The 72089-nt window shown below is 38.5% G+C and overlaps 1 protein-coding gene across 1 annotated transcript; it reads right to left on the bottom strand.

Annotated features, from left to right (window-relative positions):
• Positions 1-14270: 14270 nt before the first annotated feature.
• Positions 14271-64316, bottom strand: ITGA1 (integrin subunit alpha 1). The gene is made up of 30 exons (XM_075726410.1): positions 64292-64316; positions 61698-61818; positions 58650-58762; positions 57598-57686; positions 57390-57504; positions 56598-56725; positions 47009-47157; positions 45149-45299; positions 43391-43556; positions 39054-39127; positions 37055-37199; positions 35720-35862; positions 34296-34439; positions 32632-32886; positions 32070-32200; positions 30437-30600; positions 30110-30246; positions 29012-29122; positions 28372-28457; positions 28033-28168; positions 26951-27031; positions 25102-25178; positions 24290-24379; positions 23193-23295; positions 21642-21755; positions 19798-19902; positions 18560-18664; positions 17623-17715; positions 15057-15173; positions 14271-14315 (listed from the first exon to the last, which is right to left on the bottom strand). Exons 1-30 carry the CDS (start codon positions 64314-64316, stop codon positions 14271-14273), a joined length of 3513 nt encoding a protein of 1170 aa, XP_075582525.1.
• Positions 64317-72089: the final 7773 nt, after the last annotated feature.

Below are 72089 nucleotides of genomic sequence, written 5' to 3'. Positions count from 1 at the left end.
TTTTGAACTTCTTGGCATTAACATTGGGTAATGAAAAAGACAGTTTGCCTGGGAAATTGAAATAGAAATGCTTCCTTCCTTCCCTCTTCTCAGCATCTAGGTCATGGTCCTTTTGCTGTGAAACAGACCGTAGCTTTTATTCCAGGAGTGCTGTAAAAGTACATGTGCTCTCTCAGTTTATTATTTCTTTTCCACATTCTGAATCTGAATTATAAGATACAATGAAGAAGCCTGTCAACAGGTGGGAGTGTTCAACAGGTATTTATTTGGGCATTGGTTCTTCATGGACATCGTGTAGTTCAAGAAAGCTCCACCAGGACATTAAAATCATTGGCAGAAGTACAGCAGGGACCTGTCCCTGTATAACTGACATCATTGATTTCTTTCATGTATTTACTGTTTTAGGACACACAGATGTGTTACTCATCCTAGTGCATGAACTTGCACATGGACTCACTATTTGTGAGCACTTCTCAAGACAATCATAGAAATCATAGAATCATAGAATCATCTAGGTTGGAAAAGACCTTTAAGATCATCCAGTCCAACCATTAACCTACACTACCAAGCCCACTCTAGACTAATCAAGGGTAGACCAGACTAAACCATATCCCGAAGTGCCACATCTACCCGTTTTTTAAACGCCTCCAGGGATGGTGACTCCACCACCTCTCTGGGCAGCCTGTTCCAATGCCTGACCACCCTTTCCGTAAAGAAATTTTTCCTAATTTCCAGTCTAAACCTCCCCTGGCGCAGCTTAAGCCCATTTCCTCTTGTCCTATCGCTAGCTACTTGGGAGAAGAGACCAACACCCACCTCACTACAACCTCCTTTCAGGTAGTTGTAGAGAGCGATAAGGTCTCCCCTCAGCCTCCTCTTTTCCAGGCTAAACAACCCCAGTTCCCTCAGCTGCTCCTCATAAGACTTGTTCTCCAGACCCTTCACCAGCTTCGTTGCCCGCCTCTGAACACGCTCCAGCACCTCAATGTCTTTCTTGTAGTGAGGGGCCCAAAACTGGACACAGTATTCCAGGTGCGGCCTCACCAGCGCCGAGTACAGGGGGACAATCACCTCCCTGCTCCTGCTGGCCACAGCATTCCTGATACAAGCCAGGATGCTGTTGGCCTTCTTGGCCACCTGGGCACACTGCTGGCTCATGTTCAGCCGGCTATCTACTAACACCCCCAGGTCCTTTTCGGCCAGGCAGCTTTCCAGCCACTCCTCCCCAAGCCTGTAGCGTTGCATGGGGTTGTTGTGACCGAAGTGCAGGACCCGGCACTTGGCCTTGTTGAACCTCATACAGTTGGCCACGGCCCATCGATCCAGTCTGTCCAGGTCCCTCTGCAGGGCCATCCTACCCTCCAGCAGATCGACACTCCCACCCAATTTGGTGTCGTCTGCAAACTTACTGAGGGTGCACTCGATCCCCTCATCCAGATCATTGATAAAGATATTGAACAAGACTGGCCCTAAAACAGAGCCCTGGGGAACACCGCTCGTGACCGGCCGCCAACTGGACTTAACACCATTTATCACTACTCTCTGGGCTCGGCCACCCAACCAGTTCTTTACCCAGCGAAGAGTATGCCTGTCTAAGCCGTGAGCTGCCAGCTTCCCGAGGAGGATATTATGCGAGACGGTGTCAAAAGCTTTGCTAAAGTCCAGGTAGATGACATCCACAGCCTTTCCATCATCTACCAGGCGGGTCACCAGGTCATAGAAGGAGATCAGGTTGGTCAAGCAGGACCTGCCTTTTGTGAACCCATGCTGGCTGGGCCTGATCCCCTGGTTGACCGGTACTTGCCTGTGGAGTTCGCTCAAGATGAACCTCTCCATAATCTTCCCCGGCACCGAGGTCAGGCTGACAGGCCTGTAGTTCCCCGGGTCCTCCTTCCGGCCCTTCTTGTAGATGGGCGTCACATTGGCAAGCCTCCAGTCATCAGGGACCTCCCCTGTTAACCAGGACTGCTGATAGATGATGGAAAGTGGCTTGGCAAGCTCCTCTGCCAGCTCCCTCAGTACTCTCAGGTGGATCCCATCCGGCCCCATAGACTTGTGAGCGTCCAGGTGGCATAGCAGGTCATTAACTGCTTCCTCCTGGACTATGAGGGCTCCATTCTGGTCCCTATCCCTATCCTCTTGCTCAAGGGCCTGAGTACCCTGGGGATGACCGGTCTGGCTGTTGAACACAGAGGCAAAGAAGGCGTTAAGTACTTCAGCCTTTTCCTTGTCCTCGGATGTCACCTCTGAACTCAGAAGACCTCGGTCAATCATTACCAGAAATGACTCGTGTCTCTCAGTGCAGTCTCTGGGTTTCCTCTTCGTGGTGCCACAGGAGCCCTGCAAACAGACACTTCAAGGGGCAGCTACCTAAGGCAGGAGCGTCAGCTTCTGCACCTAGTGTGATCCAGTGACCAGGAGGCAAACTGTGGTTGGCAGAGCAGCTCTAGGCGCTTCTGTTCTGGTCTGCACTGAGTGTATAAATATGTACGCAGCTCTGGGACAAGGAGGAAAATCTGTACTTCCACAAGGAAGAAGAAGATCACTAATTAATGGATACTAATGAAAGGACAAGAAGAAAAAAAAATCCACAGCATAGAGAAAAATGGTTTCTTAATAGATGAAATAAACCTAGAATCCCCCTCTGTCCCACCCTAAAATAACCTCCACAGACTAAGATGTCTCAGTTTCCTAAGAAACAATGTCTTTGATTCAGTTACATCATTCTAATTATAAATATACCCTAAGGATACGAAACTTTCTTCCTCATCCAGACACAATGTTGAAAAATAGTTTCTCACACACAAAGGCTGTCTCCCACGATGTTGCTTCTCAGACAAACATTTGTCTGTATCTACAAAGAATAGGTCATAGGAGAATAAATACTGTGAGAATTATTGTATTCTTTAACAATATTTCCTTAGATGAATACTTCTGTTTTAAACAGATTATAAGACGTTTGATAACAACACTCTCATATAATCCAGAACTGTATATTGCATATTATAGAAAACAAGATTTTCTATATTGTGCAGTATTTCACCTTTTTGACTCTCTTCAGCAGTCTTATACATGCTACACTTACTCAGAAAAAATTATTTGTTATTATAGTTCACCTACACTGATTAAAACAATCATTCAGAGAACAGTTTGGTTAGTGCTCTTTATCTTTGCAATTTAAAATGGGTCCTGGTACACACTCTTTGCTCTACATGTCTTGTTTAGTGTTGTGTTTTATAGCACCCTGTTGTGTCTGCCTGTCACTGATCACAGGGACACTTGTCAAAAATGCCATATCTGCCTGAGGTGGTTTGCAAAGTTTCAGGCTTGCTTCTATGCAAATATCACTCACTTGCATATTAGAAGAAACTATTTTGTTGGCAAGGGCCAGACAAACTCTCTTCTTCACTGTAAGTACTGTGGGAAGTAAGTACCTTGATCTGTTTCACTACAAAAAGATCATTATAATTTTTGCATTGTCAAGCAAAATTAAAAGTTGCAGAGGGAAGATACTGAGCAAATACTTGACTTTTAAAAGATATTCTGTGAACACATAATTAATAATTAATTTTATTGTGGAATTGTACAACTAATGTGTGTTATCCTAGCTTTTTAATGTCATGACAAAATGTACAATTAATGTCAACCTTGTCAGAAAAACATTCAGGTATTTCCATTTTTCTCATCTGTGAGGCATGGCCATGAAATCAGAGTTTTTGTGGTATGCAAAACTGAGAAGTTTTTTGTTAATGTGTTTCTGGGAGGGGTTCTTGCAAAGGTGACGTAATTTACACAAATTTACACACAGGAGGCCAAGGTGTATGGCTCCAGGTCACTCCTTTGATGTGATTTGTCTGACAGTGTTAGAGGGAAGGGCTACCAAGTGTCAGTTATTATTTTTGGCAGACACATTATGTCTGTAACAAAAATGTTACATTAAGGGTTGGACTGAAAGAAAAAAGAATAAGCTACTTAAAAAAAAAAAAATCAACTGTAAAAAGGAAATCTTAAAATTAGCTGTGAGGATGTAGTTTAGACATTAGTAATAATTCAGTTTTGGAATTAAACTGGAAAAGGTCAAAAATACACAAATGAGATTTTAGGAATTATTTAGGCAATGAGTAGAGAATAAAAGAGCACTTCGCTATGCTACTGTCCAAACCACACATTTTTAACACTTTGTGCAATTTTGGTTCAATCATCTCAAAATGTTACAATAGAACTAGAAAAAGTTGAGACAAAGTAAGGAAGGTGAGGAGTGGCCTCAATACCAAGGATAATTAAGTAAATTAAGACTCTTTGCTCTGGAAAAGGGATGCCTTTAAAAGGCCGTAGTAAATATATACTAAAAGGGGTATGGCCCAGGCTGATGGGTTCAGTTGTACTCTGTCTTTTACAATACATGAGGGAGGGATGTCTGAAGAAGTTAACAGATAGCGAGATCAGCACAAACAGAACACGACGATTCTTGTCCCAGGGAGCATGCAAGGTGCAGATCACAGTGCTGCAGATGTTTAAAGTCAGCCTGGGTTCCCAGTCAAGGTCAGGGAAGAGAAATCCACCAAGGATTACTAAACACATTGAAACCTTCCCAGCCTATGAAGACCGTGAGCTGCAAAATTGCTGGAGGCTAGAAGAGTGCTTGTGGGAAGCTGGTGGCCTGCATGCCTTGGTCTTGCGCTTTTCCCATGGAATCTGCTTTGGTGGACATGAGACAGGACTTGGTACTGCACAGACCTTTGGTCTGACCCAGTATTAGTTCTTTTATGTGTTTCTGCTATTGGGCCAATTTATAGATTTCTATTCAACTGATTTAATTATAGTGAATGATCAGGAAGACAGACTTCTTAGTATGTACAAGGATTGGTTATTTTTAGTATTAAGCTCATTTTATGATTTAATTCCAAGCCATTATTGAGAATATCATGGTTCATTTGACTTTAATAGATATATTTCTGTATTCTTAGTGTTGTATTATTAACAAAATAGTTGCTTTCTCTTACTGGGAATTTGCATAGTTAGTGACAATTGAAAACAACCTGTAGTCTCGCTTCCCTCTGAAAGCCTCTGTATGGAAGGGGTGTATTGCTAATTCAGGCAGCAACACACCCCCATGTAGGTTTCCGAAATACCTACACTGCTGACTTGAAGCAAAAGTAGTTATATAGTTCAGGAGGACTGGTGTGTCAGACACCCGAAGTAGTATGTAATATGTAGGGTAAGGTATACAATGGTACAGTGAGTCCCCTTCCCAGGCACACACACAGGCGCACCCTGTGTGAGGCAAACTGAGCCCCATGTTTAGTGCCTGTTCCAGAGCTTAGCATTCACAATTGAAAAGTCACAAGGTACAGCAGTTAGTGGATCATGCCTGACATAGGTGACGTATTCTTTCTGTCTCGCTCTTTGGCTGAGCTTTTAAACCAAGGTAGGTCTGGACTCGGTCTTGTCTCTGCCTGGCTGTGCATACCCAACTTCACCTCTTGTGGCAGCACTAGCACTTGTACAAGGGTGTAAGGACAAGGCATCCCAGAGTAAAAATTTTAAACCAAATAACCTGTTTTCCACAAAAGCTGTTAAAAATGAACAGGAAAGGGCTAATAGAGATGACAAAGACTCAACATAGACCGTGGCAAAATGTTTGAAAGTCCAGCTGGGCCAGCATTCCCTTGATTTCTTAACCAGGTAATGTGAACCTTGGAGGGACTAAATGTGATTGAATATTGAAAAAGTCAGGATTTTAGCAGGAAACACAGAAGCCATAGGTAGTTTAATGCTGCTTTTCAATACAGGCAAAGACAAGTATGCCAGTGTTTTGATCTGAAGAGCAGTCCTGCAGGAATAATATTCATGTCCTTTAAAGTGAGGCTGTCTTCTGAAAAATAAATATGAAATTAATATTCAAGAAAGGGTTAAAAGTAAAACCTTCAAAAGGCATATAGGGTGGGTGTCATGTCCTCAGCAATAGCTGTATCACTTTTCAGTCCTGCTCCTGATGCACAACACTGCTTCCTACTCTAGATGTGCCAGCACACATTTACATATTTCATGCTGTTCTGACTGAACTATGTCCTACCTAGCACAGAGTATATATATATTTTTATCAATTCTTTCTTTACATGAGCAAAGTTTGTGCCTGTCATGGGGAAATTGTAGTAATGGGAAGTAAGGTAGCCAGTGAAGAAATGTTCCTATTCATAGAATCATAGAATGTTTTGGGTTGGAAGGGACCTTGAGAGATCATCGAGCCCAACCCACCCTGCAGTGAGCAGGGATTGAACCCGTGACCTTGGCATTATTAGCACCACGCTCACTTGTGATCCCCCAAAGTGAGGCCCTATATGGGAGCCTGCTAATGCAGCCTACATAATTTCATGCTTTCTAGAGCAGCTGGTGGGCTACCCCAGAAACTTCAGCCCATTTACCAAAGCATTAACCTTGATGCAGCTCAAATAACCACTTGAACTCATAAAAATAGTGGGTATCTTGAAAATATTTTTCAGACAGGAGTTATAAGTACATGATGAGAAGACGAGAACCTCTATCTCCTCAGAATATGCCTTTATTTACATTTTTGACCATTTCTATTTTGAAAACATAGTAGTTGTTTTCTGGTTTGTGGAATTAAGACCTACCCATTCTTCCTTTTTATTTGCCTGTCACAAGAAGTTGCTCAATTGTTTGGTAGGCATTTTTTAGCAAACCTGACTCCGTTAGCAACTCCCACTGAACCACACGGAATTTTAAATTAAGGTGAGATGAATTAATTCCCAATGCATTGCTTTGTTGGTTTTTTTTTTCTTTTTTTTTCTTTCTTACATTGTTTGCAGCTGAAATCTGTTAAGCTAATAAAAAATAATACTGAATAAAAAAAACCCAAAACCTTTTGGTATAGACATAACTGCTGAATTGGACCTATTCTCAACTGCTCATTTGCTACATTATCTACCATTAACTACTAAACCTTGTATTAAAGATGAAATATCAGACAGGTGGGTAAATATGGTAATAAATAATAAATAAAATATGCTAACAGAATCAAGTGTTGTCTAGTTTGCCAGATGTACAAAAGTGTTCCTTATCAGATTGCAGAAATCTTATTCATCCTATAAGAAAAATTCTCTTGGGGGGGCAAACAGGCCAGCCCTCCATAACTGGAATGAAACCTGAAGGTGCTTTGCATGAAGGGATGAATTATGTTACAGAAGTATCTTATAAGACACATACTGCTCTCTAAACATACTTGTTAATGGCTGTTTGCTGAGAGCTATAGGCATCTTTCCAAATACTGGAAATTCATGACATAAAGGAGGCCAGAGACTGTGAATTAATTTTGGCAGATCCCTCAAATGGCAAAAAGCAACTCAGTAGTTTTTGAGGTTCCTGAGAGTCTCAAAACCTACACCACCAATACCACCACAACTTTTTTGCCCTGGCTAACAGGGTAGTGTGAAGTTTCAGCTGAACCCTAGAAGTTTTGAGATGTAATAGCATCTGTTGTGGCATGGTGTAAAATGACTGAGGCCAGAGTAATAGGCTCTTGTCAGTGAGATTTTATGAGCTGGCAAACAAGAAAGTGAACTATTAATGGCTATTAATTTGGGCCATGAGATGAGAATACTCAGCAAGGTTTCTCTATACAATTCCCCAAAAGGAAAGAAAATTAATTACTTTTCTCAGACTAAAATTGCAAAACTTCAAATGGTTTTTAGGAGGAGATGGTCTGTTTTTCATCTCATCCTCTCTGATAAGATGAAAAGGCTCTGTAATGGGAGACAATATGAAGAAACTTTCACTAGAGAGAGAGATCCTATTCCTTTATCTCAGGAGGAAGAACAGTGGCAGCCTTAACACGAATAAAATCCAAAGGCACCTGGACAAACTGGAGAGGTGGGCCTGTGTGAATCTCATGATGTTCAGCAAGGCCTAGTGCAAGGTCCTGCACCTGGATTGGGGCAACCCTCAGTATCAGTACAGGTTGGGGGATGAAGGGATTGAGAGCAGCCCTGTGGAGAAGGAATTGGGGGCACTGGTGGATGAAAAGCTGGACATGAGCCAACAATGTGCACTTGCAGCCCAGAAAGCCAACCACATCCTGGGCTGCATCAAAAGCAGCGTGGCCAGCAGGTCGAGGGAGGGGATTCTGCCCCTCTACTCTGCTCTGGTGAGACCCCACCTGGAGCACTGCGTCCAGCTCTGGGGCCCTCAGCACAAGAAGGACATGGACCTGCTGGAGTGGGTCCAGAGGAGGGCCACAAAAATGATCCGAGGGCTGGAGCACCTCTCCTATGAGGCCAGGCTGAGAGAGTTGGGGTTGTTCAGCCTGGAGAAGAGAAGGCTGCAGGGAGACCTTATTGTGGCCTTTCAGTACTTAAAGGGGGCCTATAGGAAGGATTGGGACAGTCTTTTTAGCAAGGCCTGTTGTGACAGGACAAGGAAAAATGAATTTAAACTAAAGAAGAATAGATTTAGACTGGCTATAAGGAAGAAATTTTTTACGCTGAGGGTGGTGAAGCACTGGAACAGGTTGCCCAGAGAGGTAGTGGAGGCCCCATCCCTGGCAACATTCCAGGTCAGGTTGGACGGGGCTCTGAGCAACCTGATCTGGTTAAAGCTGTCCCTGCTCACTGCAGGGGGGTTGGGCTCGATGACCTCTAAAGGTCCCTTCCAACCCAAAGCATTCTATGATTCTATGATCCTATGATTCTATAAAACTTAAGGACCGTATGTAATACTGAACCAGATATGTGAAGCTTTGCAATAAATACTAGCTTCCAGTTCCAGTACCAAATCAAACTGATTCATACTGAGAAGTAGGATTTCACCCTGGCCACCGCTGGAAGTGAACAGAGAGTGTTTGAAGGGGATGGACAAAGTGTGCCAAGACAACTGCCCTGCTCGATCTAAATAGGCAATCCACTTTGAATACTTCTGCTCCCTCTCCCATTTCTTTGAAAATCCCTAGGAGGTGCAACATTCAGTGAGCCCTTGAGGAATGTCTGTCCTTTCTGAGAAGACTTACAACACTGAGAAAAGGAAAAGGGCAGAAGGGTAAGTGCATGAGAGGGGAAAAGCAGTAAAGGAACACTATGCCTGAGTGTCTTTTACTCACCCTTTTTTCTGAATGAATGAGCAAGTCTTGTATCTCTGGGGCATCAGCCCTCAGTCTTTGTAACTAAAACATGACTACATTGGAGACAGCTCACTCTGTCATCCGCTTCTTTAAACAGAATCCAGTTGTACTGTGTGAGCTGTGGTGTCAGCCAGCTGTTACTAAAACTTCATCAGTGCTTTAATCTTTATGAGTCTTCATTCTTACAGGGCTCAAACCACACACACTGCATGAACTGCTATTGCCTTTGAACTGTGAAGCGTTAGGGCTGCTTCTGCTTGATGCAATGAATTATAATCCAGTTTCATGCAAATGATACATAGTATTACGCTTCTTGCTGTGAGGAAGTGATTCTAGTTATTTTTAAATTCCTTTGAAAAGCAATTAAAAAAAAAGTGGGTTTTTTGGTTTGGTTTTTTTTTTTTTTTTCTGATTTTCATTGAAATACTCCCATGGAAAATATCCAGCAAACTCTAATGATCAGATATATACAGAGTAGGACATTTGGTAATTTGGTAAGAACTGCCCTATGACTAGACAGGATGTTGCTATTAGAGAATTGTGATTCACCATCAAAGTAGTCTCTGATGAGATAACAGTTAAGTAATTACATGGTTTGTAATGTTTTCTAAAAGTTAACTGTGATATAAAAGGTGTAATCTTCATCTTCTAGGAAGTTTTGATACAAATGTTTACTAGGCTTTAAGGAGGATGATGTGAATCATTTACAACTATGTAAGACAATGGACTATTTGGGTCACAGGAATAAATTGTACAGAAAAATAACTGGATAGGAAGAATGGTTAGATGAATGAATGTGTCTTCAACTTTTACGTATGTTAATGTCGTGAAACAAATCTGTGTCAGGAAGTCATATGGCCCTCTGCAAATCTTTCATATGTGGCTGTAAGTACAGAATCCATACAATTAATGGCAATGTATTTCTGACAGCTTGACCATATTCAAGTTTTCCTTGATGTTACGCTGTGCAAAAATGCCTATTTCTATAATTGCTTTTTACTGACAGGTAGATGGATTTGTTTTTAGGTACTGAGATACCTTTATATTATTCTTTTATCAATAAAAAGCAAACAAACTACAAAGGAGGCTTGCTAGACTCTTCAAAATTTTTTTAATCAATAAAACACATGGAATAATTTTACAGGAAAAAGAAAATGCTGTACAGAATGTTGCAATTTTCTTAAAAAGGATGCAAATTCCCTCTTACTCCTGTTAAGTGGTATAATTAACATCATCATTCTGATTCTTTTGCTCTGCTTTTATTTTTGAATGGGATCTTAATCTAAACAATAGTTAATTCAAGAAAATAAAACCATTAGACTATGTGGAATTCATTAGATGAGTGTGACCCTAGCTCCAGCCTCTTGGTGCCAAGTGAGATGAAAACCCTTAGCTCCAGTTGAAGGTGGATTCCGCTGACTCAAGCTCTGCAGAAGAGGAACACCATGCTCAAAATGACTCAGCACAGGATATGTACTAAAGTGCTCAGGTACAGGGTCAGGATAGGTGGGGTTGTGTCTGTATCAAGGGCTCATAATACAGACCTAGAGTGACACCAGACAAGCACAGGAACATAAGCAGCAGCCCAGGGAGATTGCTCTAATGTAGATGCTGTTTTCTACGTCTTCTAAAATGACACACGGGATCAACAGCCTCTAGAACAGCCTCAAATTGAAGCAGGAGTGATGGTTTAAAGCTCTTGCTCCTTTCCAGAGAAGTTCTATGCTATAGAAATGTAGCTTGTCTCTTCTAAGATTAGCTGCTTCAGTGCTGAAGTGAGAAACTGAGCTGGGCCAGACTCCCTCCATTGCTTAAGCTCTGGTTATACACTCAATTATTATTATTTTTTTTTTTAAACAGGCTTTTATTTGAATAAAAAAAATGTTTAGTTTGTTAGTTACTAGAATCATATTACAACCCTAATGTGTCTTTTTACAGGAACAAAACAGATTACATGCTGTTCTGATATTTTTTGTGCCTGCCAAATTTCAGTGAGATGTTCCTGATGTTTGCAATATTGCTTTCAGTAGGCTTTTCTGTTGTATATAGTCAAAAGCAGTAAAATACTGCTCTCGCAGTGCTGTGTGGAAAGGCTCTTATGGATAAAAATAGTGATTTTACTAATTTAGCCAGTGTAAGAATAATGTGCTATAGTAGTATCCCCTATGTGCTATAGTAATATCCCCTATGTGCTATAGTAGTATCCCCTTTACATACTTATATTTTAAATAGATATTATAATTGAAAATCTGGTAATAGGACAAACATGAAAAGGGAGAAAGCATCATGACAAAGAGGAAAGCAGCATGGTTATACGAAGCTTATTTTTACAGTGCAAAGCAAGTCTAAAAAGAATGGAACACTGATCTCAAACATACTTTGCATTGATAAAATACTTTTTTTGCTTAGTCTTTATCTAGGAAAATAGACTGTTCTATTGACTTACATTTTTTCAGTTAGGCTGATGCTTTAAAAAAAGTAATGAAATGTCATCAGAAAAGTAAAAAGCTCTGCTTAACAGCTTATCATAACTAAAAAGTGAAACACTTAAACAAAATAGAAGTATGCTGCATAAAAATGATGTGTGGCTTGCACAACTTGTGAGTAATTTTATGAAGCCAGGAAAAATGACCTCATGGTTAACAAACTGGCTGAATAATAATAAATAGAAGTATTTCCTCTGCTACCGCAGACTTTCTATGTGTGCATAGGTGAGTCACAATTCCTTCATAATTCCGTTCCTTTACAAAACCATAATAGGATAACAGCATTGCTATGCCTTTACAGAGATACTATAAGGAAAAACCATTTACAATTCTGAGGCATTCAGATGCTACAGTGACAAGTGCCATTTAAATCTTTCAAACAAATTGGCAAAATAATACATTTTCTTAAAATACAACCTGCATCTCATACGGGACTGAAAACACCTCTGCAAATACTAATTTATCTTCACTGTTCAACAAACAGATTTTTGCCTTCCTCGAGGGCTATTTAACTCGCACAATGAATGAAGCAGGGATCCTGTACACAACTCCTCTATGTCATCTTTTTGCTCCCATTCTTCCTTCTGTGTTCAGAACCAGGGCAACTCACCTTGTACCCCTTCAGATAGTGTGCACTTTCAGGCATGCAGATGAGCACAGCAAGCAAGTCCCGCTGACTTGGTGGCTCTCCCAGGCTCCACAAAGCACAGCCACCCACAGTGTTCCCATGGAGGGCTTTGCCCTCTCCTCTGAGTCATGCTGCTACCTTCAGCAGACTGTTGTTATGAAATAACCACCTTTCCCACAGACACAAGGAAAAATTGCAAACACACTCAAACTTAATTCTACTTGCTGCATTCACATAAATCTTAGCCTTTCCCAACAACTACTCTATTTAGGCACTAAATAGAAGGGACTTAAGAGTGACAGCGTATTTCAAACAATAAAGCACCTTCTGGCACACTTCCAGAGTTGTACTTGTGAGCATGTTCAACCTAATCCATGGTCTCTTCTTAAAGGAAAAAAAAGTCTTTATAAAATACATTACTGCTTTTTAAGGTATTACTATAAAGTCAGTGCTAAGTTAAAACCTCCTGGAAAACTGCACTGATTTTTTTTCATTTCAGTGACATTTGTACCAAGAGGAGGAACAAATTTTCCTGGCTTCCTTGGCAAGGCAAAGGTTTTCTGCAAACAAATATGACTTATAGAACTTCATACGTCTCCTCAACATTTTCTGATCTATTGGCAATCAATACTGAGTCGTCTCATGCCGAGGCAACATCACACTTTGCCAGCATGCTTCCATTTTCTTCTGTTAATTTTGTGTGGCTGCAAGTAATATAGGAAGCTCCCATGGACAAGGCACAGCCCAAGAGCCCTGGGGAGAGATCTTCATGGAAGGAAGACAAGTGCATGAAAGAAAGGAGGAAACTGAATAGTCTAAATAGAAAGAAAAAAATTCTTAAAGAAATCTTTTGCTATCTACATATCAGTGTATTCTCATAGAAACTTTTAATCTTTGACACAAAATAAACATAATTTGTTAACTGCTTATTTAGTATGCAAATTCTTCATCACTTCTTAAAGTCATAAGTAACAAAGATGAGGTGTGACTTATAATACTAGAAGAAGCTTGCCAGTGCTGAATTTCCTATCTGTGCTCTTTTGTTAATTAAAATTTTGTACACTTTAAACTCATTGGATTAAATAGCTACAGAATAAATTTACAGTGACAGTTTATGAAGTACCCTCCTGGCTACTCCAAGATATACAGCAAGAGTCAAACTTTCAGGGTACCTCTCGACATCTTCTGCATAAATATGGACGTTTCAATTTGCAGATACAATTGTGCCCCTGCTTATTTGAGTACAATGTGCAATTAGATGGGCTTGAATGTTTTGTGCATACATTTTTAGGCCTGCCAAAAATCTGTTTCAAGTTCAAACAGTTATGTAATTTAATGGATCAATCCTTTATGGTCTACTTAACCATAAAAATCTCTTTCTCAGAGTATCATGGGTTCAGCTGGACATGCTAAAACACACAGAACGAGAAGTCCGAAGTATTTCAATAATTTTCACTCAAAATTCTGCAGGTGCTTCTATCTTCTGAATTGTGATTACATCAGTTACCATACAGTATTTGGTGCATTCTCAAATTCTTCACATTCTTCGTTGTGAACTGACTGCTTTCACAGAACTGCCATAAGGAGGAAATTTTGCAAATGGTGCTTTTTCCTTTTGAAAATCATAAGGTGATAAAAAAGACTGGGATTGCTACATACAAGCTGACTTGTTGAGTAATTTGGAATGAAAAATGATTCCACATACATAGGTATATAAAAATATGACTACGGATTTTCCATATTAAAAAATGTTAGAATCTTTGAACTCAGTTACTCTCCAAAAATGAGTAACATTTCAAAGCATGTCCTTGATTATCACAAAATGCCATAAGGCTGGTTTTTCTTCTTTTGCATCATTCCTTTGCATGTGTGCTTGATTTGCTTCTTGTTCTTCCACTTCTTGTTTTTTTAATGCACCAGAGTTTAGAAAACATTGTGACTACTGCATCTAAGTTTATAATTTTACAGTAACATTTTTGAGGCAGACCTGAGCAAAAATTTCTGCTTTTTTTTTTTTTTCCCTTCATTTCTCCATTTTCTTCTTTAGTGGTCTCTTGAAAAATCCAGCCTGCAGAAAAAAAAAAAGTGACTAAGAACTGCTCGAAGCTACAACCCACATTGGTAGCATTCATGTGCTTGTTCTTACTACTATTTTAATACTTTCAGTACAGTAAAAAGTCATCTGATATTTTATCACTGAAGTACTAGAATGGAAAAACTAAAGAGACATGTCATGAAAACAGAAAAAAGGAATACAGTTACTATATAGTGAGCGATTCCTGAATCATTGTTATGCTCACATAATGCCAAAGGCTAAAATGCTTAATAATATTTGGTACTCAATTTAATCAATACTACTTTGTTTTATACTTGTCAAATTTTTCAAGAGATTCTGCATGTTGAAATTTATAAACTGTACCCTTCTAACGCAAGTATAAACTAAATATTTAGCTTGGAGAAGAGTGCCCACTTGTGGCAATACTTACACCACAGGCCTAGCATCTCTTGCACAAAGAGAAAACCTGTTTATCAAAGGTCACAGCCAAAGCTAATTAAAAAACCCCTTAATAAACCCTTAATCGTACTAAAATACCTTTTTATTTTCATAACATACTGGCAATATGGGTTTCAATTGGTTAGCATTGCATGTTACACATCAGAAAAATGTAGTTATTTTATCATTTCTACAAGATTTCACTCTACTTATTAGAGAATATTAGTGTCTGTGAGGTTCTAGTTATGAGAATAACAGAGCAGAGCTTTTAAGCATATTTGTTTATTTTCATGAAGACAAGAACATGCAGCTTACCTTCCACAAAGCAAATATAAGCAGTGCAAGAATCAAGAGTCCAGCAAAGATACTCAGGAGAATAACCCATAAGGGGACTGTACCCGGTGGGAGTTCTTTGGAAATCTTAATCATGGTCTGCAAAGTGTTCAGAATGTAAGCAATAAATAACTTGTCCTTCTAAAACATCAACAGAGGAGCATGGCTTTTATCAGTATGCAGTGATTTTCCAGGGTACCACTTCATCCTAAGTACAGGAATTTGTAGGAGGGAATTGAGAAAATAATCTCCCGTGTGAATCCCTATATTTACATAATATTTTGCACTCTGTAAGTACATTCATTTCATGAAGGTCAGCCCTGCTGTAAGTCAGTAGTCATTGTTATAAAGGACTAAAACCATGAGTAGTTGAAGTGTGCATTAGGGAGTTTCTTTAGTATATGCTTCATCACTCATTGCCTGCCTCCCTGAAAGGTGGCAGTGATTAACAAGCTTCTAAACCAATTAAATTAATTAAGTGTAAAAGGCTGTGTAGATATTGATTTGATTTTAAACCAGGCATATCTGATGTAAACTAAACTGAAATAAGGAACATTCACATTTAAGTAAACGACCATGTAGGAGTTTGAATTATTTTAACTTAAGAATCATAGAATCATAGAATCGTTTAGGTTGGAAAAGACCTTTAAGATCATCCAGTCCAACCATTAACCTACACTACCAAGTCCACTCTAAACCAATCAAGGGTAGACTAGACTAAACCATGTCCCGAAGTGCCACATCTACCCGTTTTTTGAACACTTCCAGGGATGGGGACTCCACCGCCTCTGTGGGCAGCCTGTTCCAAGGCTTGACCACCCTTTCTGTGAAGAAATTTTTCCTAATTTCCAACCTAAACCTCCCCTGGCACAGCTTGAGCCCATTTCCTCTCATCCTATCGCTAAGTACTTGGGAGAAGAGACCAACACCCACCTCACTACAACCTCCTTTCAGGTAGTTGTAGAGAGCGATAAGGTCTCCCCTCAGCCTCCTCTTCTCCAGGCTAAACAACCCCAGTTCCCTCAGCCGCTCCTCATAAGGCCTGTGCTCCAGACCCTTCACCAGCTTCGTTGCCCTTCTCTGAACACGCTCCAGCACCTCAATGTCCTTCTTGTAGTGAGGGGCCCAAAACTGGACACGGTATTCCAGGTGCAGCCTCACCAGTGCTGAGTACAGGGGGACAATCACCTCCCTGCTCCTGCTGGCCACAGCATTCCTGATACAAGCCAGGATGCTGTTGGCCTTCTTGGCCACCTGGGCACACTGCTGGCTCATGTTCAGCCGGCTATCTACCAACACCCCCAGCTCCTTTTCAGCCAGGCAGCTTTCCAGCCACTCTTCCCCAAGCCTGTTAGCGTTGCATGGGGTTGTTGTGACTGAAGTGCAGGACCCGGCACTTGGCCTTGTTGAACCTCATACAGTTGGCCTCATCCCATCGGTCCAGCCTGTCCAGGTCCCTCTGCAGGGCCATCCTACCCTCCAGTGGATCGACACTCCCACCCAGTTTGGTGTCGTCTGCAAACTTAAAAAGAATTTATTAGAGACACGACTTTATAGTTCAAAAAGCATTGAAGAGCTGAATACTAAATATTGAACTTGAAATCATGTCTCAAAAAAAGTTGATTCTGAAGTTCCTTGGTTTGTAAAGGCAGCTCTCATTATATGCAAGCCTCTCAGCTGTGTTTTCACTCTGGGGTCGAATTTTAATCTATCACTTAAAAGAAATGCCTGGATACAAAACCAGCTAAGAGTTGACCTGTGATGTTTGTATTTCCAAAAATACTTTGCACAAGATATAATTCACACTGAATATTACTTTGCTCTTAATTGTGGGGGTATTAACAATAATAACATATAATAAGACTTTTGCTTAAAAATGTACATTGTAGTAAATAAGCCCCTGCATGTACAAGTTATCACAGAAAAGCAGTACATTAACCATACACATCTTGGAATAAAGAGTACTAAAGGATAAATAACAACTCTAAGAAAATTAAAGACATTTCTCTTTATACCTGACACCACTACTATAATGTTATATACTTTGTTATCTAAGAAACTTACTCTTATCTAAGAGAAAAGGGAACTTCTGAAAAAGAAAAGATCTTGTTTCAAATATATATTGTGGGTAATGAAGTGGAAAGAAATAATAAATAAGAAATGATAACGAAAATACAATGTACAGAGTAAGATTGCTTCTAAATGACCCAGGACAATTTTTAAAATACTATTGATTCATTAAAAGAATTTTAATTATGCTTTCAATTTACATAGATGTAGGAAGCATTTATACTACAGCAGGCAGATATACTTCAGACAGTACTTCTTCTCATGCAGGTACATTGGAGGGTAATGGGATTTTGGTATCATCATCTGACTAATTCTGGCATTTCTACTGTAATATGAAATCACTTTTATTTAGAGTAATATAATAATATAATATGTTACAACAGGTAACAAACAGTTCACTAGTAATGAATGAAAACGAATGATTCAGTAGCACAATAAATCCTATGAAAAGTAAATCGATGAATTAGCATGTTCTTACCTCCAGTTTTTGATGGTCGTTTCTCAAAATTAGTGATGAGTTCTCACTCCTAAGTAATGCTTTCACAACAAGAGTTAAGCTGTGAATACCTGCCTGGAAGAAGAGAGAAATGGCTATGGTTTATAATTAGGTATTTTGAAGTAGAAAGCTTTGTAGAAATAAGAAGGGTGAAAGCAAAACTTAATGCTAAAGTTTTGGGAGATGCTGAAAAATGTGAAAAGTCAGCAAAGCTGCTCATGTGTGTCACCTTCAGCACACACATCACTGTTTAGAAGACAGCAATACAGCTTTAAAAGAGTAGAGAGCAGAGATTAATCCTGGAATACTACTTGGGCCACAGAGATGGATTTGGGCTTTCTAAAATTCTACTGTATCTCCCCTCCTGTCCTGTTATTTTCCAGAGAAAAACAGAGACAAAAAACAGGAACTCAGTATCAGAAATTTATCAGCTGAGCAAAACAGACCACAGCCTGGTCATTGTTGTAGCCTGTAACACTGAGCTGTGCTCTGAGGTGGACTCCCTCTCCTCTGCTCTTCCTGACTAAAAAATCCTTTCCAGACTTGAGGAATCTTTCCAGATTAAAACTTATTTAAAAATGATATGCTTCTATGTACCCCTCCTTACATCTGCTGAATTAGAATTTGTGAATGCATAAGCAGTTATTAAAAAAAGGACCATCAATACAGAATAAGTAAGGGGTGTCTTCTTACCATGTTTTGAAATTCCTGCTAAGTTCTGAGTACTTACTTTAAGGATAATAAAATGCATATAACTTAGTTTTGAGGTAATGTTAAAATACCAAGAGAAACGATTTCAAATACTAAGGGACTGTGGAAACTTAAGAAAATGAAAGGCGTAATTTTAATAGACATTAGAAACATTGGCTTAAGTTTCTCAAACCCGTGAGTATTCTGAATACAAATGGGATTTACTTACTTTTATGATGGTAGGTTTCCATACTCTTAATGAAACATTCACTACATATATGTCAGATGGGACCAGGGCACAATTAATCGATGCACAGCTGTATGTATCACAGTCCTGTTTAAAAGGCACCAGCATGAATTAATAGGGAGACTTTTAACATTACTAAAATAAAACCATGTAAGCTACTATATCTACAGATCATAGACTTGCTATGACACCAATACTAAACTGATATTAATTACTGGGGCTTTTTATATAAAAAAGACACTGCAGTATATAAAACAAGTTGAGATATTCATGCTGTGGTAGAATAGACTCAGACTTTTGCAGGCTTGCTTAGCCTTGAGGAAGCTTTTTTACTGTAGGTATGCAGCAAAAGGCATCAGTAGAGTTCCTAAAGCATGCACAGCCTGTAACAGCAAGTGTTTTTCTGCCAACACAGCTATGGCTTCTCTGCAGTGTTTCTTGATCCTTTCAAATCATGGGACACCTGAATCTTTCAAGCAGGGCAGGATGTGTGTGTGAAAATTTAAGTATCTTTACTTCCCAGTACCACTTGCTAGCTGGGAGGGCAGCAGAATTATGTTCAACACTTTGGAAATATTTGCTTAGCCTAGACCTTTATCACCTCTGTGAAGGACTATGATAAGCATTACAAAATACTCTTCTCTGGGAATGGTTTAAGTAGCACCAGAAACTCAACTTGTACCTCTACACTGAGGAAGTAGTATGGACAGTTTTCCCCCTGACATGCCAACATAACTATGTCAGCAAAATTACTTTGCAACCCTTCCATTTAAATGTGAGAGGCTACTCCTTTCCGAATGGGATCATCAGTGACATTTCTACCAGTTACATGGAAAATCCGTCAGATCAGAGTACTAGCATTTGAAAGTATTTTCAACTGGATGTCTAAAAAAGTTGCAGGGGTGATGAGAAGCTTTTAAAATATTACTATTTATTAATTACAATGGGAATGTAGAAGGTGAAGATTTACTCAGCTGTCAAATGTGGTACTGTTATTTACACATTTGCTAAATTTAAAAAAAAAAACCCACCCCAAATTCAGTTCCACATACAGTTTTGTAGCTAGTCTACATAAGGATGGCTTTTCAGGCTATTAAGACAAAGTGAGTTTCCATAGGATACAGTTTGAGAGAAGCTTTTATATATTTATTGCAGAAGTACTCAGCTCAAAGATCTGGGTTAATATCTGGCATGAATATATATACTGTATGTAGGCTTACCATAATTGTATCCTTTGTAGGTTCTTTTATTTTTGGCAACACAAATGGTTTACCAGTGCTGATCTTTAAGGGATCTACAGGGTAACTGGTTTGGCAGATGGCATTCTGTTAGCAGAAATACAAATATTATTCTTATTGTCTGAATATGCAGTCTATTACAAAAATTTCTCTGGAAACAAGCCATTATCAATAATATTTAATATTTAATATTTAATAACATCAATGATATTTACTAACTGCTAAATGCAATAAAACGGCACATTGCAAGAGTGCAGAATAGGAAGTTCAGATGGTGTAGGTATTGAAGCATAATTATTCAAACAACGTATGAGCTTTTTATGAGATAATTGAACCTAAACTCTATCCAGCTACTTAAATATCTGTAGAAGCAAACAAGAGCTTCCTGCAAGATGACCGCTACATGAACCAGCAAAAGTTGGCTATTGAAAGAGATAAATTGCTTTTGCATGGGAATCCACAGAGGTTCTGCCTTAGCAAGCAGACAGGCAAGTTAAGTGCAGGATTCAGGAGACTGCATTGCAGCACCCAGGGAGGGGGAGCGGGTACTGGAGCACTGTTAGACCTTCATGGCTCCTTCAAAGGCAGCTGGGAAATCCTTTGGTGTCTTCAGTGTGGGGAAATCTGTTTTTTTCAGTCAGGTATGACCTTACTTTCAGACTGCTAGCATGAAGAGGATTGCAAATCCCCCGCAGTGCACTTTGGCACACTACTATCACTACAGTGTAGCTAGTGGTAGATGAATTATACCCACAGAAAAAGCACAGATTTGTTGAGTTTATGTGCAAACTTGGATCAAATGTGGCGGTTGCCTAGGAATGAAAATAATGGGGGAAGGAATTTAAGAACAGACACAATTTCTTTGTATTCTAAACATGAAATTTTTGGGGGTTTCGGATATTTTTGTTTTAAAGTGAACCTCGAACTTTCATTTAGACCATTTGGTTCATTTTTCAGTGGTGCAACACCTCAAAACTAAGTGAAATATTTGGAGAGAGGTGCACACGTGTGTCTCTCTCTGAGGGAAAGATTAAAAAAAAAAAAAAAAAAAAAGAGGTTTATGTCACCACTTAATGATATTTGGGTTCTTCAGCTATCCAGTTATTGATATAGCTCTAGTTTTAATACCTACAGATCTGGAATCATGGGATTTGCTGGAACTGTGATCTCCTCCAGCTGCTCTGGAGACGTGAAGTGGAAAAACTCAAATGAAGGCTGCAGTGAAGAGCCTTTAAAAGACATGATCTACCATCCCCTTCAAGATGTCTCAGTGCCCCAGAGAAAGAAAAAGCCAGATGACTGCTAGTGCTGGAGAGTAGACATTCAGAAAGGCTAATTTCAATAACAGAAAGAAGAGCACTGAACAGGAGATTGAGCTCTAGATGTACACAGCAGGACTACAGCATTTGCAATAAACACTGCTGGCAATGGAGATAATCTGAGGCTCAGTAGGCAAAACTAAGAAACTCCTGTCACTCATATCTCAGTCTGGACCTCTCATCACTTGGCAATATATCAAATTAACCTTGTTATAGTCCAGTTATTTTTCAACACCATTTTAAATTTGCTCTTTTTCTTTTAAGAAAATTTATGTGTCTTCCTATGCACATTTGTACATACTCTTAGAACACCAGCATCTTGCCTTATAGACTAAAAGCAATATCTACCTTGAAGCAAGGCTTATGATTATGATCCCAACTGTTTATGATTATTATTTATAATCCCAACTGATTATGATTATGATCCCAACTGTTTGCATTTTGCAGTTCCTTACAACAAAAATTTCAAATTTAAATTAATCATAAAAATACAAATTCCTAGCTTACTTGGGAATATGACAATGCAGTAAGGTAGAGAAGAGTGTTCTTAGCTGCTGTTACATTGGGAAATAAGATCTGCAGTGTAAGGTCTGGCATTGGAAAGTGTTCACCTTTTTCAATCTATAAAAAAAAAAGAAAAATGTTTTGATTAGTACCTGACTTATTTTGTTGGTATTTGGTTGTGAGTTTTTTTTCTTTCCTGTGTTTTTCTTTTCTTCTGTGTTTTTTTAAGATTCTACACTCAGTTATACAAAAAGTGGTGTGATGGACTCTTACTTTTTCCCTAAGAACAGCCTGTTGTGAATTAGCAGACACATTCTTCTGTGGTCTTTGGTAATACAATGCTCTATTAAAGGAAAACAAATGAACAGGCTGAAAAGGGACATAAAGTCCTTCTTGTTATCTTGTTTACTGCATCCTCTTATCATCTGGGACTTCTATCTAAGGTCATTTCATTTCAGTTGTTAAAGTCCCCAAAATGTTGCTTAGGCAACAGCTCTCCTGCTCATTGGCTCCTTTCACCTGTTTTCCCTGGGAAGATCACAAGACATATCTGTAAGCTGCTGCTTCTTCTGAACATGCTTGCTGTGGCTGAGGATGGAGAAAATACCTAGGTGGAATTGCTGACAGGGGAATTGGTGATCCTGTCTCTGAAGTGAACAAACTTAATAAAAACTCAAGAACCTGTTTAACATTTTTCTTCTAACTACTCATTTGTGATAAGCTGCTTGCAGAGATGAATTGTGCTTACAAGATCACAAATGGTATGCTCTGCAGTCCACCAGCTTTTATATTCAGAAAGCAAAGATTTTGAAATGAGATGAATAATGTCTTAAACATCCACAAAAATCTTCGAGATTATTGGATTTGAACTTTTAGGCTAAAAAAAGTAGCTGAGTAAAACACGGTAGGTGGGCTATAAAAATATAAAAATACCTTTGCCATTGCTATTTAGTGAGAGAAAGAACTTTCCCATGGCCCATTTTTTACAGAGAGAAAGTCGATTCAGAGACTTTTATCCTTTGTATATGGGACCCTTGTTCAGCTTTGGATTTGACACTGGGAAACAGGGATGCTCTCAAGATAACTAAATTCAGTCCTACTGCAACTTAAGGCTGGGCTTCTAGTCCACCAAATACCTTTTCCAAGTGATTTCAGTTTGCAGCATTCATTCCATTAGGAAGGTAACATTCTTGGAGCATGGCATTTGCCTATTTCAAAGCTGACTGGATTTTGGAAACATCTGTTCTAAACTGCAATGAACATAGGTCAAATTCTCATTTACTAGGGCATGGTCTCTTCCTTCTGATGATGGCAGCAGCTCTAAAACCCACCTGAGCTACTCCGCAAGAGATGGACCACTCTGAGAACCTCTGACTCACCTTATTCCAAGGCAAGCAAGAAAAAAAATAGTGTTCAACACAAAATACGCATGTAGAAGGTTTAACATTTTGCATAGCTGCTACTTAACTAATAGGCTTTCACATTAAGAGATTCAAACAAAATGAAAAAAGATGAAGCCAGTACCTATATCATGCAGTTTTAATTGTTTCTTACCCTATAATGCAGAGTAACTTCATCCCCAATCTGCTCTGTTGTGTTAATAGCAGTAGGGATGGTATCATTTGCTGCTATTATAATATGGTGCTCTTTGAAAACACTGTGGATTTAAAGAAAAAAAAAAACAATAAGCACAAAAGCTTCATAAAAACTCTAACAGTTAATAATATAGGTCTTTTCATTATTTCATGAATCCTCCAGGACTAGTACACTGCTACTTCCACTGAACTCATCCATTTTCTGAGTAGTGCTCACTTTTTATTATGTACATTTTAAATATTTTGTTCATATAAAACTACAAAATAAGCAAATATTGTTCCCAACAATAATATATCAGGGCCTGATTTTGCTGTTCTTATTCTAGCTGTGCAGTCCCTTATCCTGAGTATTGCTATGTGAAACAGGCAGGGTCCAGTACAGAACCAAGTAAAAAGAGAACAAACTTAGCATGTTGTAAATTCAACCTTATTCCCTATGGGACAAACAAAGGCTGGATTTGAACCATGAAATACGTCTAAAATGAATTTGACTTAATTATTTACACTTGCACGCCATGCAATGTACTCTACTGATAATATTTACAATGCTTTTCAGGGATGACATTTAGCTGAATTCCAGCTATTTTTAAAATAAAGTGTACTACAAGACCCGCATTAAAGTTTATGTCTCCTCTGAGAATCTAAAATTAACGCTAATTTTTGAAGCTGGAAATCAAACACCACACCATGTAATATTATAGGGCTACAAACTCATGGCCATCAGGAAGCTCGAAGTATTTGCTTTCGTAGGTACCCAAAATGCCTTTGAATGAATAGAGCAAAGTACAAAAATCAGCAAAAGCTGCTGTTGTACTTGCAAAACTGCAGGTCAAATTTAAATAGGTAAAATGGAGCTACAGCAAGATAGGGACAGTAACTGCTCCATTATTTCATGTAACTGCTCTTTTCAATGAAGCCTGTGCTTTCTGTTCATGACCCTAGCATTTGTAGATACTAACTGAGCACAGCTCAACAACAAAAAATACTATATTCTCTTTGAAGACCTGTGCTAGCTTTACTGTGCTAGCAAATAGAGGTACAGAGAAGCATCAATACCTTACAAATATTAATCCTACATCATATTTTACTGGAATTGTAGCATGTCCTCTGTTGTCACTTAAGGTCTCAGGTGGTTCTTCACTGTCACTGAAATAAAACAACATATGCCACTGAGATCAGACTGTGATAGGATCTGCACATGCAACACGACTACTAGGTGGGAAGGGATCTTAAGAAACTAAAATACTTGCAGCTCTGTGTATGAAAACACACTATCCATTTCCAGTTAATTACTATCTCCTAAAAATAAATTTGAAAGACTATCTCCAGTAACTAAAAAGTTAAGTCCTGTACAAGTCCCAGCTCAGAGATGCATCTTTAAGAGTACAGACTGCAGCTGACTGAATGAAAATGGACCAAGTAAGGGCCACTACTCTCACACCATCCCTGTATTTTGCAGGGAGAGCAAACACTGAGGGCAAGTGCATTCCTTTAGTTTATCATAGACAACTTCCGCAATGCTCTTTCTCTTTGAAGGCCAGACCTTTTTGTCTGGCATAAACTGTGATTCATGCTAAAGTATGCAGTGATTTTGTAAAAGAATAAACCTTTTCTGAAGGTAAAACTACTGGAAATTATGACTCATTTGTGACTCTCAGGCTCTAAAGACAAAAAACTATCTATTTAGTCGACTCAGTCCACTGCTGGACTGAGTACATCCATAAAGCTGCCAGCTCTACAGATTGCTTAACCACTTCTGAGTTCAGAAAAGTCATCCTTGTTTTACTGTGCAACACAAAGCTGTAGAGCTTTCTAAGAAAAAAAAAAAAAAAAGATCAGAAGGTAAACAAGCCATGATTGCAACTAACCTTGTTGCATATACATGAACAGTAGCATTTTCCAGGAGATATGATGCATTGAATTGGAATGATATTTTGAAGGAAATCTGTTTGGAGAAATACATTACACATTTTAAAAGGAAAAAGAAGAAAAAAGAAATAAAAGCACACTAATCAGGTTTGATCTGATGAAAAATGAGCAAAATTTTTCTACTTTTATCTGTGGAATCCTTATTCACATTTTAACGCTTTTCTATGAATGAATCCACTTTTTTGAATTTGTCCCAACCAAGAAGGAAATCTAACAGATATCACTTATTAAACAGAAGCCTCAGATTTTCAGAACTGAGAGGCCTCAGTAAAACATTATATAGTATATTAAAAATACATAGCTAAGTAATTCTTAATAGAAACCAACTGATCTTGCAAGCAATTTGTCAAACCCATTTTCTTCTCCATGGAGGAAGAAACAAAGCTTCAAAGCCTGGCTTCAAAGCCTGGCAATTCCAGTGGAGAGGAGCTGCCTATAGAAGGCTGCTGAAACTTAGTAAAACACCTAGAATACCAAACAGAAATGTTTACAATGTAAATAAATAACTACTAGGTATCACAAAAATCCCCTGGTCGTTATAACTAGGGCACATCTATCACAATTTGGCACTACATAACATGAGGGAACACTGTCCCAAACATGTCCCTCTTCATATCCTGACACTGAAGGGTAATTTTATATGAAGCACAAGTTTTACTATTTGTTGCTGTGCAGTATTTTTCAGCTCAAACTTCTATTTTTCCTTTAATGTGTACAAATCTTTATTACAAAGTGATCCATAGAAATTTGTCTTAGATATTTCTTCATATTAAAAAAATAGAGAGCCATGAAGAGGCTTTAAAGAGGAACGTATTAGGGATGCTTATCAGTGAATCAGAGATTAATTGTTTTCTGAATGCAAAGGAGAGTATGAAACTTCTAAATTTAAGGATATATAGCTACAGACAAACTAACAATCAAAGCATGAAAGGAAAATGCGAAAAATCCAGTAAAGCTGGGAATGGAACATTGTGGGCAGTGGCATTGGGTAGTATGCTTCTTTGGCTGCAATAAAGTAACAGCTGACTTAATTCCTACAAGTCCAAGATACAAGCTGGAATGTTTATGTGGCAGGCAATGTAAGAGGACATGTCTCCTGATCCTCCCTCTGTTATGCATCTGGAAGACAGACCTGATATGACAGAGGAACAGACAAGAAACTGCCAGGAAAGACAGCTGCTCTTATTTGAATGCAATTTGATATTTCCCAATTCAGTATCAGAACTATTTAAGTGAGGCTTAGATGCATATTTTCAAAGGCTAAGTTTAGCTAAAGCTCCCTCTCTATTCCAGCAGGACATACAGACTTATCACATATCCATGATTTTAAGATCTGGCTTTGGCAGATCCAGCTTAGCATTTCCACATACCAGCTCATTCTCTTTTCAATCATCTGATTAAATTTTATATACAAAATAACTAAAGTCATAGGCTCCAACCTGTGGAACGCCACAGTATCTAATGTCTTACCAGTACATCCACACCAATATCCTATACATCTGGAGACAGACCCTTCTGGCCAGGTGTATCACTTGTCTTCTGACAGTGTCATGGATGGCAATATGCACCTTTTACCTCCTCACGTACCACAGCTGACTGCCCAGGTACTGAAGACCTGATGTTTTCCTATCTGGCTCAGTGCAGTTTGTATCAAGGATAGCTTGGGACACATGCATGGACAGGTTTCGGGGTGAACACAAGAGAAAGGAAATTCAGAGGTGATAAGGACTGCCCCGGCCTTAGAACAACACAGAACAAGGAGAACTTGCATGCAGGGGAAGTTTTTACCTCTTCGGCAGGTTTTAGAAACGGATATCCCACTTTACAGGTGATGTTGTGATTAGATTCACAGCTATCTTTCTGTATATCCTAAAGGAAAAAGAAAGTTAAATCATGACCTTGTGCAAACTCTTTTTAAATTTTGACTAAGCATCAAGGGTCTGTTGAACACATATACTGTTGCTGCTTTTCATTGTCAAAACATCCTAGGAGTCAAAGCCTTAAATGAACTGGAAAAAAAACAGGAAGCCACAACTTCTGCAAAACAATTTCCACCTATGGACATCTACATCAATTAATAGCCATTACTCCCTCCCAGTGAAAGAGTTTGGAACATCAGCAATTACGTACAAACTGGACATCATGCAAGTAAGTCACAGGGTCTACCAGATCAACATGTGTGTAAGTACACAGCTTTTACATGTAGTTTTGTAAATGTGTTCCTAACTTGGAAATAAAAGTGACATTAATACTCCATAAATTATTGCCACAGGTTCAGCAATAGTGCTATGGATCCCTGACTTCTCCTAATGGATCCCTGACTTCTCCTAATGTGCATCACAATGACTGTTGATTGGAAACAAACTTCTAATGTTTCCCACCTGACTGAGGTGAATTCGTAGCATATCTAATGAGGCAGGCAGAAAAAAAGCTACTTTGGAAATCCTGTCTGACACAGGGATGAGGCAGGCACTGATCTATGCTGCCCTTCCAAGAGAGTGCTTTTTCTATACATGTGCAAAAGAAGAATTCTAGAGGCTCAGGAGCTGTACTGATGAATAACAAAGCATTTCTAGCTCTACAAATGTACAGATGGTTCACGGTGCTGACATTCATCTAAGATGCAGGCACTTACTGTCTAAGTGTCATTGTGAAACTTGCATCTGCGGTTAACAGAGGCTAGGCAAGAGCCCACTCAGGTCAAAATACACTCTTTTAGAGGGATAAGCGAGGACAGCACTCCCAAGGAATCTCTTCCAATCAACTGAGATGATGCCAGAGCAGTGAAAATCAGGCTTAATAAAAAGGCTTCCTCAGATCTCTCTAGCAATATAGGTTATGATAAATGTGACAGTGTGAAAAATTCCTACCTCAATGCCAGCAAAAATAATATTTGGAGAATACTGAACCAAAACTCTGGTATTATAGGCACTGTCTTTTTTGTTCTTCACAGCGAGCTGAATGGTGAACTTATCATTGCGTGACTTTACAATGAATGGAGAAGAGCTGTAAAGTAAAGTAAGAATGTTGGACATCTTAACTTTTGAATCTGTTTTTAACATAAAGAGGAACTTCTTTCAGTGTCCAGACTATATTGTTTCTGATTTGGAAATTATGCCATAGCATTATCTTATTAGACTACAGAACTTATAATTTACATAGACATTTTGTACGGATATCAAGTGATACAAGAAACCCAGTGTAGTTACCTGTCTCCAGCTATGCTTGCTTTTACATTCAGAACAAGATCTGAAATGCATTTATTTTTGGCTCCACAATCTTTTGTGAAAGGAATCTGCAACAATAGTATTTTTATTCTCAATTTTATTGCATTTATTATTAAAATTAAATATTTGCATTTTAATTCATTATTTAGTTTTATATAAGGTCTTCTGTTTGACAATCAAAGAAGTCTTTCCTAATATTAATCAGTTAAACAAGTCACTATCCTGTAAAATGCACAGGTGAAACACAACCTTTTTACGCATTCCCTTCTAAATGAATCATCCAGATTAGAAAAAGAGGCAATAGTAGAAGTATGAATGATGCCAAGCACCATCAAAGTATATGACTAACATTCCTCTGCTCTATCTTTGTAAAAAATGACAATAAAATTGCTTGCACTTTCTTCTATTTTCAGTTAACTCTGGACAGCTTTAAAACCCCAGGCTGGTTCCCAAGCACATTGAATCAAGCTTTTCACTCGTGAAGACTCATCTAGAGGAAACATCTCCTGGACAAGGTCAACAACCTCTTTAGCCAATTTGTGGACAATACTTTGAGCTCTTGTGTGGGCTATGAATTTTACTTATATACTTTGATTATTAATACAGAATCTTGCTGACTTACATATTCAGATACTGAATTTGGCAGGTTGCTATCAAGAACAGGTCCACTCTCTGGATCAGAAAAATTGAACTCCAGCAAAACCTTTACAGAGTCCTGAAAGTCAGGCTTATCCTAGAACATAAAGAAAACAAAACTGCTGTTATGGACATTCACTTTAATATCTAAGGAGGTTAAAAAAACCAGACAATGCTGAGGTAAAATATTTTTCAGTCACACTATTGCCATCCTTGCTAAAGAAGCATTTGAATGCTTGCAATTGATGATAAGCATTTAATGTGCAAGCCAATCCTTATAAATATATACTAATGTGTTTGCTTATCTCATCTCATCTTATCATAAAAATGTCACATAGCCTGAGCATATCCAACACAGTTTCATTTAAGAATGTCTCAGAACAGTCAACTTGTAGACTTTCCTCTTTTGGTTGTGCTTAAAAGATCAGTGAGAAACAGCAGCGGTATCACCTTGTGTGAAGTCAAACTGAGGCCTGCTGTTAGATATATTGCATATTCAGGCAAATTCTGGACATCATTTATCGTTAGTTTTGAATTATGATACAACTGTGAAGTCACTAAACACCATGAATATGGGTAGCTCATAATATACACCTCCATTCACTCTGCACATCAGTTACAATTCTGGGCAACTTCATATTCACAGTTGCTAATGACATTTCTGTTTCGCAGTGAATAAGTACTCTCTATCCCAAACCTAAATTGCAAGTTTTTTTACTATATTTTACAAGGGGGAATTGCACCAATATGCAAACTAGACTTCCAGCTCACATACTCCTGCTGAGTTTTAAATGCACCTAAACTAATAACCATGATAGCTCCTTGGTTCCACTAAGTGTGTTATGCTCTTTCTTAAGACAGACTCAAACAAAAAGACGAAGGTAAACAGACTTTACATATAAATGAATAGTTTATATCTATATACATATACAAATATATAAACCCTAAATAGTAAACAATTTTATGTGCACTTCTTAAGATTAATTCTGGATGCAGATGTTGTTGTCCCAATTTACAATTAATGGGATATATCTGGGTTATTATAATATCAACATGAGAAAAACACTTTAAATGATTTACTTGCCAACATGTAGAAGTTATGCTTAATACATTCTGACCCTCTGACAGTTATATTTTTTTGCATTTTCCTCTCATGGTTTTCTGTGAACAAGCTGCGAGATATTTGTCTCTGTGAGTCAAGAGTAATCCAATACTGCAGACCTGCAAAGGAAGGTGAGATCAATATTATGAACCAATTTGCCTCTACACATTCTCTTTTCCACCAGGATTTTAAATGCACTTGGAATAGTGAGTTCAGAAGAGTTGCGTTCCATTTTTTGAGAAATAAACAAATGTGAGCATAGCAGTTTTAGAGCATAAAGATTTCATAGTTTAGTGCTTATTTACTTACTGGATTCAAATGTATCTTCCTTTGATTTTAGTCTGGTCTTAAAACAAATTGTGGCATTTATGCATATTGTGTTTCTTTTATTTATCTGACAATTTTGCTGCTGGATATTGATGCTTTTGGGTGTAAATTGCATGGAAACATTTACTTCAGCCACATCACGAGACCTTAACAAAAACACAGAGAGAAAACGCCTTGAAAATAATAGTAGCAACTTTTTTTGACTTAATAATGAACTTACTAAATGTGTAAATTCAACATTAAAATACACATATGTGATGCTTTAGACAAATAAATGACTATACCTTCCATACATAGAACCAGTAAACAACAAATTAGGGAGCAAATGGTCACAGGGTTTCTCCACAGTGCTATTCTTGTTTCAGAACAGATACCAGATGAAAGGAAATATTTTCAAAAGTATTTAAGCAACCCTATACAGCCAGTTCCATTTTAAAAGAGACTGAAGGCCCAGACCCATCCTTGAGGGCATCCACAGATGAACATATTATACACAAGCTGGAGGGTAGTGTGCCATCTCTTAGGCTGTGGGTAGATAAACAGGCTGAGATTCACTACCAATTTGCTTCACTTTAACCCCTCTTCACCCCTGTCCCTGCAAGTCATTCCTGCCTCTCTGTCTGCTCTGTATCAGTTCCCTTCTGGCCTTGAGATGGAGTATGCTGGTGTACTAAAACAGCAGAAAATTTAGCTGGCAAAAGAGATTTCTTCAGGTTTGTGATCTAAACGATGCAGTGAAGGGGCATGTCATTGCATTCACACATGGAGGTTTTAGAAACACAAACTATCAGATGAAGGTGAGGAGAAGCTGGCAGCTTGAGGATGGTAGCAAGACCTGACAAACTTCATCACCTAGCAGGTGAGTTGGGTGGAACAGCAGGAAAGGGAAAGCAAGGAACTGGCTTAGCAGTTGCCTTACCAGAGAGACAAATGGTTTCAGTTATGCTTTAGAAATCATAGAATCATAGAATGCTTTGGGTTGGAAGGGACCGTTAGAGATCATCTAGCTCACGTTACCTTGCTTATTTCTCTTACTGGTATTTTTCTCCTGTCCCTTAAAAGAATATATTGCTCATTATGCCATGTGAGTCATGCTCTTTTGTAAAGAGAATGAATTCAGCTAGCCAGAAAGTTTAATTAAATTTTTCAAAGATTTTCTGTAGGGAGTCAAACTCAAGTTTTCTTATTAGGAAGTCAAATAGGTTTTCTTAGTGACCCCTTTATATTTGAACCTGTCCTTGATATTGCTAATAAGATAATACACAATATATTGCTTAAAAGAGAACACTTAGGGTTTCTTCCTGTTTTACTTAGTGCCACAAGTGGAACCAGTTTCTATTTTGAAGATGGTCTAGGAGGACAAGGTCTTCATACTAGGATAACAAGGTTTCTAAAACATTCCTATATTTATTACTTTATTACTATATATTATCCATTAAGTTTTATATTCGTTGTCCAGACAGACATGAAAATATGAAGATTCACAGCCAGTGTCAAAGCATGAGATGAAACTAGTATTCTCACAACACTCCAAACTGTAGTGCATGCAACTTATGTTGGCATCCCGAGAAAAATGGTTGGTTGCTGGCCTGACAGCTGCTGTGAGTATCCGTACCAGAAGAGGGCAGCCCCGCCAAGGCCTCCAATGGTGACATCAATCAGCCCATCATCATTTAAATCCATTTCTCCGTGCACAGACTGGCCAAAAAACTTCACTTTTTCCCCATCTCCACCTGATGCAATACGCTGTTAAAAGCATTAAGAGGTTTATGAAGTACATATTGAAGAATTTTATAAGAATGTTCAAGACGCATTTGTTGGCAGTTAGTTGGCTTTTAGACTCTTTAAAAATATGAAATTTTCATTACAATACTCCTAAAAGGGTTACCATGTTGATGAACACACTATAAATTTTCAGAATTGCAAAATATCTACTTTTCTGGCTGTACAGAACATTCCAGAAGGTTTCTAATAAAAACATGCAAATATATTTTCTAATATTATTAGAGTCAAATTCAGCTAAATCAGACTGAGTTTAAACGCAGAGCATTTTAAAACAGAAGCTGTCATGAAAGAAGATGTCATAGTTTGATTCTATGTTGGCAAGACACAGGAAAAAAGGATTTGTGCTACATACACTTACAGTGGCTGCCAATCTGTAAAGTTTTACTTCATACCTGCGAATATTTTTTACTGATTGTGTTGCCACGGCCATGATAAATATAAACAGCTCCCCGATGATCATCCTCTAAGGGAGAACCTATTACAATGTCATTATATCCATCAAGGTTGAGATCCTTCACTGCAGCAATTGCAGTCCCAAAGCGTGCACCGCAAGGCTCGTTCTTAAGAACTTTGCAGGTGTCCTGTTTTAACGGTGAACAGCATGTTTGCTTTGTAGGTTCAAGACTCATCTGATATTCAAACTTTGTCTGTGAAAGAACAGATTTAGAGTTTGTGGATTTCCATCAACGTTTTAGCAATGCAGGCTTTTAAGAGCTCCTGTCCAGAAGACAAACTGATGAATTAAATGAAACAATTACATCCTATTCCTAGTGATTGAGTGCACTGTAGAAACTGTGATTCTGTAACTATAATTCAAATTTTCTTTCTGAGCAGTGGGTGGGAAAGGCATTCTTGCTCCCTCTCTTTCTATATCTAGATGCTTCTGCATATTTCTTGACGTTAGAGGTTCACAGGAAAGCATAGCATCATAACAATATTTGGAAGTTACTGTAAGTAAACCAATTCATTCTTAAGATAGTGTAAAGAGTTCTTCTGAAGGCATTCTCTTAATCTGAGAAGTAAGCCAAGTTTCTGATTAAACACAGATGGCAATACTGTTATTCCAGAACAAAAGACAGCATTTCTTTTACATAGACTGAATCCTGTCCTCAGTAGACATGTACTCCACGGCCTAACATATATATTCTTCTGGTTCAGTGTGCATCCTAGATCAAAACCACACATACAGTATGGTATGTAACTGATCTTTCCAAGAGATTGGCCCCATGAGTTCCATGTTAGAGATTAGCAGCAGCAAGCAGTTGCTGCATCTCCTTTATTTGGAGATGGATAAAAGGAAGCACAGGAAAAACAAATGTCAAACCCTCACATCAATGGAGGACATGGAATTCTTGTTTTCTCGCCAACCTTATTCACCAGCAATTTGTTGTTAACAAAATGCATGTAGAAACTGGAAGAGTTCCTTGCCAAACAGTTCTAGTCTCTTTAGGTCCTTTTCTTGCAATCGTATTTTAGGAGACCGCCATTGCTAGGACATACTTTGATAACTGTTATAATGTTACACAACGGTACAGGACTAAAAGAAGAAAAAAAGAAGAAAAAGTATGCATAGACATTGGAAGGAGAGACATCAAATTAAGAAGTTGAGGAGTAGCTGGTATATTCCTCAATCTAGTTGTAACATGTTTAAAAGCTCTTGGATGTATGGGGTTTAGGTCTAGGGTGGTAAGCAAGTCACAAGGATACTGGAGCACACGCTTTTAGGATGGATGACCCCTATTGTTCCCCAATCCATGAAAGCAAAAAGAAAATGTGATAGAAAATTAATCCTATAAATTTGCATCTATGCCATATTGCAGCTTACAGGGTATAGTGCTTATCTATATAATATAGTCCGTTAGGAAAAAAGGTGAGAAAACAAGAGTTTGAGAAGAAAGTTTCCAAAAATAATCTGTATTATACTGTCAATTGTCAAAATCACGTTTCTCTGTTTTCAACAGATCTTCCCCAGCTCAATTATCATATTTCTTTAAAATAAGGATATGAGGACAGTAAAGAGCATGTTCTGTTCCTGGTCAATAAACATCACGCTTACCTTGTTCAGACCATAAACATATACTTTTCCTTGCTCCTCTTTCTCAGTTCCCATATACATTGGTGCTCCAACAAGAAGAAGGTCTGTAAAGGAGTCCCTATCGATGTCGACTGTTGTAATAACACCCCCAAAATATGACCCAATCTGCAGGAGAATACAAGGTATAAATCAGAGACAGAGGCAGCAACATCATGCAATGTTTCCTATTCAGACACCTGTTTTACCATTGCTTACAACAATGCCAAATGTTAACCATTAGGCAGAAATTTTCTTTGCTACCTAGAAGATCTTTTTGGTCTGTTTGCCTTTGAAGCTTTTTCTGTTTTAGGGTTTGTTGTCAGATTTTTTTATTTAAGAATGGTCCATTCAACTTTCAACCTTCCTGAGTTTGAAAGGCACAAATGGTGCCTTCTACCTGCTAAGGGGAGCAGGACCTCTTAAGACAGCATTTGAACAGAAGTGTCTTGGGGAAGCTAGTTTTCTCTTCAGTCCCAACAATAATACATAGAAGGAGCAAAATCAATGGTCTTGGGCTTGCCAGGGGAAAAAGATAGGATGGTGGACAAAACCTCGGAGACAGCACAGTGCAGGCAGTCTCCAAAATTCCCAAGTTGCCACTAAATGCAGAGGAACAAGATGTACGCAAAGAGCTAGATACATTCATAGACTGGGTACAAGGTGTAGGAAACATTCACTTCACAGCTAAGCTAGACACACAGCATTTCCTTTACACTCAACTTGAGAAGCAGTCTCTTCTAGTGCAAGATGCATCTTTTTGAGAGGCCAGATCCCTCAAACCTTAAAAATGCCTACCTTCCTTCATTGACTCTAAAAGGATTGGGTAGCTGAGTAGCAGACATCAGCTATAGGCGAAAATTAGGTAACCTGAATTCTCCTGAAAGAAGCTTTGTACTGCAGCCTGGAGGGACCTCAGTAGGCAGTTCTTTCAACCTTATGTGCATAACATCATACTACCATCTTTAATTATGTGATTACATGTTTTTTTTCCTGCAGAACAGCTCTCAGTGAGCTGCTACTCAATATAACAAGCAGCTATTCAATATTTCATGCTATCCCAGCTGATGCTCTCGCACAGAACCCTTCTTGTCACACCCTTTTCCTGCCAGTGGCATACCCCTCCCACTCAATAAACAGAGAAAATTGCAAGTACAGAGATGGCTACACCACTTTGACACAGCTGAAGGTTTAACCCTCAAAAAGAAAATTTCAAAGGGTCTCCAACTACTGTAGAGTTCACTTTCCATTACTTATTATACCAGAGCATCTACCTAACCTTTCCTTCTGATATTGCTTACAAATCCCAGCTTCATTTGCTTTTCTGATACAGAGTTCTCATTTGAAATCATTATTTCTATTTCTCATGCCATATTCCTCTTGTATGTTAAACATGAATGCATACTTACTTGTTCTCCATTTAACCTCTGAAGTACTTGTACCTCTCTTCCTTCCATTTTATAAATGATAACTTGGCCAGTGTGATTGTATCGTGGCTGTCCTGCTACATACAGTACGCCTCCAGGTGTCAATGCTGAATTCACAGTATATCCTAGGAAGCAGAAAAGAAGTCAAGATGAAGCACACACAGAATGCATCAGAAATACTTCCTGTGATTCAGAGCCTTTTTAAGGCTTATTCTACAACTAGATGTTTAGCCCTACTTATGCTAGAGAATAATAGCAGAGTTAATTAAAAGGGCTGGATGTGTATTTGCCTACAGTCTCAGAGTCATGAGCACCACTGTGTTATTAAACCTATTCACATGCTGGTAAGTCATGTTCACTTTGCTATTCCCACACAGTGTGTGATACGGTGGTACTGATGAAATAACTTGTGAATAGCTGGTTGAAAAGCTGCTTTCAAAGAACAGTTGTCACCGCCTCACTGTCAAACTGACGGAGTCTTCCAAATGTGATTCTGGGGCATTTTGAACCTAGCTCCGTTTAATAATAATAACCATTTAACAACCTGGGTGAAGGAAGAATTAAAAAATTTGCAGATGAATCACAACTGTGGCACGGTTGCAAGTATTACGCGGGATAGGATCTAAATTTAAAAAGACTTTACCAAATTTAAGATATAAAAAAAATACCTAATGGCATTCTGCAAAGAAGACAAACAGTGTGCTTAGGGGTAAAAAAAAGACATTATTCTAGCGTTGACTCTTGATCAGTGAAGATGTGGCTTAAATGAGATAACAGAGTAAACAGAATGATGAGGCGTAGAAAGCAAGACCTAGAGGAGAGAGCAAGGCCACTGATGCTTTTTGTAGAAAACAGTGAGAAGAAAACAATAGCCTGCCACTATGCAAAACATTATTATAAAAAAGATAGTGGTAAAGTGTTGTTCTTGTCTATTGAGTGACAGAAATTAGCTTAATTTTAAGCAAAGATTTAGACTGAATATTGTATAAAACTTTTTAACTATCAAGGCATAGAAAAACTTGAGAATACTAGAGGAATCTATGAAATCTTCCCTCAACATATTAGACATCTCTGTTGGGGAAAGTCTAGATATACTTAGGTCTGCAAGTGTTTGGACTAGTCTTTTGATTGCAGAAGTTGTAATTTTTTTAAAAAAGAACAAGAAAATGATACAGTAGAAATGTCCATACGTTATAAATTTTCCGAGGCTCCTAGCATATAAGATAATATTCTGTAAGATACTCTTTGTGAATGAGATTTGAGAGAGGTCTTGTAGCATTCATCAAAAAGCATTGTAAGATGGGCTATTTCTCTTACCTAAATAGGCTGCGAGGGGTTCATTTTTTTCTGAAAGCCTGTCACGAAAAGTGCCATTAGTTGGCATTGAAATACCACTGTCCTTCACCATGAGCACTGTGCCGTTCCAGTCATATGCTCCAACTGCTCCAAGCATGATCCAGTCCTTATGCAGAGAAAAACAAAAAGCCTGTTCCCTCTGTGAACCATCTTTAGACATCCATTGATCATGATGCTCACATTTGGGTAATGTTTCCTGTGTACTTACATAATTAGCCCTGCTTTTCCTATTATAGAATGGCCCCTACAATCATAGTGTCTCCCATTTTTTGTTAAAAATACACCCAACTTGAGGAAAAAAAAAAGGGCCATTCAGGAAAAGCAGCAGAATGAAACACAGCCCCTACAACTTCAGACCACCACTCCAGGCCAAAGAGAAAGACAAGAGGGATTTAGCAAAGCTAATCAGAGAATACAACGCTGAAATGCACCCCCCAGACAAACTTTCAGAAACTGGGACCTTTCTCTGTTGAATCTGCGAGTCTTGTATATGTGCAAGAGCCTTTTGTCAATGAGAAATGGTTTGCTGACCTTTCTTGCCTAAAGGCATGAACGTACCCTTCTAGATAAGACAGACTCCAGAGACCCTGAGTGTGTCAATGCACCTAGGATTGAAGACCCATTTCTGAAGTGAGGTTCTGATGACAGCAGGTCAGTTGTTCGTGAACTTCCAGAATATGCTCTACCAAATAGATAATCTTATAAATAATCCTCACACTCCCTATCAGGGTAATACTTGTTTCTGAGGTGTGATACACCATTTGAAGAGTCATATGTAACATAGTACAGAGAGTAAAAATGAACACAGAGTACTTCTGCAACAAAGTATTTATGTTAAAGCATACTGAAGGTCTTTTATTCTCTTTTTTACCAGTGATATGCTGAGCCATACTGAAGCCATACTGAAGCCATACTGAAGGTTTTGCTGTGCGTGTCAGTTTGTCTTGGATTGCTCGGTGTTTGTTCAGTTCAGTTACTCTCCTATTGTGTTCTTTTCCACTGTCACTACTTTTTCCCTATCTTTAAAGCTTAAGTCTTCCCAGTTCTTTTGATCTCATGTTACATTTTTATTTCATTTGTATACACTGAGCAGATCATCACAATGGATAGGTTTTGATTTTTCAAGAATAAATAAAATAGGTAGGGAGTGATTTTCTGCTAATACAAATTCCCAGGGATTTTTGCATCCTAGTTTAATAAATATTTACCCTAGAACTGAGGTGTTCAATGTGTTAACAGAAGTAATAATATGTTGTATTACTAATAATGCAGATCATATCCATGACAGAAATATCCTTTTTATATATCTTCTGTCTCAGTTTCACCAATACAATGCAATATCAATTTATACATTAATATTTAGAGAGAACAGTTTTATAGTTCATAGGACCATGGAAGGGTTTGGATTGGAAGAGGTCTTTGAAGATCATCTATTCCAATGCCCCAGCCATGGGCAGGGACATCTTGCATTAGATCAGGTTGCTCAGAGCCCCATCCAACCTGGCCTTGAATGCTTCCAGGGAGGGGACATCCACCACTTATCTGGGCAAACTGTTCCAGTGTCTCACCACCCTCACTGTAAAAAATCTCTTCCTTATATCCAATCTAAATCTACCCTCTTTCAGTTTAAAAACGTTGCCTCTTGTTCTGTCACTACAGGCCCTGGTAAAGTCTTTCTCTGTCCTTCTTAACATATTATAGACTATTCTCCTGACAGAAAGTGCTATGGGAGCATTAGATTTTGAGTTCGTGTGAAGAAGGTACTTATTCTTTTAAGCTTTCATTGTTTATAACAATTCTTTACATACATTTTTACAAAAAAAAATCCCTGGATTATGGGAAACTTCCAACAGCAAACAGGACTGTACAAAGAATTCTGAAATACTCATTCCAAATTCATGCCATCACCAAGAAAAATCTACCTTGTAAAAGAACTTCTATCTTCAAACAGTTTGTTTACCTGAGAATAATGAGCACTGAAACCAGCTTGAGACATTTCCATTTCAAATGAGGCTGCCTGCTGGTCTGTTGTTGCTATTAAACAGAAAAAAAAAATGTTTCAAAAATAAATTATTTTCCATCTGAAAAATTATCTGAATAGTGTAATGAAAATGTTCATATGATAGTAAAGGATAGCATAATTAACTAGAATATTCAGTGAATATATTTTGCCATAGATTTTTGTAATAAATACAGAAATTAAGAGCTGTATTAAATGCTACCATTAAATATGAGAGTTTCCATTTTAAGATCATGTCTCAGAACTTGTCCAAGAAATATTTCTGGGCTAAAACTGACCAGATTTGACCTCAAGCTGATGGTAAATATGTTTGGAATGTTTGATTAATACGGTTAAGCCATTTTCCACTTGAGCTAAGCGAACAATGAAACACCAGCCATGTAACCCTGGCCTTGTGTTCAAGCAACTAAAAATTCATAGGCAGCTGGTAGAACTTTAAATGAAAAACACTTGATGTTTGTATGAACCTTTACAAAAAACAACATAGGAAAATCTCAGCTGTCCAAGATTCATAAGCCTCAGGGAAGGGCTTGGGAACTATAATCCTGCCCAGAAAGTTACACGAAAATTTTCCTGGTTTTCTTAAGTGACTTTGAATATAAAAGGTATCAGGTGATTTAGTACTAGTTTCAGTATCTTGTCAGGTAGTCATATACCAGTTATTAAACTCTGATGGGCTGCTTTGCTCCAAGGTACAATTGAAATATCATCAGGGAAGAGAAAGGTCTGCGTCTTCCTCTACTTAAAAGCAATACTCAAGGAATATTTTGCCACCTTAAGCACAAGTAAGGTAACTATAGTCTGCATACTGATTCCTCCTTGAGAGCAAGATGCAGTAATGGGCAGTAGAGGGGAACTATGAAATCTGCTCTGATGCTTGTCCAGGAAGAGTTCACAATTTGCTACCATCTTAGTGCCGAGGCAAACCTCCAACTGTGTGAATGAAACTGAGGCAGAACAAGCTGTGGCTGTATGAATTTCAGGCATCTGGATTATTAAATAATACTGAACTTTTGACACTCAGCAACTAAACCACAGAGATTGCTCCCTGGGACATAATGTCTTTGCTAATTGTTGGGATTTATGTCCAGGAATAGGAAAGAGACATGATCTCAAACACAAAACGTTTGACACACAAACACAGGCCATCATGTTTCACAACATGTAGCTGCTTTGCTAAGTCTGAAAAAATTACGGTCCTTTTTAAGCATAAAACTCTAAGTTGCCCGCTTGCTGATAAACAATATTTTCATGCAGTAAAGGATGCTCCTTAATGAGCTGAGAAAGACTGGACATTCACAGGCTGAGGCAGAGGACAATGCTGGTACTGTTGGTGTGTGCAGCTCTGAATGCTGCTTAGATAATGGCTCCCAGTCTGACTTTCCATTGAGTTTCAAACGGCCAAGCATCCTACAAAGGATGTTCTGTGAAAAAACATTTGTGCCTGCCTATGGTTTGGATAAAACATAAAACTGGTGTTAAAACAAGAAGTCCATGCCATGAGACACACAGGCATATGAAAAAGATTATGTGTAAAAAACCACTGGCTGTCAAGTGTGGGTTTTTGTTGGATTTGATTTTTCAACTCTCTCTCAGTTTTCCTTTGCATTTTTTTAAAGGCCAAAACCAGAAAGAAAACAGGAAATCCAAGAAAAAAATCAAATGTACTATTATACTACCAGGAGGCTATTTAGATTGAGAATTTGAACAGATTCAGATACAGTATTTCAAGAATCAAAGCTCCTCCATATTATGCACAGAAGTTAATTCAGCTACAGTGTATAGGGTTAATTAATCTTTCCTACATTGCACACATCCAATACGCTGGACTGTCACCAGAAAGCTGGGTGGGACAGAATTAATCTGCTTTTCTCTCCTGCCACAATAATGGATCCATGGACACAGTTGCCAGTCTAGAATAGCTCCTGAAACGCCATGGGAGGGACAGGAAGCTATTCCTGAAGCATCAACAGAAACTGATTTAGTCAGCATCTTCTAGCTCCAGCCTTACCAACCCATTGGAGCAACTCAACCTTGCTATGTTTTGACATAAAGCTAAGATCCCATTTCCAGTTTCCATTCTGACTTCCCTTGCAGCCAGATTACGTGATTTCTGGGATTTTCACAGGTGGAGGAGGTGATATTTCTTATCTCGTATCACAGGTGTCTTATACAGAAATCTCAGCACAGACTCCGAGTTCCTACTGAAAATCTGGAAACCGAGAAGCCTTCTGGGAGTGGTGAGATTACGTAGCTTGTCTCTTACAGTGTGGATAAAAAGAATGTTCCACATTTTTTGTTTCAAATATATATTTTTTGTAATACAGCCAAGTCTATATAAAATAAAAATTGAAAATAAGGCAAATATATCAAGGCACAAATATCCTAACAATTGATAATAGGTTTATGTTAAACAAAAAGTAATAATATCGGAGAAGTAGATATTTGTTACTTCTGCAAAAAATTAAAGATGAATTCAAGGACTACTGCAGAACTTGTTGATACTTAAAGACGTACAATATGGTTGAAGTACCAAAATACTGGAGGACATAATAATGATGAGGATTAGTCATCGCAAGAGCTGACTATCATATAACCAGATAACATTTCTACAATTTAATCAGTTTCACCAATGTCAGCATAACTACATTTGTTTCGATATTTTATTAAGCTACAGAACTTGTTTAATATTCAAATGTTTTGTAATTTTTTCTTATGATTAATCACTAAAGTCAATGGACAGGTTAGAGCTTATGATATACAGCATTCCCCATCAGCAGAGTTGAAGCCAGCACAATTTACACCACTGTCTGGGGGCTGGGGTTTCATGTGACAGACAGGCACTACCTAATGGTTACTGATTGCTAAAAGGGATAAGGTGGAGTGTGACAAAATGAGACCGTCTCTTCCAGTGGCATCTAGTTGTTCAAAGGGTTGAGCTATGGCATGAAACCTTGAGTTTGAGTACACAGATGTCCAGAAACTCAGTCATGTTAGGTCCGTCATCTGTTATCATGACTAGCATTGATTAACCTTTTATTCTATATCCATTACATTTAATAGGTGTAATCAACAGATTTTATGCTAGTAATGAAAGACAATGATTTTTCTCACTTTTCTAGATATACAAAGCACAAATTGAAGACTAAGTTTTCAATTTCTGGTTGAACAACTATTTTTCCACTGAAAGTACATTCTTCCCAATGAAAAGGGACTTAACAAAAGAGACCCCTATTCAATGAACTTTGAAGTACTCAGTGAGCTTAAGGAGGCTAAACTTTGGGCTTTAGAGAGATTAAATTCTCCTCAAATTAATTTGTTTCAAAAGTGAGGAAACAAAATCTTCAAGAGAGTAAAAAGAGTAGAACGTATGAACTGGAAAAAATATTTAGTAATAATCAGCTGAAAATAGTAATATTTGATCAATCTAAATGGTACACTAAAAAAAAAAACCCTAAATATGTCTGAGAAATATAGTTCCAATTTAAAAAAAATTAAAATACTCTCTCACATTTGTATTATTGCTTGACATTCAAGTCAACATTATCTTTTGCTCCAGCTGGAAACTACACTATTCCTGCTACTTGGAAAGTTGAGATGTTGAAAAAAATAAGTCCAAATAGATAGATGTTTTCTTTGTATAAAACAAATCCCTTCAGAGTTGGCCAGTATAATTTATAACTAATAAACTCAGTCTTGTGTTACCAGTAGCGTGCTTGAAATAAACAGTGAACTGGACAGTGTTGCCTAATTTGGATAGAGAATGTAAGATGACATTATGAGAGAATACTTTTCTGTGCTAAAATCTGAGTATCACGAACATTTCCATAGGAAAAATATATCTTGTCAACTCTATGCAGCAAGTCCAAGTTAACTTGTATAGCAAAGTAATATGTTGTAATTAATAACTAACCAAAAAAAGAACCTAAAGGTATAGGCAGATGAACACATAATCATGGGGTAATCAGGATATAGTCTGGAAATGCTTTTTTAACTAAGGGAAGGCAACTGCATGTTTACCCCACCTAAAATACTTATGGTTACTTACCCTTTTAGGCTATTGTCTCCATAGGCTCTAACCCATCTGAATATATTTCACATCATTACCTATGTTTCTGATGTCTATGTAAAATATTTTTATGATCAGCATGAAAAAAATACATGCATAATACATTTTATGCAGCACAATACATTGCAAAGGAAGATAAAAGCAGGTGGTCTTCCATTTGCTTCAGTTGTAATGCATGCATGAAGTAAAATTTTAAATAATGTCATACCTTCCAGGGCAAATATTCTCTCTCCAAGTGCTTCAACAATAGTTACAAGAGCTAATTCATCTGAGACATTGAAGAAATGCTTTTCAGTAGGCTTACTGGCTATTGATTTTATTTCCTCTACAAATTTCTCAGTACTTAAATTTCCTCTGCTGTAGCTGCCAAGAATCTACAGAGAATTAAAAAAAAAAATAGTAGTCAAGGATACATTTTATAACCTGTTTTAAAAGATACCTTTGAGGCAGGTTGTCAGAGAATACTGGGAAATCATATCTAACCTTAATTTGTTCTGTTAAAACCTCCTCAAATTGATTTGAAACCATTCTTTTCCAATGAGAACAGAACTGTATGAGGGCTCTGTTGTTTTTCTGAAAATATCAACAATACCAAACAAAGTAACTGTGTGGTGTAATGTCTGCTATCCTCAACTTTTTTCCCTTCTTCACAAAATTCAAATGATTTATTCTATGATTCTATGATTTGTTCAACTAGGCCTTAATTTAGAAAAAAACAACACAACAATGTGCAAATCAGAATACACAATTGCACTGGCTTCTGCACAGGTACCACCAGTTCTCATCTTAACACGGTATATGAGCAATTAATGACATGTTAATTAGGCATAGGATAATTCTTTCTTGTGTGCAGATTTGCCCTATAAATACATATAACAAAATCACTTGCTTTCAGTGTTAACAACTCCATCACAGTACAAGACTTATATTTGGTCTGCAGTTTTAACACCACTGTATAAAAACTCAGGATGCCTTCAGAACAGAATGACTCACTTCTCCAATTCCCAGACTGACAAGTATTTTTCATAGGAAAAAAAGTGCTCTATACACTTGACTTGCTTTGAGAGGGAAATAAAAAACAAACTGCTGTGTTACAGCATTCCTGGACACTGGAGCAATTCAAATTTGGTTCTAGACAGAGATTTTATTGCTAAAAATTATTGCAGCTTCAAGGATGACTTTAATATCTCTAGCTTTATGAAGGAAACCAATGAAAATTTGTGTGTTGCTGGATTCAACTTTTGGTTTATGTCTTTCTCTAAATTAAAGATAACATCTTTCTTCAAATTGTATGGTTCCATACGACCTCATTGTAACAAAACAAAGAGAGATAGGAACAGAGAAGCAGCAGTCCAACGCACCTTCAGAATTAACAAGAGAAAACAGATGATCTGAGTATAGAATACACAAATACAGTGGAGAGTTCACACCAGCTTGATCATTAATGTTTCCATATTTCTCGATATAGAGAGAAATCTCCATCATGTTTATCCTCTGATTCAGCTACTAAGTTAGCTCAACATGAAAATGACAACTTCAGAATGCCAGCACACAGAACAACCATAATAAACCTGGTTTTTGTTAATGGTTTACATTTGCTTTTTTTTTTTAAAGTAGGTAACGTGTCTATAGAAATTGCTCAGAGGATTTGAACTAATCCACTCTGATCAATATTGCTCTTAACAAAAAAGACTCGATTTTATATTGCTCCTCAAACTCTTTCTCCTTTTTCTTCACATGCACACATACCTGTCATACCAGGAAGACAGATAGATTGCTTTTTCTTATACGCTAGAAAATCAGAAAGCAAATGTTTAATGTTTTTTCAGCTTCTTTCTTTTTTTACTCTCTGAAACAATTATATTTCCATAACGATTCTCTGAAATGAACTTTTTAAACAGAAATTACATTTGGAAGTTGAAACATGCTTTTAAGATTCTGAATTTTCCCATTAAATTTCACTTACAGCAATAGCAAATCTCTGAATGTTTTCATCTTCACAATTATCAATCACTTCTTCTAATCTGTAGTTGTCGTGTGATTCCCCATCAGTCACAATAACCATTACTTTTTGTACTCCTCTTCGTGCGCCATGAGCCTCAGTAAAAGCCTCATTCCTAAAGGGAGCATAAAGCATTTGGAGAAAGGCAATGTCAGCATTTAGCACATGCATCATATTTGCACAGTCAACCATAAACTAAAAGACTTTATAGTAACTAAGAAGCAGGAAAAGGACAACCATGAACAAATACAAACAACAACAATTGGAACTTACATGACAGTTCACAGCCAAAGAGTTTCACAAGTATTCATTCATTATTCATTCGAGAGCAAGAACAGAAAATGCAATGCTGGATAGTGAAGAAGTCTTCCCCTCTCCAAATAAACTTCTGGCACCTTAAAACAGCTTTTGGTAGCTTAAAAAAACCCAACCAACACCCTCTCACCCACACCAACACCCACCAAAACCCACATACAAAACCCCCACTTATTTCCACCCTACAGTGCTTCAAGTGGCCAAACTATTCAGCTACCAGCACACCTCTGCACATCTACAGCAAAACTGGGTGTTGGGGATGTCACAGAAGTGGGTTGCAGGCGGGGGCAACTGGTTGAATTTTACAGCGGCAGATGGGCAAAGGGGCACTGAGGTTTTGGGCAGCTGTTCACCCAGTCTCTGGAGGGGACCAGAAAAGGTGAGGTTGGATTAGGGCTCTGGAGGAGAGGGAAGGAAGCAGGGCTTCCTCTTCTTAGAAAAATACCGCAGAACTGTAAGACTGGCCACATGAGTGAAAACCAAGATCTAATGCTGATGATGGCCAAAAGTTTATGGATAGGAAGATTGCAAGAACAGAGGAAGCTTTTGCTGATGGTTTCTGTATATACAAGCCTGCAACAGTTTGTGGTGCACAGGGACTTTCTGAACCACATGTGGTTTCTGAGTATTTGGCAATTCTCAACTGGCTTTGCTTTCATGAACTTGTTCAGACTCCCTCAAGCTTCTACTTGTACCTAAGGAAAACATTACTGGTGAATATTTAAGAATTGCATTGGATTTAAGACACAGCAACAAAACTTTGGTCAGATAATCAAATAGTTAATCAGAAAGATGTTGCATATTTCACTAAATGGTTGCTTGGAAAGGGCAAATGCAATCTTTTATGGAATAAGGTCATGCTGTCATGCCAGAAAAAAACAGCAGAAAAGAAGAAAGATACCAGGATAACATTGTGTGGTTTGAAAGTAAGAGATTTTGCATTTACTGTCTGTTCTACAAAAGCCAGGTTTCATTTTACTCATAAAGGAAGCATTTCTAAATAATGCTACTGCTACAACAAATCTTTAATCTCCCAATGATCCAGAAGCTTTGAAGACTTCGGATATAAAATTTCTAGGCTTTCTGAGAAGTGTGAGCTCAAACCCTGTTATAATGTTAACTTCAGAATGAAGAAAAACTTCTAGTTTTTCCTGTTTCCTTTGAAAAACTTAATTTCCTTCATTCCTCTACACTCACAGTTCCTACGTGCTCTGTGTGGACATCAAAAATTGTCAGCCCTTTGCTTAGGACTACAACCTTGCTCCATGTCTCTTCTCATTCCCTACTTCCTCCATTCCAGAGACAGATGCCTTTTCAGGGTGTCATATACAACTGTGTTAGATGCTGGATAGAGTCTGTTTATCCACCCTCCTCCTAAATTTTGTTTGCTTAGCTAAAATGAAGTCAGATGTCAGCCACATCATATTTTTAATTTATAAAATCAGAACTGTCACCATATCTGTTTATGTTTGTTTCTGCTATATGCAGAACAATATTTTGTGAACATACCTTGCTGTATCTATTCCCAGGGCTGTCATAGTTTGCGTGCCACCCCGCTGGCGTATTCTCGTGGCTGCAGCCATCACATCTTCTGTTGTCGAGTATGTATTCAGGAAAAATTCATGAACTACAGTCTGTCCATACTGAACAATTCCAACCTGAAACACACAGTTCATGTTAAAAATCAACTGCCCTTAAAGAAAGCATCTGTGTCTCCTGCAGTGGGGTAAATACCCGTCTGTACCTACAGGCCTCAGTTTGCTTTTAGCTGGAGGGGTGTTCAGTACACCTGGAACCGACTGCCCCAGGGGTGGAAGCACAGCCCCACCATTTGCCATGGACTGATCCAGATAGCACTGGAACAGGGTGAAGCTCCAGAACATCTGCAGTACATTGATGACATCATTGTGTGGGGCAACACAGCAGAAGAAGTTTTTGAGAAGGGAAAGAAAATAGTCCAAATCCTTCTGAAGGCTGGTTTTGCCATAAAACAGAGTAAGGTCAAGGGGCCTGCACAGGAGATCCAGTTTTTAGGAATAAAATGGCAAGATGGACGTCGTCAGATCCCAATGGATGTGATCAACAAAATAACAGCTATGTCCCCACCAACTAGCAAAAAGGAAACACAAGCTTTCTTAGGCGTTGTGGGGTTTTGGAGAATGCATATTCCAAATTACAGCCAGATCGTAAGCCCTCTCTATCAAGTGACCCGGAAGAAGAACGAATTCAAATGGGGCCCTGAGCAACAACAAGCCTTTGAACAAATTAAACAGGAGATAGTTCATGCAGTAGGCCTTGGGCCAGTCCGGGCAGGGCAGGATATTAAAAATGTGCTCTACACTGCAGCCGGGGAGAATGGCCCTACCTGGAGCCTCTGGCAGAAAGCACCAGGGGAGACTCGAGGTCGACCCCTAGGGTTTTGGAGTCGGGGATACAGAGGATCCGAAGCCCGCTATACTCCAACTGAGAAGGAGATACTGGCAGCATATGAAGGGGTTCGAGCTGCTTCAGAAGTGGCTGGTACTGAAGCACAGCTCCTGCTGGCACCCCGACTGCCGGTGTTGGGCTGGATGTTCAAAGGGAGGGTCCCCTCTACACATCATGCAACTGATGCTACATGGAGTAAGTGGGTTGCATTGATCACACAACGGGCTCGAATAGGAAACCCCAGTCGCCCAGGAATCTTGGAAGTGATCATGGACTGGCCAGAAGGAAAAAACCTTAGAATATCACCAGAGGAGGAGGTGACACGTGCTGAAGAGGCCCCACTGTATAATAAATTGCCAGAAAATGAAAAGCAATATGCCCTGTTCACTGATGGGTCCTGTCGTCTTGTGGGAAAGCATCGGAGGTGGAAAGCTGCTGTATGGAGTCCTATACGACAAGTCGCAGAAACTGCGGAAGGAGAAGGGGAGTCGAGTCAGTTTGCAGAGGCGAAAGCCATCCAGCTGGCTTTAGATATTGCTGAACGAGAAAAGTGGCCAGTCCTTTATCTCTATACTGACTCATGGATGGTGGCAAATGCCCTGTGGGGGTGGCTGCAGCAATGGAAGCAGAGCAACTGGCAGCGCAGAGGCAAACTCATCTGGGCTGCCCCATTATGGCAAGATATTGCTGCCCGGGTAGAGAAGCTGGTTGTAAAAGTTCGTCATGTAGATGCTCACGTACCCAAGAGTTGGGCCACTGAAGATCATCAAAACAACCAGCAGGTGGATCAGGCTGCTAAGATTGAAGTGGCTGAGGTGGATCTGGACTGGCAACATAAGGGTGAATTATTTATACCTCAGTGGGCCCATGATGCCTCAGGCCATCAGGGAAGGGATGCAACATATAGATGGGCTCGTGATCGAGGGGTGGACTTAACTATGGACAGTATTGTACAGGATATTCATGAATGTGAAACATGCGCTGCAACCAAGCAAGCCAAGCGGTTCAAGCCCCTCGGGTACAGTGAACGATGGCTGAAATATAAATATGGGGAGGCCTGGCAGATTGATTACATCACGCTCCCACAGACCTGCCAAGGCAAGCGCTATGTGCTCACCATGGTGGAAGCAACCACCGGATGGCTGGAAACATATCCCGTGCCCCATGCCACCGCCCGGAACACCATCCTGGGCCTTGAAAAGCAAGTCCTGTGGCGACATGGCACCCCAGAAAGAATTGAGTCAGACAACGGGACTCATTTCCGAAACAACCTCATAGACACCTGGGCCAAAGAGCACGGCATTGAGTGGGTATACCACATACCTTACCATGCACCAGCCTCGGGGAAAATCGAACGATACAATGGACTGTTAAAGACTACCCTGAGAGCAACGAGTGGTGGGACATTCAAACATTGGGATACACATTTAGCAAAGGCCACCTGGTTAGTCAACACCAGGGGATCTGCCAATCGAGCTGGCCCTGCCCAATCAAAACTTTTACGAACTGTAGAAGGAGATAAAGTCTCTGTAGAGCACATAAAAAATATTCTGGGGAAGACAGTCTGGGTGATTTCCCCCTCTGGCAAAGGCAAACCCATTCGTGGGATTGCTTTTGCTCAAGGACCTGGGTGCACCAGGTGGGTAATTCGAAAGGATGGGGAAGTCCAACGTGTACCTCAAGGGAATTTGATTTTGGGTGAAAATAGTTAATAAACTGAATTGTATGATGTTAATTGCTATATAATACTGTATGTTATCTCAACTGTATGTTACCTCTTACTGTATGTTAATATAATAATATAGTATAATGTTAATATAATAATATAGTATGTTAATGTTAAGTATATGATACTGTATGTTATGGTTGCTATATGCCACATCAATGGTATTACAGTAAGAATTGCCCAGCTTAATGAAAATGAACTTTGATGAAACCGTGTTGGAATGAGAACTGGCTTCAGCATGCAACAATCCAACACCGCACACCACCTCTCCTGCTCTGAAAGACTGTGATGACAGATGGAACCCGAAGTCATGGACTAAAACAACTCAATGGACATTTTAGCGGGATGGCCCATACACGAAGGAATTGATACCTGTGTGTATATACCAAGATAGGCAAAGTGGTGGTGACTAATTAGAACACATTGGAAAGAGGAGGGCCTGTGCATGACATCGATGGTATAGAATAAGGGGTGGATACTATCCTGGTTTCAGCTGGGATAGAGTTAATTTTCTTCCTAGTAGCTGGCATAGTGCTGTGTTTTGGATTTAGTATGAGAATGTTGATAACCCACCGATGTTTTAGTTGTTGCTAAGTACTGCTTATGCTAGTCAAGGACTTTTCAGCTTCCTATGCTCTGCCAGCTGCACAAGAAACTGGGAGGGGGCACAGCCAGAATAGTTGATCCAAACTGGCCAAAGGGCTACTCCATACCATATGACTTCATGCTCAGTATATAAACTGGGGAGGTTGGCCGGGGAGCAGCGATCACTGCTCGGGAACTGTCTGGGTATCGGTCGGTGGGTGGTGAGCAATTGCATTGTGCATCACTTGCTTTGTATATTATTATTATTATCATCATTATTATATTGTTATTATCATTACTATTTTACTTTATTTCAATTATTAAACTGTTCTTATCTCAACCCGGGAGTGTTTCTCACTCTTGTTCCCCTGATTCTCTCCCCCCTCCCATTGGGGTAGGGGGAGTGAGCGAGCGGCTGCGTGGTGCTTAGTTGCTGGCTGGGGCTAAACCACGACAAGCCAGGAAAAAAAATGAACTCTATGTGTTTCCCTCAGTATGAAACACCCATAAGCATTTGAGCAAGACTGACTAGAAGACACTCAATCCCATGAAACATTTTGAAATTTCTAAATTGTTTTTATTAAAAATAGGAACAAAGCCAACAGCAGGCTTAATTCCTTGCTCTTCCTGACTTGCGGTAATCTGTGCCGCTGCTCTGCTCTCCTCTGGGCCAAGGCAGACCAATGCCCTAACCACCAGTCACAACTTCTCAGAATAGTCTTCCTTATAGCATACAGGGTCATGGTTCACTCACAACTCTCTTCATTTAATCCAAATATAATATTCCTACATGTGATAGTTTATTTACACTAAACCTGCCTAGAAACAGCACTGCAATGACAAATTTAGGCCCTCAGGGTGAGAGGAAGACCCAAGTACCCTTCTCTTGATGAAGACATCAGGGCAGTCCAGGACATGCCTGTTCTCCCAGCAGGATGTAAGCCGAAGACAGACACCTGACAAGTGCCAAAGGGGACAATGTGAATGAAATGGTGGCTTCTGGAATGGAGGAGGATGATGGAAAGACTCTAGATGACCTCAGCAGGACAAGTCTGTGAGAAAGATCAACACATGGAATTGGAAGCCAAACACAAATGCCTGAGGGAACCTGCTGCAAAAACGAGTGTGAAATAAAAAGATGAGCAATATTCCTAAATATTAATTAATTTCTCTCATTCATCTCTGTCAGTTTTAATGCTTTGGCAGGTTCCTGACAGCTTTTACTGGGAAGAATCCACACAATGTTCCATTAGCATATTTCAATTTTATGTTACACATGGCAATTTATAGGTGTTATGTAGGATAATGCAGTATTACATGGCATGTTTATGTCTCACTCATCTATTATTAAAAGCACTCTAACATTTAGGTACTGAAGATCAGTAAGAGCACTGGGATGTCTATGCCATCATATTATTTTAGAAGTGGCTTAGTGTGTACTTTGCAATTGCTTTATAGGTGGTTTTTGAGGTACTTTCATAACTCTCAGATTCTGCACAATGTTTGCTTGTAGTAGAAGGGTTAGAGTTGAATAAATATTTGATACTAAACATCAATATCACAATCATTATCAAAAGCTATAATCATACATAAGTATGATTATGGGACTATAATTATAATGGTATGAGGTAGCAAAAGCTATCACACTTGATTTCTGTATCCTTTTGAAAATACAATAAAATCTGGAAGAACTGATGTAAGTTCAAAGTTACAACAATTTGCTCCCTTTTAATATATTTTAATTCTCTCTTGCAGGTATGTCCTCCTCCACCTGTAGCCAAGGGCATCCAGAGGCTGCATGTTCTTGTGGGCAGCAACCTACTAATCCTGCACAGTGTTTACACAACGGGCTGGGGCACACACTGTATTACTGCTCAGAGCAGTCACGTGGCACCGACTAAACCCCAAGCTGAAGATGAAATTTTTAACTTGTTCCCTCCAAGGCAACTATTTTGTGGCATGCATCTAAAGTGATATACAGCATAATCTGAACGGGATGCTGCTAGTCATTTAAAGAGACTGCCATTAAATGGTGATAAACAAGACATTTTCATTATGTTTGGTCTTTTGAAGCATGATGAGTGCCTTAAGTATTCCAGGACCATGCACAATTGTAGCCATAGACTATTTTACACCAGCGAGCGCCAGGGAGCCCACCACTGTGGATTCACAGGCTCCTTATCTGCAGCTTTGAGGATTTTGTTGGTACCAAGGATTAAATCAACTATTGACTGCTGCCAGTGTGAAAAGTATCTGCGAGTCTTTCATGATTCTAGAGACCCATGTTGGTGTTGTCCTTTTTCTAAAAAAGATTACAGGCTGACATTGAGTTGTATCATTTCCTATTTGAAAGGAAACGTTGTCCATGATCACAGCAAGTAAACATTTCGAACATTTCTTTCTCAGGAAGTGAATGGGAAGAAAATCTGAGTCTAGAAAAACTGTACTGTGTTGCATAGCTTGTAAATCAGGAAGGAAGGGGGGCATGTGGTTATCTTATGGGATACAATTGTTCTGTGGGACCCTTCCTTAGCACTAGCTTTGAAGACACTGATCATCATGTTCTACATATTTTATAGCATCAAAGATGAGCCATTCTTCAAAAAAAGGGTAATGAAAACCTTCCCAGAACTGACAAAATACTACTAGGCTGTATGTTCCAGTCTCCCACAGGATCACAGAATCAAGTCCACCTTGTAAAATTAGAATTATATTCTGTTAGATAGCAATGAAGGTCTGAGCTTTTGCAGCCTTTTAATCTAATAGAAAACTATAAATGACACACCTACGTGATGCAAATGTGCCTTTACAGGACAATAAACCTGTTCAAACTGCGTAACTTCAGCAAGCCCCTAAGAATGATGCTTACAGGCGTTGGATGTTTTGATTTGCTTGTTTAATTTAAATCTGGAAAATGCAATGTACTACACAGAAGAATGCAATTCTGCTGTCCTCCAGAAAACCTAGTATTTTTCCCACCATTACCGACCATAATCTATTGAACATCTTTGTAATTCCTAAGTTTATGTTCCCTTCCCTAGCATTCCATGGCTTTTATATTACACAAGGGAGTAATTCTTTAATTGTCCCCAGTTCCTGTGAAAAAGTGTTGTATGAGAGAACAGGCAAGTGAAGGACTGTTCTACGTTGGGACAAAACATTTCTGAGGACAATTATTTGTTGTTGTTCTATAAGTGAATACAGCCCCTTATTTGGAAAGTACATTCCAGTTTTCCCAATAAATTATAAGCTAATCTATTTGGTAAAAAACAACAACAACAACAACACAACAAAATGGAAGGAAATCCATTTAGCACATGAAAATTATATGCTAGGATTTTCACCATTGGGATGTGAAGGAAAATCAGAAGTATTTTTGGTTGTACTTAAATCATATTTAATGTAAAAGAAAAGCAGAGATGCCTTGGGAAGCACTAATGCATAATACATTTTATCATATGGAGAGCCTGCTAAAGATACCTGAATCAATGCAAAATTGAATTAATTCTGCTACATTTTGTTTGCTCCCAGGGACTCAGAGAGAAATTACTTGTAAACTATTGCAAAGGTCTTTTTTCATCCTGAATCTTTTTAATACCTCTTTAATACACTTCTGTTCTTCTGGAGATAAAACTGATCATAAGATATGACATTGCATGACTTACTAGTCCACTGATACAGTCCCTTTGTGGATATAATAAGGTACAGGACAAACACCTATAACTGCCTATGTCATATATAAATGGAGAAATAAAACCTGTCTGAAAAATTCTGAAGCCATTCCAACATAGCTTTAAAACTGGAATTGAACATATCAAAGTATTCTGCTTTCTCTTTTGATATTCTTCTATCACAGAAGATTGCTCATATATAAAGGATTAAAAAACACACCCTCGTATTAAAAAGACAATTACCTCTACAAAAGTTAAGAGAAAAAAAACCTATCTTGCTTTGCAGTTACATTAAAATATGGAATAAGGCAGGAAGAAATTTTCATTTAATTCCTTCTTCCTTTTCCACTTTTCTATCATCACTTTCCCTTCTTTTATGCCTAAGCTCAGGATAGTCAGCTTAAACATCAGGATGGTGTTGTGGATTTTCTGGAGAACAGCAAGAGGAAGGGAAGGAAACACTTCTGAAAAAATGACACTGTAAACTTTGGCTTTTTGCATCTGAATCTTCTGGCTTTCATTTTCAATTTGCCAAACACGGGACACTGACGAATTTCTCTTCTGGCTTGCCACAAATCTAATGATGACTGTTCATGGAGAGGGTAAATGGAAAAAAAAAATATCTTGCAAGTCTCTAATCAAAACATGGTTTTGAAGAAGTCACACACAACCTGTTAAGGAGTTATTCTGTAATCACCGCATTCCTCTCCCATGCAAAAGGAAAACAACTTGAAGTCAGTGAAAGTCCACTGATTTCTACATGCTCAACAATCCCCAAAAGATGAACATGAAAAAATCAATTTAAACAGAAAGTAAACAATTGTTCCTGTATTTCTGTTCTGTGCTCCCACATGAGAGGGGAGAAATAAGCCTGCTCTGTCATTTCTCCTCTTCCCCATTCATAGTCATTTAAACACAGTTTCTGAGAAAGGAGACAGTGTGGGTGGAGGAGACCGTATAACTCATTATTACCTTTGGCTGTGCCTGGGTTCCCAAGCAGGGGGCTTGGAGGACAGGAGAGAGACAGGATATGTTCCGGGGAGGGGGGGAAGGTAAGAGGAGCCGAGAAAACTCCACCTAGCTTTTGCCTTCCATTTCCAGTTTTTCAGCCTCTCTCCCCCTTATCCCATTCTTATCTCCCTCTCAAATGTTTCTGCTCTGTAGCAACCAGATGGCAAAGCTGACGTTCTTGAGTGAGTAAGTGTACGTGTGAGAAGAGGGGTAGCTATGCCAAACTGTGGTGGGTAGAACGGATTTTGTGGGTGGAGATGGCAGGCTGCTGGAGTGCAGGCAAGCAAGGGACCTTTTGTGTGCGAGCTGAGCACACAGACGAGGCAGGATTCCAAAACCAAACACAACAGAGGTGTGGCTGTGTAAAAATTTAGGAATTGCAGGGTGAGGAAGAGGGGTGAGGGTGCAGTAGAGTTGATTGCCCTGTGTACTATTCCCCTGAAGCCCTTTGGGCAGAAGGCAGTCACTGTACTGGGAAGTTCAGGTTTAAGTATTTTCCCAAAATGGCACCTGTTTGAGTAATCACCAGCTTAAGGGACAAGGGAGAAATTTTTTTTTTTCCCCTTTCTGTTAAATTTGACAAAGTGTTTTTCCTTCTTCCTCACAATATCTGGAAGAACAACGTGTTTAAAATAACAGGACACAATTGTAAAGTTGACAGTTTATAAGTAATAATTTTATCAGCCAGTGTTCAGTTCAGCCAACAGGGGAGTTGGGTGGTAACTCACAAACCCCAATTAACTTGGAAAATAACGGGGATACGCTCTGTAGACCTTTACACCTTCTCACAGTCTCCTTTGTGAAGGCAGGAGCTGAAGGTTAGGAGCTAACTTGAAGTAGCAAAAACGCTAAGTATTGGCCTGCAGCGTATCACATACAGGATCCCAGAAAATCCTTGATTTTGGGAGGGGGAAAAGGGAGCAGTGAAAAGAAGACCTGGTTTCTTCTGTTCTGTGTTAAAATGTATCCCAGTGTCCATGTTTCCCCCTTCCCCGAGTCCTGCTGGAATTGCTATTTACATGTTCTGTTCAGCAGACTGTGAAACATACGTCAGATCCTCAGCTAGGGTAATTGGTTGTAGCTCTGTTCATTCTGGTGAAACCGTGCTGATTTATAGCAGTTGGGAATTTGGCCCTCTCCACTTATTATATAAACGCAACTTCTGACATTAATAACATGCGGCTTAACAGCCACTCATTAATTATGATTTCAAATGTTTAAAAGCTGTATGCTCAATGCTCCACAGTACAAAATATTGAACACTGCTCTAAAAAGCTTATAATCAAAGGCTGTCTGAACCATGCATGTGTGCCTTGGAGGAGCAGAGATGACCTTTGTGCTATGAAGTACAAAAGAAGACAAGAAGTGGTTGTGGAGAGGAAGGAAGTGGGAAAGAACAACATTCAAATGGCCTCACTTAATGCACTTAGCTTTTGTCTCTAGGTTAGAAAGTTGGTTTCTCCAGACTGCCTGAGTGGTGGGGGGAAGGAGAGCCTCCCTGACATTGCTACTCAGCAGCAGACACTGACTTAGTTGTGGTTTCAGCTGTTTTGTTTTAGTACCCCATTGCTGTAAGTTCTTGGAATTGAAGAGCTCCATAGATGACGCTCTCACCCCATTTCCTCTAAATATTTTTCTGTTTGTGACTTAAACAACCATAAAATATCTACTGTGTTACCTGTGTTTGCTGAGGACCTATATCCATGTTTTTCAGGAGGCTGTTTAGGAAGGCTGTGACACTCTCCCATGGATAAATGCTATTGGACCCATCGAGGACTATGACGATGTCCAACTGGGTTTTACACTCTGCAACACAAATGGCCACATAAGAATTGATACTAACATAGATCAAATATATCTCACAGCTCCAGTTACTTTTATGATTAGTAACAAATGCATACCCTTCTGCAAGGGAGCTGAACCGACATGTTTGATGCCAACCGTCATTCACAAATTCTGCATCGTATATTTTGCATGGTATGTGTTCCCTTTATCAGCAAGGCACTTACTTGTAAGCAGAAATTTAAGAATGGGTTTAGAAGATCACATAATTGGAGTATTTACTAGCAACGCTACCTTCTTCAATGTCAATCTGTTCCTCTTCGATTTTTCCAAAGGACCAGGTCTTTAAGATTTTTATCTATATTACTAAATTTGGTTTGTATTAGGTCTTAACATGTCATTATTTAAAAAGAGTCTTTTGGCCATAAGTAAAAAACATAAGCAACTATTTTTAGCAGTTGTGTTTGGATGTCACATAGTGCTCTAACGATTGTTTATACTGACATAAATTCCAAAAGTAGCAAGAATGTAGGTTATATACAGACAAAAAAAACATTTACTTAACTTGGTAATGCTGGTAGCTAAGTTAAGCAGTTCACAGTTTTTTGGTATGCCCACGTGTATACATTTGTCTTGTTTGGCACTTTGTGTTTTCAGATACACAAGAGAATTCCTGTGGTATGCGTACCTTGCACAGATGGAGCGATTGCCTTGACCGTTTCAAAAGTGGAGCTGACATTAGAGCAAACTCCAGTTGTGTAATGCAGACGCCCACATTTATAAGCATAAAGTGGTCCACATGCCTTTAAAAGATGAAAAAGGGTGAAATGTTTTTGTTATGGTACCTGAGAAAAAAAACAGACTTCTTTTAAAATTGGCAAAAAGTCTTTTCTTACCAGAAAGCCTCCTTTTGGGTTAGTCACTAAGGTTGTTCCAAGAGTCATGTTTTCTTTTACTTCCACGACATTAGGAACTGAAGTAACAGCTATAAATAGATTAAAATGTTAAGTATTTGGGAACATGAAAACAAAATGTTAAAGTATATATTCCCTAGTATGGAGCTTCCAGCTTCTAAAATAAAACCCAGACTGACACTGGTTTCATCAAACATTTTAGCACCCTTCCTCCTCCTTCTTCAATTGCAACAATCAAGAACAATTTCTGAGACTGGCTTTTATCCCAGAAAATTTGTCTGGGTTGCTGTCTCAAATAGTTTTCTTGAGCTGCAAAAAAGAAAAGTAGTAAAAATAACAGCACATTGTGAAAGCAAGAGATTATTGTTCACACAGTTTTGTTAATTAGAAAGCAAACATTCATTTTTTACCCTGGCCTGCTATAAATGACCTGACAGCTTTTAGATGTTACTGTTAAGTTACATTCAATTCAAGGGAAAAGAGGAGATAAAAAAATTCCACAACAGGTATATTTAGTGTAATTCATATTAACAGGAAGTCTCTTCCTGTCTACATCATGTATCTCTTGACATAAGCAAGAAAATAATTAATATTTACCTGTATCATATTAAGATGCATCAGCCTGGTTCTGGCTAGTTACGTTCTCATCAAAAGCCTGCTGATGGGATTATGAAGGCTCTTGTTGGCTTCAGAGAGCTTTGGAAAGGGTAATCATGAATCTATGCTCCATGGCCTTTCTGGCTCCATGGCCAGGACTGCCAACCACAGTCAATTAATGGCAGTCATAATAAAGCTTTGATAATATAGCCAAATGCCTGTTCTAAAATTATTAGCATGTTTTCCATAGGACAATGAGGAGTGTTAAATTAATTATTTTTGATGTTACAAACACAACTTCCTTCACATTTAGCTCTGGAGTCCTAAGTAAATTTTCTCTATAGAAACAATTGTAATGCATATTTATTAGCTAAAAATCTCCTAAAATCTGACCTCTATTATTCCTCCACGTGACACAGCTTTATTTTCTTCCATACCTGGTAAGTTCAGTTTTATGCACGGTAATTGGTTGTCCCTTCCTACAGGGCATTTGTATACATCTCCTGTTCTTTTCTCAGGTTGGCCAACTAATGGTGAACCAATAAGTACCCTGCAAATGAAATAAGTTACCTGAAATTTCTTCTTTCTTAAAAGGCACAAAAGTCAGCAAATAAAACTTACAGAGAGAGCACAGCTGCAGCAAGCTCCATACAAAGAGTACAGGATGGAGAGCAAGAAAAGTATCTATTATGCTAGTTCAGATACAAGCAAAAGCAGCCCTTCTGTCTCCTCTTTAATAAGGACACAGAAAGGAAATGTGCCTATATACCAAATTACACAACAGAATAACATTGTAAAAAATTCCGGCGGAAAATAAAAGCAGTATTGGTGGGTGGATGACAAGTATTAAAAGTAATATAGAAAGAAATATCTCTTTTATTTAATATCTCCTTGATTTTAATATATTTTAGAGGAAAACGTATTTTCAATGCTGAGAAACCAAATGACAAAGGAGAGGCTCACAAGCACCCAGAAGAATAATACTGTCTTAAGTAATGTTAGACAGCAGTGTAAAATATATCACTTTTCCTCTCATTAATAAAAAACAATGTTATTAAAAGAAATTTCAAATTTTTAAAACATTAAGGATTTTTATCCTGTGCATTTTTTTTCAAAATTTGGTGTGATCCAAAATCACTACTCTCATATAGTACTTTGTATGCACCACAAATTAGCATCCACTCCTAAATCTAGTTTTCAGCAGGAAATGCTGTTTAGAGATGGACAGGTTTTGTTCTGAAATCTTCATTAGCTACACTAAATAGCCCAGCATTACCCAGCAGATAACAACTGTTTCCATTAAATGTGTAAGGAAGAACTTGGATTAAATTAGAATTCACAGCATACACTGGAAACAGAAATCCTGCCATTAAGAGTAATAGCTCAGTAAGATTTGCCCCTGGACACTTTAGATGATTGTGAAGAGTTATTGAGAGAACCATTTCAACCTTTAACCATAAATTAATGAGTCCAGGCAGAAGATATTTGAATAGAATGTCTAATAGGTAAAATGTAGCCTACAGATTTAAAAAAAAAAAAAAAAAAAGATGGAAAGGAGAATTTAAACCCAATACACAATCCAGCTTCTAAAAACATACTGGATCAGCTTATTGTGATCCATTAAGATTTGTTCATGAATAATTAATTAATTAGTTCTAAAGCAAAATAAAATGCTCCAAGTATATACTGGATCTGACTGCTCTTTCAAGCTCTATGCTGTAATGTATGTGTTTTTTACACCAAAACTTGGGAACAGGCACCACAGCCTATTGCACATCCTTGACTTCCATTTAACTGTAGAGAAGCTGAGGGTGCTTGACATCCCACAGGAGGTGATCAACGGTCGGCAGGCTTATGTCCCCGTGCTGTTCTTTGCTCAGAAAGAAAGAGCCCATGAACGGAGAGAAGTGGTCTGAAAGGCTGTTTTGTCATTTCACATGGGGGTTTTTTAGGGGACCCCAGTTTTACTGAGAAACAACTGCAGTCAGGTTTACAGAACATCTGTTGCTGAAAAGCTCTATCTGTGGTACCTAGGTAGTGTTATAGCAGCTGACAAAGCATCACAAGGCTGCTTTGTATATTTATTTTTAACTGTCAATCTACAGACTTCCTGCTCAGGATATTACTATGCTGAAAGCAACTTGAAAGCTTGACAATTTCACAGAAGTTCTGGAGTTTAATTTCAGAGATGTTCAGATCTAGCACACTAGTTAGATTCCTGTCTTCCTTCAGCTACTGGAAGAGCAGCCATTTCCAGCTCATACTATTTTTTGCTCTTGAAAGGTTTCAGGACAGTTTACAACAATATAGCTTACTTCGCAAAATCCCAGCTCCTAGAATGGACACCATTTCCTGAAGGTCTAAATCAGTTCAAAGAATGTCATTATATTCTCCCATGACCCTCATGTAGATGTATATTTAAACATCCTACAACCTGGGCAATCTAGAGCTAGCATTTTCAAAAGCAGGCTCTGCAATTTCATTTCTGTGAACATCCCCTATGGCTGATGGTGAACACTGTGTTGCAGTGGTGGACAGATTCTCGGAACCGGACAGCCCCAGCGCTTGCAGGGGTGGATTGCTTGGGCACTGCAGAACAGTCTGACCTGGCTGTCACACAGCCACATGCCCATCATCCCAGACTGCCCATGGGAGTCCCTGGGTTTACCAGGAAAATCAAATGACTGCTAAAGCTCTGCGAAAACCAGAGCAATCTGCAAAGAGCACTGGAGATCTCAGGATTCCCAAACCTTTTACCATCCAATGTTATTTCAGCCCTCCAGCCCAGTGGTTAGCCTGTGAAGTTTGTTCTTACAAGGGAAAAGCATAAGCATGTGTTTATCGAAAGACCAAGAAGCAATGATACCAGTAAGCATGCCAAAATGCAACTTCTAATCCAGGAGAACAAGAAGGGAAAGACAGGCTAAGAAGAAGGCTCCAGGTCCCAAATGCGAATATATTACCAATTGCAAGACATAATTAGCCCTCCAAAAGGGAAGGCGGAGTACAGTATTAATAAATATTTTGACAGGGAAATCTTCCCACCAGTTAAAAAACTCAGTTCAAAGAACCTCCGACAGAAAACTTTAGAAATAAATGCGTAATACAGATTAGCTAAGTAAAACAGAGCAATTTCACTGCCAATACATTAACACAAAGAAAAGATAAATAATGATTTTATTAGGTAAATGGAAAAAAGAGGGCTCAGGCATAACACAAAACTTTCTCAGCTCCATCAACAAGGGAATTTACCCACATTGTGAACTCACTTATGTCTTTGAGGAAATAAATGTAGAAATAGATTTGGATCTTTCAGTCTCCCAGTCTTTCCAGGTTTCCTCAGGACTGTGCATTTGTTTAAGAAATATGACTGACAGAATCTGACCCTTACATATCAGGCATATTTACAAATAATAGCATAGCACCTGAGTCACTGAATACCTGAAAAGTTGGAGTTTCCATTTAAGAAAAGAAAAACAGCTTACCATTTCCCTTCCTCATTTTCATACTGTTGGACTGTGTACCCAAACATGTCTTCCAGAGGCCCACTGAAGGTCATTGCATTTTTCACATCAACATTGGAAGAGCCGACGAGGTGAAAGAGAGCTTTAAAAAAAAAAAAAGTATTAAGTAGCAATACACATAAAATCCAAGACTTTTAAGAAATCAAGGTTCAATTATGACTTAACTGAGGGTACAAGACAGGGGTTGAAAGTGGCATTTTGGGCATATTTATCACAGCTGGTAGGAGATTTAAAACGTAATTCCTCACACATACATACACAACTAAATGCAGAGATGTTGGCAGCTGGACTTCTGTGTCCAAAACCTGTTTTGCAAAGTCCATCATTCATTTGTAAATCACAGTTCAAATGACATTAAGTAAAATATTACCTTTAATAGTAAATAAAACAACTTTTAGTTATTTTTACTTCTTTTAGCTCCATGCATTTCTAATGTAAGAATTTTACACAAAATGTTCTTTCCATCATTCCAGGTAGTAGTTCTCAAGTTTTCATAAATTTGAGAATTAACTGATTTTCAACTGTTTGCAGAAGGCACACATAGGAAAAGAATGAGGAAAAGCTTTCAGATGTATTTAATTTTTATCTATATTAGAGGAAAAAAATATAGTTTTCTCTTTATTCTCAAGTACCTGTAAACCTTTCACATTTGGAAAAGAACAGAATAAATTTTTAATGCAACCAGATGCTGTTATCTCAAAAAATACCTGTATGTATCTATTTCCAGAAATCCAATATTTACACACTTAAGAAAAGTTGTTCTACAATGGTGGTGTTGGACTATGATGAGAGCAGTCATGAGAGCAGATGCTTCTTAAGACTGATGTCCCATACCCTAAAGATCAGTGATCATCATCAGGGAAAATACTGTAAAAATCTGACTGTAAAGCAAGTTTCAGAAAAATTAGGTATATAGGGTGAAAACTCCAGCTTGAAGTGATAATCGTAACCCACTGTGAGACTCATGAAGCAGCCAAAATTACTATTTATATATAAAAATAAGGCTATTCAGCTTTTATTTTTTATTTCTTATAGTGATCTCTTCCATCTTTGTCCTGAAGTCAGTTTCAAAAGCAACCACTGACTCTGCTGCTGCAGAGCTGTGTATTTAATACACAAGAGCCAAAACCTACTTGAGTTTGTAGAACATCAAGACTACTTAAAACCACAATTATACACAACTTCCATTTCATTTCAAAGAAGCATTTCGTGATCATTTACTGACATTTAACAGCTACATAAAAATACCCAAATCCATAATACTTGCTGCATGTCAAAGCATCTAAATAATGCCCAGTTACTAAAATACATCTGTGTTATTCACCATTGAGACGATGATATTCCCATAGAAAGCTTGTTACTATAAATAAGCTGCCAAGTGGTCAATGCTAATCTGTCTCTCTCAGCATCTTATTTCCTGTTTAATGCAGTAAAATTATCACAAAAGACTATTTATCACTTAGTAGGTATTTCCAGTTTCACTGGACAGCAAAAAAGGAAAAGTTTCATTTGTGTTATTTTAGCTTTTCTTCCTCCAGTCTTCCTCCAGTCAAGAGTCAGGAAATATAAAGTAGTGAACAAATTAAACCAGAGTTTATTTTTGTTCCTCAGAAAAGATTCATTGCAAGCAATAAGAAAAAATTCATGGCTGACAGTCTGATGGGAAATAATTTGCTGGAAAAGTAATCCATGCATCTTTTGTCTTCCTTAAATGCTTATGTTTAAAGAAATTCTGCTATGCCAGTTTATGTGCAATAGGTATTTTCCTCCCCTACTCTTGGACATCAAAGCATAATTAAAACCAACAAAATTGATTTTTAAAAATTCAGTCAAGTTGTCACTGGTTCAAATCTTCTTTTGTTAAATTTCAGAGTAAAAATAATTGCTGTTACTATTTTTGACACCACATATAGGATTCAGACAATGTCATTTAGACTCCCAAGCTACCTCCTAGACAATGAAATGGTTCTAATGAGATCGCCTGCTAAAGTAAGTGTCTAAGTTCATTATTTAGTTGAAAAAGAAAGGCAGATGCAAAATCTATCCATGCTGACTTCCCTCTTAAAGATCTCCAGAAGTCTGTATACTTCAGCCCCTGAATAAGACAGACAGACCATCCTTCTAGAGGTCTTCAGAGGCATGTTTTTTTCGCCTTATGATCGTATTTAAAACATATTATGATATGAAATATTAAAGGCCACAGATTCCAGCCTATCTCTTCCAACTTACTTTCTCCTAAAGCTACTGAAGGCTACACACATGCTCTTTGCTCTGTATACTCCATCATGATACCCTCCATCATCATTCCATCATTTGTTGACAGACAAGGAATTTCTTCACAATGATGCAGTATTGACAACTACTGTGATGGTTACTGTGCATTCACTATACTAAATGGTCTTGAAGTTTCCTGAATCTGTTATGTGATATACTCAAATCTCGTAATTTTAAAGAATGCACTTCTAATCTTCACAGCTGTAACAGAAAGTTTGAAAATGTGAAATGCTATACCAAGCAAACTAGAAGACAAAAAACGTTGTCTATTTGCTACTAACCCCACAAATCCTCGTGCTTCTGCATGAGGTCAAATTAGAATGAGCAATAATAATAATAAATGTTCTTCTAAAACATAAAGCTAGAGGAATCAAAAGAAGCTACATGGGCCAGCCTAGTCAGAAATAAAAAGGAGGTGACTCCACAGAGAATGGAATAGACCTGTAGACCTTGTTGACAAAGGATGTTTTGGATGCTAAATGTTATGTATTCAATGGGTAACTGAATAATTAACGGAAGACAAAACCACTGCAGGCTACAAACCATGCAGAATGCACATCTGGTTCCGGAAATCCCCTCAGCTGGAAATATTCAGAAACTGGAGGAGGAATATTATATATGCTTACTCAGTTATTTTTTTGTCTCTAGCTATTGGCTTACATGTACTCCTGCAGACACGATACTGGACAAAACATGGTCTTGATTTGATCCCGTATGGCTATCCTTTTGCTCTCTCATCCTCCCATTCTATCTTAGCCAGAAATCATATGCTTTGAAGTTTTACTTCATACACAAACTGTGTGGCATATTTTAATATGCAAATGTATTACATGACCTTCTGTGGCTTCCATGTGCTATGAAACATCATGAGCATAATGGTTTTGAATAAAAGTGTCATGATAAGCACTGTAAGATTAACTTACAAATAATTAATAGCACTAAAGGTATCTTATTACATTTTCCACAGATTCTGTAAAAGGAAATCTTACTAGTCAAAGATACATTCAAATCTGCAGATGGTAAATGGAAAAGTGGAGTTTACGGTGACCCACATTACACTGTTAACTAACAATAATCTACTGATTTATGGCAACCTGGCTTTCACATTTTGTTTCATTTTTCAGTACAAAGAACATTATACACATGAGCTGATCACACAGAACATTTAAAAATATCACTGATTGTGACTGTGAAAAATATACTCTATATTAATAACAATATCTAGATTGCACTCTTCCAAACTTCCAGTTTCTAAGATGCACACATTCTCATCTGTTTCTAGCAAACTTGTGTATATGAATTAAAAAGACTATTGGCAGAAGCAGTGGAAAAAGAAGAGCTCCAGGGGAGCTGGAGAGGATTCTTTTGAGAGTTATGGGGATTAAGGAGAAAAAAAAAATTTTTGTAAGTTACATAGTATTTGACTATATACTTAATCAAAATTAATGTAGGTAAATTAATGAAGATTTTGAATGATTTCATGTTGTGCTAACAGAATTACTAAACATTCATATCAAAGCAGTGATCAGAAATGCAGAATATAAATGTTTATCAAAAGATAAAACTGAAGTTCCAGCTTTTAGCTTCACTTTCTACATGAAACAAGGCACTGCAGAAAACCTGGGACAATGTCCCTCTCGCTATCTATTTAAACTGAGAATACTAGGTGATGCATGCAGCATTCCTTGCTGAGCACAGTTTGCACCTATACATGAAAGGTTAACAATCGGTCACCAAGACAACAACCCAAATATTATTTCTATTGCAAACCTAGAGTAGTAGCTCATACTTGTCCAGTAGCCACTAATAAATTTTTTCTGTTTTAGTTAATGAGATCTTTTAACCAAACGTTCGTGCTGTCTGCCTGGTTATTCTGCCTGTAAACTGTGCAAAACCAGATTTCCCTGGCACTTGCCCATGTGCGTATTGCCTGGCCACTCTAACCTTTGCAGAGAACTGCAAAAGAGGCACCCTTATTTTCCTAGAACAGATGGATATAAACACAACCCAGACTGCAGAACAAAGCCTAACACCTAGCTCTTTACTGATGAAAGATAGATGACCGCAAAGCACCCACAATATGCTACATCACAAAGACTGACTGAGCCAAGAGAAGAGAGTAAATTCAGTTAGGATATTTTATCTGTGTATGGTCTATAGCAAATACAAATTGCATCCTCTAGAAACAGTGGTTATTCTGAGAAATACAAACGTTTTTTGCAAAAATGGGAAAGGACAAAGTTGCACTTTGCATTGAACAGGGCTTACATGTTGGCCACACATTACTTCTTCCCACCAGCATGTGGGGGTCAAAGTGTTATTTTTGTTCCATTTTATACTTACTGCTTTAGCATTTCAGGTGTCCTTATTAATTCCTCTGCATTTTGCATGAAAAGACTGAAATAAAGTAGGTCTAAGTGCAATCAAGGAGGACAAGAAATCAAGTAGAAATGTCTTGCAAAAGTATGCACAACTGGAAAATATTGGGAAACTCAAAAAAAGTTATTAGCAGGGGGAAAAAAAAAAAAGATCAGACTGCTTCCATCCTGGAAAATAAAAGAGGGTAGAGAAATTTAACCTGAAGATTAAATAAGATTAAAATGTTTTATGGAGTACTCATAGACCTGGACCTCTTGCAAAAACAATAATAATAATAATAATAAATTTTGCTTTAATGTCTTCTACAGCACCTGTGACAAACTATGATTCTGTAAGGGTATTTTAAAGACCTGCAAACAACACAGGAGTGCAATACAGCAACACAGAACAGTGCATCTTATCAAAATGTACTGACGGCTAAGTGATAGTAGGAAGGATGTCCTAGCTTGTAAGGCAGTAACTGATTGCCTTATTTTGTGGTGATATTGCAAAAGACTACCTGTCTCTGGTTCCTGCGTTGAGATCTCAGAAAACATGTGAAGCAAACAGCATAAAAGGAAGCAACGGGGATGCTGGTGACAGTTACTCAGTGAGGGGAGCAAGACGGGGAGCATTGGCTTGGCCTCCCACAAAAGCTTATTTTCAAAACAGTGGCAAATAGCATCATCCTCTGCAATTGGAAAACTCTTTTCACTTGAGGAAATTGATACCACTGAGTGTTGGCATGTGGAAGCCCGTGCTGTGGCTCTCAGCTAGCTGGAATCAAGCCAGGAGCAGAGAACAAACCATGTCCTTCAGGAAGTGCAGTGCTGAACATCAGCAAATAAAACCTCCTGAAAGCTGGATCTTTTTAGCTGCATCGGCACAAGACCATGGATTTGGGTTCAAGGCTGGACTGCATCTGGCTGGCAGCAAGGGAAGATTAAACATGCATCTCCTTCAGAGACTTACCTATAAAAATGCTCTTTGTGAAATCATGGCTCAAACGTGAAAGTGTATTCTTTGCTGGACCAGCAAATAGGAGAATCTTCACATTTTATTTTTTTTGTTTCATTTGTGATAATGTCACTGCAGGATTATACAGTCTTGTCTTATGAAAAAGGGATTTAGTCACAGACATCCCAAGTGGAGGAAAATATGATGGCACGGTACAATTGCTGTCTGTGAGCTCGGGGGCCACAAGGCTCTGGCCTTATTGTGGAAGGCCAAGGACACTGTGGTAGCAGTTCCTGCTGCATTCAGTTCTGGCTGGCTAAATATCAGCGTATTTAAAATAAAGCTGTATATTAAAAAAAAGATTCAACTTCTGAAACTTCTTCAGTACTGCTTAAATCAAGCCTTTTATTTTCCAGGGCTACAAAAGAACCTTTGTATAATGTTGCCTCTAGCATTTTTTCTTTAATCTTTAACCTTTGAAGAGCAAAAGACTGACTTTCTGGAATGAGACCAAATAATTAAAAAAAAGACTTCTTATTAAAAGTAGATAAATATCCCCAAAAGACAAAGAAATACATATTTGAAAATGGTTCCATATTCAGTAGCCACATACTTTTCAAAACCAATTAATGCTTTGTACGATCCATTAAGTAAGGCTTCATTCGCTGGTTTTGTACTGAATAATTTGTACTGGAAAATAGCTTTCTAAAGTGGTGTCAATCTTGAAAATATACTGAATCAACGCTTTGTAATGTGGTCCCAAATGAGTAACACAATGCAACAGGCGAAACTTTTGGAAATACAATAGCAGAGACCAAGAATATGTGCCCCACTCAGTTGACAGTCATCAGAATAAAACTATTTTGTTCAAAGTTTGGAGAGTAGTCCTCTCATCAGCACAATTCTCAGCACTTGGCAGCTTCTCACATAAAGGAAAAAGCGCCTTAGAAATATGCAGTCACATACAGAAAACTTTGTGAGGTCAGCTACCAGACTTGTACAGATGTACAGAGGCTTAGCAAATTTAGCAGCTTGATGGAAGTGAAACAACTTCTAGAAAATGTTTCAGCTTGTCTCCAGTGATCTCCAGTCCATCTTTTGGATGTAGTTCTTCCACCAACACTTAACTCCATTCAAGTCCCCACAATCTTTGTGTTCCCCTCTAGGCCCATCCTCCTTTGCTATCAAAGACCATTTTCTCGTGAACATCCCACTGTAACTTTTGTTTCCTACCATCTAGCTTTATCTATAAGCCCCCAGAACCCTTCATCTCTTGACCTTTTTTTTGGGATAGAAGATATTTGTAGTCATCTATAATTAACTCAGATTCCACACCGAAAGCATGGTTAAAATGAATGCCTGTGTTATTTTCTGAACTAAAACCCAGAAGCCTAAAAAGGAGCAAGAGATTAATTTCATGCAAGAAGTGACTAAACAAGGGCTCGTTAACCTAAAAAAATGTGTTCTTCACAATACTCTGCGAAACCGCTCATGAACCTGTAGGTTTTCCTCTGCACAAAATTCCTCTAGATTGATAGGAAGAGTCACGTATGATGTTTCAGTTTGTTTTCTACAAGCTTTCTACTTGCCCAATTACACAGTCTCAGTTTTGCAAGCTGATGTCCTGCTGCTGTAAGCTTTCCACTGTGTAGCCTTGTCAAAACCAGAATATGTGAATCATAGCACATGCACACACACACTTTAAAAAAGTCTATCTGATCAATCTAGACTTCCTCAGTCTACCCCATCAAACTTAAAATCACCCATCTATAAAATGCTCCAGGAGGACAGAAATTCCTTCTGAAAATTTTGGGAAATATGATAATCTGAGAACTGATGCAAAAAAACGATGCCTAGCTGAAAACTCGTGTTACTACTTTGCCTTGCCAGGATGGAGGACAATTATTATTTTTTATTGCCTTCCTGACTTGGTATCATTATTTGTTAATTTCCGGTGCCTGTCTCCCCCCAGCCCCCCCCGCAGTTGTTTTCAGGGATTGTTGGGTAATTTTTCTCAAAGGTCAGCAGTCTTAAGGCTAATATCAGACTGGAAATGCTTTGGTGGCAATAAAGGCTTTCTGAAAAGCAGCAACTTTTTCAATTTCTGTACTTCACAATGGCTACAAACTCCTGTCTTTCATCGCCTTATGCTGAGCATAATCATTGGCTCGCTCTCAACTGAATCACTCAAGGCTTCAGGAACAGAAGGAATCCTCCAAAAGGAAGCACAAAATCCTGATATGACCCTCTCACACCCAGCCAGCCAGAACACCACAGAACTTAAATCCAAGCCAGTTTTTATATAGTACAGCAAAAACATATGCAGTCAACATGCTTGGTAAAAGCCAATAGCTCATATTTTATGTCCATAAAACACATCAATATCAATTCAGCTGAGATCCAAGAAAATGCAATAAGTGCAGTGGAAAGGGAAAAGATGGAAGCTTAAAAATATGTACCTTTTCCTTTGGTCCCATACAACTCTGCTATGCAGTGATTTGGGGCAGGGGGGAAGAACCCAAAAGCAAGCAGAGAACTTGACCAAGCAAAAATTCCAGAGCCAAGTGGGGAAGCACACACTTCAAAATTAAATCTCAGATGTGTATATTAAAAGAAAAAAAAGATCAGCTTGCAAACTATAGTCAAGTTGTATACAGAATACCTTTCCTATTATTTCTGATAATACAGCATCTATGATAATTTTCATTGGAACACAACAGAACATTCATTTTCTTTATCTGAGCCACATTCTAGTAGAGTAAGAGGGAACCACTATGTTGCTCCAGCTTCTTATGTCATGGCTAGTTAAGAACAAATTCCATGTTGCCCTGTTTACAATATGTACTCCCGTACTTCAACAGGGACTTGAAAATGCTTAAACTTTAAACTGCTTCTTAGCACAAAGACTTACATTAGTTTTCAGACAGACTCATTATATAAAGCTAACGGGTTGCAGCAAAATGTAAATCAAAAGGATATTTACAAAACTGTAGTCCATTTAAATGGCACAGGGAGATTCTACAACAGTGTAAGATAGAAAACACTTTTACAAATATAAGCATCCTAGTAAAGTTTAAACCAATGTTTTTGTATTTAAATAATCATACTTGCAGTTTTCTGAGAACAGAACTGGAGAGTAAGAGAGGAAACCTACTGTTGCTAAAAGAGAATGCTTGACATTAAGCTTAGACTGAAAAAAACCGAAGTGCCATCTAAACAATTCCTCTTTTCTATTGCACATGTTAATTCTTTGCAATGAATCAACTGTATTGTCAATATTACTGTTCAAGATGTTTTTTTAAAACTTTTTCTCCTATCAGTAACTGGAAAAATGGCTACAGTGAGACTATAGTTGATAAGAGATCATTACAGGCAATAATGGAAAGTAAGTTACATATTTGTTGAAATGCTGGAATTCCACCATGAATGGTCCACAGCTGCTAGCACTCTCACACCACATGGGCAAAAATTACAAAGCCAAAACGCAAACTTCACACTGGTATTGCTTGGCTGAAATAAGAACTAAAGACACCCCTCTAGTCTATGTTAGAAACTTATTCCCTGAAATAACCATGTGTGACATGTTTGAAGTGGAATATGATCAAGATTGGTGCCTCTGCCATTGTCATTTCATAGTTCAGTTTGGGAAATAAAGTAATTTTAAAAATTGCAGTAACAAGTTATGGGGATTTAATAGTCTTCTTTTATGTGGTATATTTTTATAGTCAAGATACTTTTTTTTCAATTAAAAAGTTAATAAATTCTCCAAAAGCCAGTATATCACTATGAATTATCAATATTGAATAGCAAGGTACTGAAAACTTCAGCATAATAATATGCATCATCAACCATATCTACTAGTTTTTAAAGGCTAAAACATTCAAGTACCAGTAAGAGCATGAGCACCTCTTTCGGTGTACTGTTGGTGTAGAGATTTTACTGGTAAACCAGCTGAAAGCACTATGGAATTAGTCCCAGGTCTTTTTACTGCAAATGTTCTTTTTTACTGGTCAATAAACAATTCAGGGAAATTTGGAACTAGCTGTGAAAAGATTATAAGAGGAAGGTTTGTTCCCTGCCCCTCCCTCCCCCCCCCCCCCCCCCCCCCCATTAAATCTGGACTCTAGAGGTAGAAAAACATCCTGTTTTTTAGATGCAGTTTAAGATAGAGCTTTCTACATGAATTACTGGTGCTAATAACTTACATTTCCCACCCACAGCACATGAAGCACACCTGTGATTTTAAGGTATCTGTCTGGCCCAGTCCTGTCCAGAAAGTATTCTTCATTACCAGGAGTTCCATAAAGAACCTGTTACTCTTTCTTTCAAACACCTGCATCTACTTCACAAAAGTAGCATGGAAGCTTAACAGTGAGAAAATTTTATTTTCCTGTGTAGATGCCACTTATCCAGGCTAAACAGAATTTTGCAAAGTTAAGGTCAATTTTGGTGTTATTTAAGAGTGGCTCAGTCCTCTGAAGTCAATGGGAGCTGTGAGTGTTAAAGAAGGACCTCCTAAAAAGACACAAAAGAATCTCGTGCCAGCACCTTGTGTCCCACAATACTCCTTTTGCAAACATGTGCTACCTTATCACAGATTTAACATCACCTTTATGCAGTAGCACCTCAACTAGAGTTTCAGCAGAGAATGGCAATGGGTCACTCCCAGCTTCTCCTTCCAGCCCAGCTACAAGGCAGCACAGCAGTGCTGATGCTGCGCTCTGGTTTTACTCTTCTTTGGTCTATAGCCCTTTGGATACCACA

This window comes from Pelecanus crispus, chromosome Z, assembly GCF_030463565.1.
Source record: "Pelecanus crispus isolate bPelCri1 chromosome Z, bPelCri1.pri, whole genome shotgun sequence".
Classification (NCBI taxonomy): Eukaryota; Metazoa; Chordata; class Aves; order Pelecaniformes; family Pelecanidae; genus Pelecanus; species Pelecanus crispus.
Note: the sequence above shows the minus strand (reverse complement) of the source record. Positions and strands in the feature narration are given on the sequence as shown.

Excerpts from the sequence above, each read along its gene's own strand:
- ITGA1 (XM_075726410.1), bottom strand. The coding sequence starts at position 64,316 with ATGCAGAAGCACGAGGATTTGTGGG. Across the intron at positions 24,380-25,101 it reads GTTCATGTATATGCAACAAG|TGACAGTGAAGAACCACCTG; the intron begins GTTAGTTGCAAT and ends GTTTTATTTCAG. Across the intron at positions 15,174-17,622 it reads ACGACCATCAAAAACTGGAG|ACCATGATTAAGATTTCCAA; the intron begins GTAAGAACATGC and ends AACACTTTGCAG.